This window comes from Rattus norvegicus, chromosome 18, assembly GCF_036323735.1.
Source record: "Rattus norvegicus strain BN/NHsdMcwi chromosome 18, GRCr8, whole genome shotgun sequence".
Lineage (NCBI taxonomy): Eukaryota > Metazoa > Chordata > Mammalia > Rodentia > Muridae > Rattus > Rattus norvegicus.
Window position 1 is genome coordinate 83,256,891 of NC_086036.1, and position 72,089 is coordinate 83,328,979.

General features: G+C 37.1%; 1 long non-coding RNA gene across 1 annotated transcript; it reads right to left on the bottom strand.

Moving 5' to 3' along the window:
• Nucleotides 1-14,025: 14,025 nt before the first annotated feature.
• LOC134483072 (uncharacterized) lies at nt 14,026-53,255 on the bottom strand. Its single transcript, XR_010059942.1, has 4 exons — nt 53,091-53,255; nt 52,123-52,839; nt 16,233-16,338; nt 14,026-15,055 (listed from the first exon to the last, which is right to left on the bottom strand). It is a non-coding gene; the product is annotated as an uncharacterized LOC134483072 (long non-coding RNA).
• Between the last annotated feature and the right edge of the window lie 18,834 nt (nt 53,256-72,089).

Consider the following 72,089-nt stretch of genomic DNA (forward strand, 5'->3'; position numbering starts at 1 on the left):
CTTTGAAAATTATTAAATCATTTCAAGTGCCTGTAATGAAGCATTATCATCTAAATAGCCCAAATTTATTATTTTTTACCCTTTTGACAAAAAAATATCAGTTATCCTTTAAGCCTAAAATGATAAGTAATAAAGTCACATGTTGTGGTTTGTCCTGAAGTTATCTGTGTTTTGATGCTAATTCCACTGCCCGACAGCTGCTTAGTCACATACTCAGAACTCAAGTGACTTCACCAGAACCACCTCCCCCATTGAATTTGTAAAGTACAGGTGAGGGGCAGGTACAGGATAGAAGGAGGCCTGTCATTGGAGGAGAAGGAAGGATGGGCAGGAGAGAAGTTTGAAGGAAGAGGAGGAGACTAGAAGAGAAAGGAGGAGACAAGAACAGGAGAGAGAGAGAGAGAGAGAGAGAGAGAGAGAGAGAGAGAGAGAAGAAGCCATGGCAGGTGATGTTAAGATTCTGCTCTGTGTATTTACAGGTTGTTATCAATGTTCCTAAGGGATGGATGGTACCGGGCTTTGTATGTTTAAGTGGGCAATTATATCTTACCAATTGGGTCAAAGATTATTGTGTTGTGTGTTCTTTTATGTGAGGGTTTGAGTATAGGAAAGTGTGTGGTGGCAAGAGACACTGAGTCGCCGAGGAGAGGGGATGTGTTTCCACCAAGATTATCTAGCAGATATCTTGGGCACCGCTGTGTGGACCAAGCGAGGTAAAAGACAACACTACTCTTTTTTTATTTATATATTTTTACAACAACAGTCACATATCTAATACAGTCCATCCCATGCCTGATTTCCAACTCAGAGTCAATTCAATTTACCATTATTGCAGCTCTACAAAGTAGTTGCCATTGAATTAAAGATGTTACCTGTGAGAGGAATATAGTTAACACAGCTGTCTTTAACAACTGCATCTTAACTTTCTGGAAGGGTGGATCTTTGTACCTGAATATCATATATCATTGGACTGTTAGTTCACCCATGAGAAGTTAAAATATCATTCACTAGTTCTTCTATTGACTGGATTCTGACTTAAAGCTGGTTCAATCCTGTTCTGCCTGTACTCTTGACTGCGAAATGGATGCAAGAATGTTACCTATTAAGTGTGCTGAATACCAAATAATCAGCCACAGACACTGAATCATGCATACAGAACATTGAAAGACAATTTTATAACCTCATTAAACATCAGTCTTTCTTTAGTTCACAAAGCAAAAATACATTTCTACAATAGCTCATTACCCTCTCTCTTTAGTATGCTACTGGGAATTAAGACATGTAGATAAATCGGAATGTCAATGAACAGAAATATAGAAACTCAGCATGAGACTAGTTCCACAGAACATTCATCTCCCATAACTAGGACACATCTTTGTGTGTGAAATGATCCTTCCCAGTCTTGGGCAGTGCTGGAGGCCTCACAGAGCTGTATCCTAGCTGTGCATTCTACATCCTTTGCTACTACTCATTGTGCTGGGATGGGAAAAAATACTTCATCTCGCAATTCTATTTGAAAATTTGATCCTTTGTATCACCATGGACCTGGAAATGTCATATTAAAATAATTTTATGCATTACACAATTTATTTCAAATGGAACTAAAACACTAGACAGAGGGAAGGGCGGTATGCATCATACATTATAAAAGGAATTTGAGTGAGCTAAAAGTAGTTGAGAAAGCTAGAAAACATCCAGGAGAGGATGAGATTATTGTATGGGATTTAATCTCACAAGGGGTAAACACATACTTCATAAGCTAAATACTACACAGTGGAGAATTAGCATGAAGCATGTCAAACGGCAGTGTAAACTCAAGATAAAATTTAAATATATTGCAGTTATTATAATAAACTTGATGGGATGATGGGTTTATGGTTGTCTACGTAGGAGGAGGAAACAAAGAGGAATGAACTCAAGTTGGTGTTGAAGGAAAATGTGCAGTAAGCAAAACTGAGTCTGGCTAGGTATGACAGTGTTGGACATTGCACGGCACCAGATATCAGCAACAGAAACAGATTTTAGACCAATTCTGGGGAGGACGGTAAAGGCTTACTTCTTATGTTGTCTGCCTAAACAAAATGATAGCTACTACAGGAATCTTTAACAACAAACTAGGTTGGCAAGATGGCTCAATGATCAAAAGCACCTGCTACCTACACAGATGCCTTGAGTTAGATCCCTAGAAACTAAATGGTGGAAAGAGAATCAACTCTCCCAAGATATCAACTGATAGCCACTGAGAAACTTGACAAGTATTTCTCCAGCCTTTGTCTTCATGGGTACACTTGTGGACATGCACCATAATATAGACATATTCACCAAAGTACATACACATGCACACAAAATGTATAAAATTCTTGGGGATGTTCTGTTTTGATTTTTATTATTTTAGTCAATATATTCAACCCATTAATTTCAGACTTAAGCAGTCTAAGATATCCTTCACCTTTAAAATTTCATTGTGGAAAAAAAGGTTAGAAACATTGGTTCCCCTTCACACCCTTTTCTACCTTACAGCTCTGAGAAAATATGAGTTTCTAAATGTCATGAAAAGCAATGGGGAAATATATGAAAATAAATGAGTAAGTTAAGCTGTTCCTCCTGAGCCAGATAATGAGTTCTTCCATCCTCACCTCTTCGATGCCCTATCAAGGATTACGTCTGCCTTTTTCAAAGGATGAAGCCCATGTGACATAGGAAAGCTGTTGGTGGAACTGTGAATTTTATGTTGGTAGACAGAGCAAACAAAGTATCTAAATTAGGCTGTAAACTTCCTAGGGACATCATTTCAATAATTGTACGTGACGTCAAAGGGATATGGTAACTCATGGGCATTGAATATAAAATCCAAGTATTTGGTTTACCTCAGAGGACTATGAAATAGTAAGATCACTAGATATTAAGTTCTTGCTCAAATGAATTTAGATCAAATATTGATGTGAAATAAACCAGTAATATGCCATTACACAACATTGATTGTGATTAATATCAATCTAGGTTTTTATCAAAGTCTCACAGCATGACTTCAGAATAACCATCAGCCCTGACTTGCTTGTGTTTCTGTTGTAGAGTGTTGACTATATGGAGAATTTAATATAATCTATTGTACAGGTATTATCTGTACTTCTAGGTTAACATTTTCTGTGCCCCAGATGCCTTAAGTAGCTAGTATAAATTTTAGATTCATATCTTTGTGGTCTAAGGGCCCTCATGATGGGCCCTTAATGAAGATTTAATTTACAGATTCTATTGGGATTACAAATGCATCATAGAGTGACTTGTGACTTGTTTCATTTATGAGCTTTTTCATGATTTCTCATGTGGAAGAGTCTATGTTTTCTGGACACTTGAAGAATGTATGGATATTGAAGTCCATGGTGAATGGAGGACAGAGCAGATTCTAAGATATTTCTAGCTATTAAACTACAGAAAAAATGGGACTTTGAACAAGGGACAGAGAAAAGTTTGCTATCAACATTGTTATTCATTTTGTGAAAAATATAAAAAGTAACTTGCTTGGTGATAGGAATCATTATTGATAACACCAAGGTAAGCTCCTATGAAAATTACCAATTAAATTTAATTCAAAAATCAAGATCTCAAAATGGAAAATGATTCTGCATACTTAGGGATATAAGCAAAACCTTACTCAATGGCAGTATACAAACCATCTTTCTGAGTTTTCTGAACTACTTTGTTCTCTTAGGTTTTCTTCATTATTATGTTAATATTCTCTCTTTCTCCTCTCTCTCTCTCTCTCTCTCTCTCTCTCTCTCTCTCTCTTTCCTTAATCCATGTATATCATTAACTGTTCTATTTTTGTTTTTTAGTTTACTGAGGACTATATAGATATAACCTAAGAAGTGGCTATGTTACTCCTGAGTATTTACTCAAAGGACTCCCAAGTCTACCTGTTACAGAAGCATAATGTTCATTGTGGTGCTATCTATAGTCATTAAGTTATGGAATCAACATATGTGTCCAGTGGAAACAGATAAAAAAGGTGTGGTGCATGTGCACGATGGGCCTTTTACTAGTCATAAAAACCTAAGCTTTGTCATTCTTAGATAAAGGGATGAAGCTAGAGATCATCACATGAAACAAAGTTAACCAGCTCAGAGAAATAATGAGTATTCTGAATATTGTGTTTTCTAGGTATTATGCACATACATAAAATCATGTATGCTTATAGGGTAGTAAAGTAAACATAAAACCATATAGAGAAGCCAATGGAGAAGGGAATGTAAAGGAATATATTTGATAAAAACATAACTACATGAAAAGTTCTTACATAATTCAGTACCTCGTACAATGAATGTAAACTATAAAAAATCGAAAATTAATGTGGTCTCTAAGTGACAGAAAACTGAAAAGGCATAGCATTTAGAAAATATATATTTTAAAAGACTCTTGACAGTTATATCTCAATTAGTTAAAACTCATTATATATCTTTATACAAAAGACTAGTTATAAACATGAAAATATTTAGTACAGAGGGATGAACCTATAGCCATATATGTTGCAGAGGACGGCATCAATGGTAGGAGAGCCCTTGGTTCTGTCAAGGCTCGATGCTACCAGTGTAGGGGAATATCAGGACAAGGAGGTGGGAGGGAGTGGGTGGATGGGTGAGGGAGCACCCTCATAGAAGCACGGGGAGAAGGGAAGGAATAGTGGGTTTCCGGAGGGGAAACTGGAAAAGGGGATAACATTTAAAATATAAATAAAAATATTCAATAAAAGAAAAAGATGAAATAAAGTATTTACCAGATTTTGCAAAACTCTGCTTCACAAGGAGCTTAACATATTTTATTTATAATAGATATATGCCAATTGAGCATGTTTATAAGATCTTGCACGATGTTTCAACAAATATGCAAATTTCATACTGATCAGATCAAGATTGTTAATACATCCTTTATCAAAAACATTCATTTCTTTGGAAAAATATTCAAACTCCTGTTCTCTACTCATGGGTACCCAACCCTCATCATGATGATATGTCTGGCTCACAGAAGACACTCAATAGAACTAGGCAGAACCACCTAGCTCCCTATCACACTGTTCTCAAGCACTGCCATTATTGACATACCATGGTGAAAATATCTCATTGGACAAATGTAAAAATACTTTTCATTTATGTTCCTGTATATTTTCTTTATTTCTTCCTTGACCAAGTGGTCCTTTACTAGGGCATTGTTCAGCTTCCATATGTTTGTTGGTCTTCTCTTGTTTTGGTTGTTACTGAAGACCTTAGTCCATGGTGATCTGAAAGGATGAATAGTATTATTTCTATGTCCTTGTATATATTGAGGCCTCTTTTGTGACCAATTATATGGTCAATTTTTGAGAAGGTACCATGAGGTCTTGAGAAGAATGTATATTCTTTTGTTTCAGGGTGAAATGTTCTGTAGATTTTTGTTAAATCCATTTGGTTAATAACTTCTGTTAGTTTCACTGTGTCTCTGTTTAGTTTCTGTTTCCATGATCTGTCCATTGATGAGAGTGATGTGTTGAAATTTCCTACTACTATTGTGTGTGGTGTATGCTTTGAGCTTCAGTAAATTTTATTTTATGAATGTATGTTTGGGGCATTTGGAACATAGATGTTCAGAACTGAGAATATATCTTAGTTGATTTTTCCTTTGATGAAGATGAAGTGACATTCCTTATCTTTTTTGATAACTTTTGGTTGAAAGTTGATTTTATTTGATATGAAAATGGCTACTCCAGCTTTTTGGGGGGACCATTTGTTTAGAAAATTCTGTCCCTGATTTTTACTCTTGTCTTTCCTGTATGCAGCAAAATGCTGGTCCTGTTTACATATCCAGTCTGTTAGTCTATGTTTTTTTTTATTGGGGAATTGAATCCATTGATGTTAAGAGAAGTTAAGGAATACTGATTGTTGCTTCCTGTTATTTCTGTTGTTAGAGGTAGAATTATGTTTGTGTGTCTCTCTTCTTTTGGTTTTGTTGCAAGATTACGTTCTTGCTTTTTCTAGGGTGTAGTTTCCCTCCTTGTGTTGGAGTTTTCCTTCTATTATCCTTTGTAGGGCTGGATTTGTAGAAAGATATTGTGTAAATTTGGTTTTGTCATGGAATATCTTAGTTTCTCCATCTATGTTAATTGAGAATTTTGCTAGATATAGTATCCTGGGCTGGCATTTGTGTTCTTTTAGGGTCTGTATGTCATCTGCCCAGGATTTTCTGGCTTTCATAGTCTCTGGTGAGAAGTCGGGTGTGATATTAATAGGTCTGCCTTTATATGTTACTTGACCTTTATCCCTTACTGCTTTTAATATTCTTTCTTTGTTTTGTGCGTTTGATGTTTCGACTATTACATGACAAGAGGAATTCATTTTCTGGTCCAATCTCTTTGCAGTTCTGTAGGCTTCCTGTATGTTCATGGGCATCTCTTTCTTTAGTTTTGATTTTATCTTAGTTTTAGTTTTTTATCTATAATTTTGTTGAAGGTATTTACTGGCCACTTACGTTGAGAATCTTCACTCTCTTCTATACCTATTATTCTTAGGTTTGATCTTCTCATTGTGTTCTGGATTTCCTGGATGTTCTGGGTTAGAAGCCTTTTGCTTTTTGCATTTTCTTTGACTATTGGGTCAATGTTTTCTGTGGTATCTGCTGCCCCTGAGATTTTCTCTTTGATCTCCTGTATTCTCTTTAATTCTCCTGGTGATGCTTGTGTCTATGACTCCTGATCTCTTTCCTAGGGTTTTTTTTTTATCTCTAGGGTTGTCTCCCTTCATTATTTCTTTATTGTGTTTATTTCCATTTTTAGATCTGGATGGTTTTGTTCAGTTCCTTCCCCTGTTTTGATTGTGTTTTCTTGTAATTCTTTAAGGGATTTTTGTGCTTCCTCTTTAAGGGTTTCTACTTGTTTACCTGTGTTGTCCTGTATTTCTTTAAGGGAGTTATTTATGTTCTTCTTAAAGTCCTTTATCATTATCATGAGATGTGATTTTAAATCCAAATCTTGTTTTTCTGGTGTGTTTGGATATCCAGTATTTGCTTTGGTGGGAAAACAGGGTTTTGATGTTGCCAAGTTTTCTAGATGTCTGTTGCATAGGTTCTTGTGCTTGCTTCTTGACATCTAGTTATCTCTGTTGTTAGTTGGTCTTGCTGTCTCTGACTAGAGCTTGTTCCTCCTGTGAGTCTGTGAGCCTGTGATCTTAGGAGTGAGAGGATTCCTGGGAGACCAGCTTTCTCAGAGCAAGTCAGAGCAGGTCAGTCTGTGGGACAGCCCTAACTCTGTGTGCAAATGGTGTCCAGAAGGTTTCTGTTCTAGGGCCCCCTGTGGCTCCTGAACCCTGTGCACTTCTGGTGGATCTCTCTTTGGACTGTCAGTGGAGAGAATGTGGTGTCCTACCTCTGGGCTGTGGGCACAGGTAGATAGAGCCCTCCTGGAAGACCAGCTCTCTGCAGACAGTTTTTGGGACCAAGAGCTGTCAGGAAGCCCTAGCTCTGGATGTAGATGGAGATAGAAAGGGTCCTGTGCTAGGTTGCCCTGTGGCTCAGGAGCCCCATGAGCTCCCAGTTTGTCTCTCCTTGGACACTCAATGGAGAGAAAGTTCTAACATAGATGTCTTAAAGATAGCCATCACTTCTGTTACCTTATCACCACTGTTCATCCAGTATTCTGAAAGTGTAGCCATATTTAAATTTATTTCCAAAAATGAACACGATCTTCTTTTATTTCTTATTTGCTAAAATGAAACCTCTGAAGTTTCAACACACTCTTCTGATCACCTTTACTCAGAGAAAATGCCTGAAAACCCACAGATACAGATAATTCCTCCATCTTACTGAACCACACTTTTTCATTTGCTAACTCCGTGATATCTACTATCAAATAGAGTTTCATGTATTGTCTGTTTCTGATGCAGTCTATAGACTTCACCTGAGCGTGTGGGCATACTCTAAACTTGTTTATAGTGTTCGCTACAACACAGTACTTTGTACTATAGCAAGCAGGCCACAGGTAGTTTCCCCCATGAGATAGCTGGGAGGTATATTAAAGACCTCACTTCAGCTATTTGGATTGTATTCTGCTAAAAGGTTTGATTTTCCTCTGATTTTAAGAAACGATGATATATTATGTGATTTTTTGAAAAATACTTCCAAAAACAAATCGGAAGGAACAAAGGAATAAAGATGGTAGTGTAGGTTGATGTCATTCTTCAGGTGAGGGCTGGCACAAGTTAGATCGAGGCCATGATTGGACAGTAAAAGAATAAGGCAGGGACAAAGTTTTTGTAAGGCATGAGAGGAGAAGGAGGGAGAATCAAGATGGACACTGAGAAGGACGACCCAGATCTGGGTGGTCCTGAATTACCAAAGTAGCTGGGATGGATTTCTCTTGGAAAATTTATATAATCTAGGTAGGCAATTTATATTCTTATCAATTGGCTGTAAATTTATTCTGTGGATGTATTGTGGATTGAGAAATTAACATGTAAATCTAATTGCCAAATTACAAGTTTCTGGAACTTTTATTTACCAGGCTAAAGAGGACAGTGTGTGAAAGAAATGGCTGAGACACAGTTCCAGTGCATGGATCTGGTTCTGCTGCCTGATCTGAGTGAGAATGCACAAGGGCACTGCAGAACAAAATGTGTGTGTGTGTGTGTGTGTGTGTGTGTGTGTGTGTGTGTGTGTGTGTGTGTGTGTGGCGTGTTGCCTAGGGTACCCCATGGAGAGGGTGGCTGAAAGGGAGACAGCTGGGAGACGTTAGCCTGCAGACTGTGTGGCAGAGTAGCAGCTGGAGGGAGTGGAATTGGCTCGTGGGAACTGATAGCAAAAGATCCTGTTTAATTTTTACCACAACAGGTAGTAAACGAAAATGCTGGGCATGAATCCACTAGAAGGGTTAGATTATCAGCCTAAGAGTTAGAGAACAGTTTTATTTTCTAAGTAAGAGGAGCCCAGTGCCGTGTTGAGTCACATGATGTCTCAATCGCAGAAACTGGTCATGCCCTTTATAAATCTTACTGCAATATGGTATCAGTTAAATAATGGGAAAAATTAAAAAGCTTTATATATATATATATATATATATATATATATATGCTCTTATACTACATTAGTTATTATGAAAATTAAATCTACCTATTTATATTATATATACTGTAATTTTAAGTGTGTTTAATACTGTAGAAACTAAGTTCCTTGTACAATTAAGTAAATGAAGTTTTGAAGTACAGTGATAATTAGAAACAACAACTGCAATCATCGGTTCAGAGAGTCAAGGTGTTTGAGTGCATTCTTACCTAATAAGGAAGATGATATAATAATACCTTCCTTAATATTTCTGGAAATAGCTTTTTTATTATGAAGTTATATCAGTTGGCTTATTGTATTCTTATACAAGTCACTCAAAATTCCAGGTTGAGAGAAAGCTGAAAGATTAATTTCTTATTTCATAATAGTATCAGAATTGCATGAATTAGCCACACCTTCATTCCATCAACGTTTTTTCTAGCATTTTATCAGGAATTATTTAATGTTACAATTTGAAATTTAATGCCAACATTAAAAGGGAAAATCATGATATATACACGATTTTTATAAAGATGTATTTCATTCTGCTCCTGACTCTGTCACTAAGAGAGATAAGGCAGAATGACAGAGAATTTACCAAAAAATTATCTTCTCTGGAACTGTGTTTGTCACCTCAGATAACCTTAATTAAATGGCAAAGATGCCTGAAGCCTTTATAGGCCAGGATTGGATAAAGACGGGATGCAGTGCATCTAGACGGAAAGGAATTAGCTATTTCAGAGCCTAGTAAAAGGTTTTCAATTTTAGATTTAGTTTGCTTGTTTTTCTGCAGTAAAATCAAGCATACTTTCTCTTTCTCTGATCCCCAGGTATGTCAAAGCTTGCCAATCAAACTTGTCTTCTGGCCTTCAGGCCAGATGATGTGAAAATACATGCTGATCTACATTCTTGATTTTATTCCCGCCTATTGTTTTTCACCCCCCCCTCTCTCACACACACAAACACACACACACACACACACACACACACACACACACACACACAGGGACATGGACACGGACACTGGTTGCTTATCTTGGCTCTGGCCACCCAGGGTCCATGCGGATTCAGTGCATTGTGCTGTAAGTATCCATTTATAAATAATCACATCAGAATTTTTAATGTCTCTCCCATATGACTAAGATCTCTCCCAGTAGTCACTCAGGACTCTTTTCTGCTTCAAGGCTATCTACAGTTAAATTCAAATTTAATCTTTCTAGCTTGAAATAAATATAATAGAAACATTATTCTTTTCTTCAACATACTTGTTCCACAAGTAGCCTTTTCTGGGTTTCCCATTTTGTTTTCTTTTTCTTTTTCATTTTTTTTTAATGTTTTAGAGCTATTATGCAAGCATAAGTATTACCTATTAAATATATGTTATTTTATGGCTGTTTAACACTTGCAAAACTAACCTGACCCAGTGTCAATTTCCATCTACTTTACCAAAAGTAACTATTTGGTGTCTCCTTTTTATGACTTCTAATTTATACTTACCTTTCACAAAAATAACTCAGTAGAGCTTGCAAAATGGCTGTGTGGTAAAGGCACTTGACGCCCAACAATGCAAGTCTTATGGCTTGATTTTAATCTGGGGACTCATGTATAGGTATAGGGAAGAAAATAATCTACACAGATATTCTTAATATACATACATGCACCATGGTATATTTGCCCATACATGAACACAAAGGTAATAATAACTATTAATAAAATTAACAGAAATTTTTGGGTGATTCTTCAGAATAAGGCCCAGAGGACCCTCCTGAACTCCAAACATGGGAAGCCTCATTTAATGTGAAGATTAGCCAACACATCACAGACTGGAGTGTTAATGAAGGCTTATTTGCTGAACACACATTTACTACACAGTATTCTGTGCATGCCGATCATAGCTGACTACAGGAATTATTCTTCTAAGTGTGGCTTCTCACTCCCTGTTCTGTCACTACAAGAGGCATCTGTGCTTAGAAATACACATGAATCATTTCCTATAATAATTTATGTCATTGTCTATATGAACTCCGAACTTAATAAGATTTGCAGATGATACAGGCATTCGAGAAGTAGCTTATTTCTATTTTTTTCCAAAAGTTCTCTCCAAATTTTAATATGTTGAGATTGCTATAATCATATTTTAAAGCTAAACTGTAATATTTTGTAATGCATTATAAAAATGCATCATTTATGAAGGTAGACTGGAAATACCAAGATATTAGATTGTAGAACATTCTAACTAGGTTTGAAAAATATACAGCCAGGTCTAAATAGAAAACCTTGTCTTGAAAAACAAAACAAAACAAAACAAAAACAGAAAGAAAGAAAGAAAGAAAGAAAGAAAGAAGGAAAGAAAGAAAGGAAGGAAGGAAGGAAGGAAGAAAGAAAGAAAGAAAGGAAGGAAGGAAGGAAGGAAGGAAGGGAGAGAGGAAGAAAGAAAGAAAGAAAGAAAGAAAGAAAGAAAGAAAGAAAGAGAGGGAGGAAGAAAGGAAGAAAGGAAAATATTTACTTCAGAGACATCAAGAATAATTCCACATACAGATATCTAATCATTAATGATGCCATCATAATGTCTGGCTCAGAAAAAGATATGTAGAGCAAATGATAAGGGAAGGACATTTGATAAAGTTAGAACACTCTCTTGAGGAAGACACAAGACTCTCTGTGGTCATACTATTAGCAATTTAGTTAGGAGAATGTCATGTACAATTGCCAAGTATAAGGCAAAGATAACAGAATGAGGTATTGGAGCTGAGACAGACAAATGAACAGCAGGAAGGGATGAAAGTCAGACTCAGCTACTTAGCACAGAAGCATGCAGTCATAGCAGTAACTTAAGGACATAATAAAAAGTTGCTTTTTTCGTTTATTGGTTAATTCTGGACATATCAGTTGTTTGTAAGAGAGCATCAGTGCTCTCCTGCCAGGTTTCTTTGTCATGCCTGTAATCCCAGCTCCTTGGAACCTGAGAAAGGATGAACTCTTACATAAAGGTCAGCCTGGGATATATTGTTACATTCCAGGCCAGATCCTGTTAAAGGGAAACCCTATTTGCAAAGCAAAGCAACAATCAAAATGATCTCTATCTCAGTGTTAGCTGCCTATTGACAAAAACTAGTAACCCCAACCATGCTTAAAGAATTGATTCAGTTAGACTGGCCTGTGGTCTTGCCTGTCAGGCACATTTTAAATAGCTAATTGAGATAGGGGAGCTATTTTAAATAGCTAATTGAGACAGGAAACTATGGCTTGGCTATGCAAATATCCTCATCAGTCTACAAAAACTAGATGATCAAGCCAGTGAAGGTGCAAACTGTTAAGCAACCTTTCTCCATGCTTTCTACACTCAGTCATGTTTATTTTTTTCCCTGACTTCTGTCAATGATGCACTGAACCTGGAAATATAAAATGAAATAAACCCTTTCCTCCTCAAGTGGCTTTTTGTCTCAGTATTTATTCACAGTAACAGAAAACAAACCAGGGCAATCCTTTTTAATATACAACCCAAGGTTAATAACAGTGCATTGGTATCGATGTATTAATTGTTATTTATAACACTTTTGGAAGAGGTGAAAAGGGAGAAGGATAATTATAGTGAGAGAGGGGAAGAGAGAGGGAGGCAGAGAGGAGAGAATAAGTGAATTATGATTCTGACATGAGAATAAGGAAGGAAAGATTGTTCAAAAAACTGTACACACACACACACACACACACACACAAAACAGATTAGCTACTTAAGATCATTACACATAAGGGAATTGCAATATGATTATTGATTATGTATTCTTCTTTTCAAACTCATACCTACCTAAATATTTCCCAACTATATTTTTCTCCACAACTTCATCTAATCCCAAACCACGGATTCTTTTCTCCATTAACAAGATTTAAGCAAGTCTATAGTCTATAGAAGCAAGTTTTCCCCCAGGCTTAGCTCATGACAATTGGTATTTACTAAGTAACAGGTCATATATCTTACATCTTATTTTTGAAGTTGTGTTCAGCTAAGCTGGCTAATTATCTTTTCTCTATTCTTATACTCATAGCAGAATTATTTACCCCTTATCCGTAGACCTATCTTTACAGAGAACACACCGAAACCTAGGCTGTGCCTGCAAACCTAGATCACAAGATCCAGAATCTCAGACACAACCTAGAATGAAATGTTTCCTTTGATCGTTAACTTGTGCCAAGCCTATTTTTCTTTCCAAGTAAATTATGAGCTTGCTATACATGAAAGCTCACTATACTTCATTTCTAACCCATGAAGCCCTTGATTACTATCCTGCTTTACTTATTATCCTAACTTTATTGCATTTCTAGAAAAGCAACTTAAGTCATTTCCTTAAACTTTCTACCAACCGTTCTAAGTCCCTAAAGCGATTTAAATCCTGTCAAAAATTCTGTAAAAATCGTAAGTTCACCTAAACAATATTAACCCATGAATGTCCATCTTTATGTTGATCTGCAGGAAAATTGCCTGATAGAGTGGGCTATTGCCCAGGAGCTAAACACATCAGGCTATAGGTACTGAGAGTCTCCCCATGCCCAACAACACTATGCCAGATATATGATGAATACAGCAATGACAAACATGAGAAGGCAAATGAGTAACAAAGAACAATCCTGGGGCTGTGCCTCTCCAGGTAAACCTACTGCAGGTGTGTAAAATGGTGGGCTATTTCCAGGAAGCTCACTTGACCGCTGCAGCTCCTTCTGAATGACATCCACAAAACAAATGAAGATATTCTATATTTGTTACTTTCTCCCCTCTAAATATATCAGAAAAAAGCATACAGAAACGAACAATAGAATAAAGTTTCATCTAAAAAAATATAAAGACAATGAATAAGATTACAACCACAACAGTTTTCAAACATATAATTCACAAGTAATTTGAAAGTGAAAAGTAACATAAAAATACAGTGAATTTAGAAACAGCTAAATAAACACAGTAGCATGTAAGCTCTTAAGAGAGGATGTGTTTTCCTACATCCCCGGCTCAATCATTAGCTATGAGCCGTCTGTGGCACTCGGGGTCTCTCTGTACCCCTGTACCGTAATTACAGATTTCTGAATGTAGTTGTTCAAGTGCTGAGGAGTCCAGCTTTAGGAGAGTATTCAAGGACAGGAAACTTGTAAGGTAGAGCAGGTCTGAAACCATAGTACCCAGGTACCCACCTGAGATGGCAGGCATCTCCCTGCTCCCAGCTTGACACCTGGCCTGGAACTCGTGCCACACTTCCTACAAAAGGAAACTGACCTGTGGTCACACAGGCCCCAGGACAGAGTTCTCCGTGCTAATGAAGTATGGAGAGATCCTTAGGGTTTAGGCCATATGCAGACATTCCTCCCTGCAAAAGGTGTTTATTCTCTGGTCCATCCTGAGAGGTTGGTATGCCTTCATTTTCCACGATGAACAGTCAATAAACGGTATGTATAAACATGAACTGTCTCTTCCATTGAAACCATGGGGAGCATGGAGAAGGCCTTTGCCTACAGAGCTGCTGCGTACGTCTCCATCTCCAGTAGATGGCCTCTGTGCTACCAGACAACCTCCACCAAGCTCAACCCAAGGCCCTGACTCTGCTCCCTTCTCCTCACAACTCAGTGACTCAGCTATGCCTGGATTTCCAGGAGTTTGGGAGCACCTGGTCTGGCCTCAACTCTGGGGGTGGACTCCTAATTCTATGTTCCCTTCTCCTCTGTGCAGCACCCCAGTGGTGACTGGATGCCCTGGAGTCAGGGAACCCCAGCTTCAGCTTGCTACATCTTAGACTGTGTTCTCCCACCCTCTGAGGTATGGTCTTGGCACTTCCCTAAAGCCCAGCACCTAATGGCTGCTGGAGACGCAGTCAAGCACTCCTAGTATTCCACTTGCCCAAACAGCATGTCCAGTGGTATGGACCGCAGATCTAGCAACCTGTTGTTGTTGTTGTCGTTGTTGTTGTTGTTTTTGTTGTTGTTGTTGTTGTTGCTGCTGCTGCTGCTGCTGCTGCTGCTGTTTTGAACAGGAAAAAAATACAACATAAGATGAGACATATCATTTAAGTCACCCTGGTTTTGCTGCTATTCTTTTGGTTTCTCACAGCAGAGGCTGATAAGTTGCCAGTGACAGACTTTCCAGAGAAGTCCAGCTTAGACTAACCTGACCAAGAATTGAGACTGAGTAAATGTCTTTAGCATCTCGATGATATCATCCGCACCTGTGAAGGATAATCTTGATTGTTTATGTAGAGGATCCCAGCCCCTTGCAGGCAGGTAGTGTGGACCACATCAGAAGCAGGGGAGAGGGGGGATGGGATAGGGGTTTCCAGAGGGGAAGCAGGAAAGGTAATAATGTTTGCAATGTAAATAAATAAAATATCCAATTAAAAGGGGGGAAAAAGAATGCTAGCTAACCATGAGCCAGACAGCTAACAAGTATTGCTTCTCTGTGATTTCTGCTTCAAATTTCTACAGTAATTTCTGTCAATGATGAGTTCCCACTTCAAATTAAAAATAAACTTTTTCCTGCCGTACGTCACTTTGTGTCATAGGACTTTTCAAAGCTATAGCAAAAATAATAAATAGCCAAATAATTACAAACAGAAATTGTGTATGCAACATCATTTTTTCGACTTTAGCCCTGTAAGAATCTTTAAAGTACAGAATTGCAGAGGCAGATCAGAAGGGGAGAATGCTTGCTTAAGCATCTCATGACTAAATCATTGTCAAAGTCCCCGAAAATTTCCTGGGATAGTGTAATGTCACACACTTCATTTTGTATAAATAAGCAGAGGCCACATTGTTCACCACCTTCAACCCCAGCACAAAAGTAGACAACGTTATTTCATAGAGTACATAACTGGATCACAATTTGTCTGGGTCCATTTCATATAAAATATCTCATGGTGTGGTAAACTTTTATTTTTAACATGAAACCCCATATTGTTCTTTGGTGTTGGTCTGTTTATTTCCTTCCTCTCTCTCTCTCTCTCTCTCTCTCTCTCTCTCTCTCTCTCTGTATGTGTGTTTGTGTGTGTGTGTGTGTGTGTGTGTGTGTGTGTGTGTGTGTGATGGTGGTGGTGGTGGTTAATCTTCATTTTCATTTGAAGTGATTTAAAGAGTTTTGTGAATTATTTCAAATACTTCTGGGTATGTTTCCAGTAAGGCTTGATTTAGCACAGAAGACTCACCCTGCCTGTGAATGGCTCAGTCCCACTGTCTGAAGTCCTGTGTTAAATGAAAGAAGACATCAGTAGGCATGTCTCTGCTTCCTGAGGATGGATACAATGTAGCCAACTGCAAAGAAAGAAAACATCTGTTTGCAACTTTCTGCTTCCTCTTAATGGATATAATGTTACCAACTGTCCCAGCTTTCACCTACCATGGTTTCCCCCCTGCCATGGTGGCCTCTATGTTGGAACTGTGAAGAAAAAACCATCTGTCCTTTAATGACTTTGTTAGACATTTTGTTTACAGCAATGAGAGAAGTATCTAATCTGCATACCAAGAACAACAGGTTACACAAGGAAAAGTAAGGTGATTGTGAACAACTACAAGTTTGCTTCCTAATATTTCTGAAGGGAAATCACACTTTTTCAATACCAGTATGTTATATATTCCACAATGTTCTGCTCAAAGTATATGAATGCTTTTACAACCAGTGTCATTGGATTCCTTCTCTGGTGCATTCTTAATTACATATATTGCATGTGTTGTCAGGAAATATGTTACACAAATTACTGATTACTTACCATAAAATAATCCTAAAAGCCTTAAGTAGGGTTAACCCATTTTCATTGAGCCTCTATAAACACTGCTTTTGCTATGCTTACTAAGGGAAATTAATTATATTGTCATGATTATTAAATAAATGACATAAAAATCAAACATTTGTTTCCTAAGCTAAGGCAGGGAAATCTATAGTGTTAATCAAGGCAAAAGATTGCCTCTATTTATATTATTCTGTTATGCAAATATGGCTTAGAATATTTAAATATTGAAGATCAAATTCCAAAATGAGGCTGTCATCATTTTATTATGAGCCTTAACTACAGTGTGATAGTATATTGTACCTACTGCAAAATGACAAAGCATAAAATATCAATGAATTTATATTTTAGCATATTTTTTGGTCTAAAAAGTGTCCTCTCCTGATATAATTAAGGTGTCCTGAGGAGAGTACTGCCCTCATCTGGAACAAATTGGTCTGCCAACCTATGAACTTACAACTAGGAAATTTATATGTCAATAAAAATTTCACTATTTTTTTAGGTGCTTTTCATCCTTTCAGTATTCCTAAGTTGAGAATTCTTTGTTTAGTTAGCTCTGTGCACTATTTTTAAGGGTTATTTGGTTCTCTGGGGTTCTAACTTCTTGAGTTCTTTGTATCATTAGCCATCACAGGAATGCAAATCAAAACAACCCTGAGATTCCACCTCATACCAGTCAGAATGGCTAAGATCAAAAGCTTAGAAGACAGCAAATGCTGGGTATGATGTGGAGAAAGATGACTACTCCTCCATTATTGGTGGGATTATGAGCTGGTACAAGCATTCTGGAAATCAGTCTGGTGATTCTTCAGGAAATTGTCCATAGTACTACCTGAAAACACACCTATACAACTTCTGGGCATATACCCAAAAGATGCCCCAACATATAACAAGGACACATGCTCCACTATGTTCATTGCAGCCTTATTTATAATAGCCAGGAGCTGGAAAGGACCCAGATGTCCTTCAACAGAGGAATGGATACAGAAAATGTGGTACATATACACAATGGAGTACTACTCAGCTATTAAAACATTAACTTTATGAAATACTTAGGCAAATGGATGGAATTAGAAAATATCATCCTGAGTGAAGTAACCCAGTCACAAAAGCATACACCTGTTATGCACTCACTGATAAGTAGATATTAGCCCAAAACCTCAGAATACCCAAGATATATTTCACATACCATATGAAGCTCAAGAAGAAGGAAGTCCAAAGTATGAATGCCTCAGTTCTTCTTACAAGAGGGAACAAAATACTCAAGGGAGGAAATACAACAAGGTGTGGAGCAGAGAATGAAAGAAAGGCCATCCAGAGGCTGCCCCACCTGGGGATCCATCCTGTCTACACACACCAAACCCTGACACTATTGCTGACTCCAAGAAGTGCTTGATGACAGAAGCCTGATATAGCTGTCTCCAGAGAGGATCTGCTAGAGTCTAACAAATGCAGAGGTGAATGCTTGTAGCCAACCATTGGACTGAGACCAGGTCCCTGTTGGAGGAGTTAGAGAAAGGATTGAAGGAGCTGAAAGGGTTTGCAATCTCATAGGAAGAACAACAATATTAACCAACCAGACCCCAACCCCCAAAGCTTCCAAGAAGTAAAACACCGAGCAAAAAGTACACATGGAAGTGGCCCATGGCTCCAGCCGCATATGTAGCAGAGGATGGCCTTGTTGGACATCAGTGGGAGGAGAGGTTCTTGGTCCTGTGAAGGCTTGATGACCCAATGTAGGGAAATGCCAGGACGGGAAATGGGGAGAGGGTAGGTGTGTGTATGTGAGCACCCACATATAAACAGGGGGAGAAGAGTCAGAGTAGGGGGCTTCCAGAGAGGAAACCTGGAAATGGGATAACATTTGAAATGTAAATAAATAAAATATCCAATAAAAATATTGACTTTTTTTTATTTATTAAGCTTTAGTGTCAGAACACTATTGTCATTTTCGATATATCAGAACTTTACGTGTCTACAGGGAAAGATTATTCAAGTTTCTGATTTAGTGCAATCTAAGATGTAATTATTCTAGCTCATAAATGAATTCTTCTGCCCAATTTAAGGTTTTACATACCATTTGATAGATTAGAAGTTATGTAAGGTTTAACCAATTAAAAGTAACACTTCATACAGAAACAAATTATTAATAGATGGTAAGGCCAAATGGGTGGTGAGAAAGTGCTAGAATGCTGAAACTATGAAATTAAAATTTCAGTCTTTTTGCTACTGAAACACCATTGAATAATTATTCTTCCTATTTCTGTGGATGTATGTTATCCTAAGCTTGATCAGCCTTAAAAACAAAATTATAGCGTAGCCAAGAAATTAATATTTTAAGCCTTATTTTATCAATAGTGTGTGTGTGTGTGTGTGTGTGTGTGTGTGTGTGTGTGTGTGTGTGTGAGAGAGAGAGAGAGAGAGAGAGAGAGAGAGAGAGAGAGAGAGAGAGAGAGAGTATCCACAATTGTGGAAGAGAGCAGGTGCTCACAGAAACCAGAAGAGAACATTGGAGCACATTGAGCTTGAATTAAAGGCATTTGTTAGCCATCTGACTTGAGTGCTGGGACTTGAACTACAAAAGCAATATGGATACTTTCCTGTTGAAGCATCTCTTTAGCCACAGAGATAAGCATTTTAAAATGTTAAACAAAAGTCAAAACAACGATACACTACTGTAGGAAGAATTTTGGTCTCTTAAAAAAGTCCAGTTTATGTTATGCGAATATGCTTCTGTTTTAATCCTCAGTGAAGGACATGGGGATGCTTCAGATTGTTCACATCTGTTATTTTTCTCATGCCCTTGGAGGGGAGTGACTTTTGCCAGTTGCAGATACTTTATGTTTGGAATTCTGGGAGCTCTTGAGAAGGCATAAATTTGAGAGGTCTGTGAGTGTCTGTGGAGGCTGCTACTCTTCTTGGTGCTCCTGGTTCCTGCTGCTGTGATTTGTCAAGTGGCCATGAATAAAGAAACAATGACTTCATGAAATTTTTAGGCAAATGTATGGAACTAGAAAATATCATTCTGAGTGAGGTAGCCCAGTCTCAAAAGAACATACATGGTATGCACTCACTGATAAGGTAGATATTAGCCCAAAAGCTCAGAATACCCAAGATACAATTCACAGATCATATGAAGCTCAAGAAGAAGGAAGACCAAAATGTGGGTGCTTCAATCCTTCTTAGAAGGGAGAACAAAGTGTTCACAGGAGGAAATACAGACAAAGAGTGGAGCAGAGACTGAAGAAAAGGTCATGCAGAGACTGGCCCACCTGGTGATCCATCCCATCTGTAGTCACCAAACCCAGCCACTATTGCTGATGCCAAGAAGTGCTTGCTGACAGGAACCTGATATGGATGTCTCCTGAGAGGCTCTGCCAGAGCCTACTGATAAAGATGAGGATGTTCGCAGCCAAACATTGGACTGAGAACAGGGTCCCCAGTGAAGGAGTTAGAGAAAGGACTGAAGGAGCTGAAGGGGTTTGCAACCCCATAGGAAGAAGGACAATATTAACCTACCAGACTCCCCAGAGCTCCCAGGGATTAAACCAACAACCAGAGAGTAAACATGGAGGGACCCATGGCTCCAGCTGCATATGTAGCAGAGGGTGGCATTGTCTGGCATCAATAGGAGGAGAAGCCCTTGGTCTTGTGAAGGTGCATTTCCCCTTTGTAAGGTAATGTCAGGGTGTTGATGTGGGAGTGGGTGTGTGGGAGGGGGAGCATCCTCTTAGAGGTAGCGGGTGGGGGCATGGGAGAAGGGGAAAACCAGAAATGGGGATAACATTTGAAATGCAAATGCATAAAATATCTAATTAAAAAAACCAAAAAATATGGTATGATCTAGCACAATAAAAATAAAATGTTGAAAAAAAAAAGGACAAGAAGAAGAAATTGGATATCCTGACAACAAAAATTGAACTTTCCCCAAGGAACTGAGTGACGCTTATCATTAGGAAATAGTCTAAAGAGTCCTATGCTCACTTTTCCCTCTAACCTTCTTTTTCTCCTACCTAATGTTGGGGGTTGGAAGGGATCAAGTTGGAATAAGGATGAGAGGGGTGGTAGATAATGAACCCACTAAAGTAGCCCAAAATGTACAGTTACAAACTATTATGTTCTCAGTATGACAACTCTTTATTGAGTCATCAAGATTAAGAAACCACGAGAGATAAACAGAAATGTCAGCAACTAAAATGTAAATGACAGGAGTATATATTGCCTTTGCCAATACATAAAAGAAATTCCAGGAAAGATATGAAAAATAAGTCATTATCAGAAAAAAAATGTAACTATGCTTGTGCAAATGGCCACTGAATTTTTGTGCCTTAAGTGAAAGGTGATTAAAACAAATTCCATTAATGAACACAAGTTTATGTCTGTCCTTTCTTTTTAGTTGAATGGAAACTCAAATCATATTTTAAAAACTATGGTAGTGGCATAATTTTCCTTTTAAACATGGGTATGAGAATTTTCAAGTAATTTGTCTATGTTTTCTTGATGTAGTCAAGTAAAAAGTTCACAAGCTCTCTGCTAATCTTAATCGCCAAAAACTACGTACTACTTGTAGTATACTCAACTTTGATCTTCATATTAACATAGCCTATATGAAAATTTTACCACACATTCAACATACAAATATTGTGTCTTTCACTTTATATGGTATCAAGTTCTTATATGCACCTCACCATAGACTTGCTTAAAAATAATGGCTGGTAATATTGGGCTGATAGTTCTCTTGAGTTGTTTGTTATTTTCAAAAAGAAAGTGAATAATTTTGAAAGTAGTAATGAGTTCTATAGTGAGTCATGAATTTTCTTTTCAAATAAAATATATACAAATAAAAGTATAAATAATCTGAATTTTAATTGATGGACCATATACCTATAATCAATATTGACTTATTATCTTTGAGCTTCATATTTGCAGATGTAAATTAAACTGATTATAGTACTTATAACAAAATAATCCTATTATTACTGAAGTATAATTTGATGAAATATTACTAATTACATGAAACAATGTATTTTGTAATTGTTGGATGAATAGAATTTTGTTTCATATGAAGATAAAATGAATTGCAGAAAAGTAAATTAATCTTGATGTATTTTTCCATAGACAACTGATAAAGTTCCATAAATCTCTAGGTGGTTATAAATATTCTTTCATTATTATATAGAACTTGGACACTCCAGGAGTCTGTCACTTCACTAAAGTACTAACCAGCACATGGCCCATCACACAGCAAGGCTGTTCTGTCAGGCCCTTCTCCATTTACTCTTGCATTTAGTCTGTGCAGTCTCTGACATCTGTGTTCTCTGCTTTGGAAATTAGTGGGCATGTCTACGTGAAGGTACTGACTTGACATTCATTAGACAATAAAACAAGAAGGCAACGGGAAAAGAAAACTCACAAAAGTCACACTCCTGACTCTCAAGAATAATACAAGGAGAGACCACAAGGCATTCAGAACATCTCAGAAACTGGATGACAGCCTTCAAGGAGCAAAGTTTCCAATGAAATTTGGAGGAAAAAAACAGCTGAAATGTAAAATACTGGCAAAAGTATGTATTTAAAAGTTTTAAAGTAGAATTTATTAAGCACACGTCATTTTTTCCATTTTGTTTCATATATTTACATGAATTATTACAGATATTTCTTCTGAAGGTCAGATGGCAAGTTATTTGAGTCTGATAAATTGATCAGCACCTCTGTTACATGAAGGTAAGCCATGGTGAGACAAACAATATTCAAATGGAAAAGGAATAAAATTTTCATGAGAAGCAAGGGTATAGCCGAGCTCCATTTGCATACATCAGTGGAGTAATGTTGCTTTCTGCCACCACTTACGGCTTTTTACATCACCAGTGGAAATTACACAAATTGACAGATTATTAACTTCCACAAATCCTCAATGGAGAACGGAAGTTTGGCTGGCTTAGCATATTCTGGGACAAGGTTCACAAACTGGAGTAGCTTAAGGAGACTTGTGCTGTCTGCTTAAGTGCATGGGTCTTATTTCCGTGCTTTCAACACCACCTTCCAAATTCCAGGGAACACTGAAGTGGCCATGATTTAGTTGAATAGAAAAAGAAATCGCCCTCACATATTTAGACTGGGAAAGAAAACATTGCATCTTAAAGTGCATTATGGATGCAATATGGTCTTTGAGCTGCATTTTATCAATTCTTGTGATTTGGAATACAGCTATATATGTCTAAATGTTCTTAGTCACTAAGCACACAGTAAGCAGGTGCAGTGTGCTTTGCCAGTGGAGAGCTGACACTTTTATGAGATCTCTCAGCTGGAGTGGCAAAGAAGCCTGTGAGGAAAAAGGGAGAAACACCTGTCACCCACTCATTTTATTTTCAATCATAGTATCTTGAAGGGAAAGAAATTGCATTAAAATGAAATATCTCCCACAACTGAGACTGGGGCATTATATTCATGCTGTTTGCATCCATTACTTTCACATTGAGAGAATTTTAAATGCATAGTAATATGTCTTACAAGGATGTATTCAGAGGAGTGTGAATCAAGCCAATGCAAATGCTTTATGTATCGTGTGTGATAAACCAAAACCTAAAATTACGCTTGATAGTTTGTGTGAGAGATTGGGAATATTTTAATTGAGGCTCATTCACTTGCTTGGTATGGCTTTTGACAAGTATGAGGCATGATGACAACAATGTACCGTTCCAGGAAAAAGCAAACATTTTGAATGCATGGGCTGAGTCAATAATCTTCTAAGTGAATGAATTAACTGATATGTCAAGTTAGGCAAAATAATGAACCATGGAGGAGGATTTTTCTTTAGAGACTGAAAGTAGGAGTTGCTCACCAAAGATTATAACTGTGACGATAAATTTTTAAGATTTTAGAACAAAAATGTGTCTTAGGATTTGAAAGATGTGATAAAATTATATTGTCAGTGGAAAAAGAAAAAAATATTGCTAAGAGGTTGGATTTGGAAGCATGTATAAAAGCATATACATTAGCTGTGCATTGAAAGTGGGATCTAGGAGAAAGCCGCCGCTCTGGAAATACTAAGGGAAATGATTGCCAATGTCACTCATACAGAATTGTTGAATTGAGATGAATGAACCTCAGAACTCACCTGAAAAAACCCAGCATGAAGGGCCCAGCTTAACATTGAAAACTCCACTTTGCTTTCAGATGCTGTTTTATGATTAACTTGCCCTCTGAATGAACTTAGCTACTGGAATAACACCAACTTGTTCCAGGACCCATATCATCCTGGTAACAATCACAATTCCCAGAGCAAATAGCTACTCCACTCCTAGAAACAAGCACTATTTAAGAGGAAAGTGCCTTAAGTCTAAAGCTAGCAACTATTATTCACACCAAGCTGAAATCATCACTAGCCAGTAGAAATGTGCCAAGCAAATGCCAAGCAATCATCTAATTGCCAAGTTGGAAAGTCTTTCCCCCTGCTAGCATGATAAATAGGTGAGGCTTTTACCAGTTCAGGACCTTCCATACCATCCACTGTGCTGGGAAGTTTGGAGGGTCCAAGCTCGAGCTTGAATAAAAACTCTTGTTTTTTTTCATACAAGTTAGACTCCTGGTGGTCTTCATTAGTCTGTGGGGACCTAGTGATCTGTACACAACAACCTTTATTCCCCTTCATGCTTCCAAAGTGGTGACAAGCCCAATATTGCTAATATTACTGAGTATGTCACATCAGGTAGTATGTATGAATAAAACTTGGTAATTTCATTCAGTACCTATGCAGAATTAGTGATTTTCATCAGAGAAACAAAGGAATACCTCTTATAAATGAAAATGATTCCATGAAATTGTAAATATGCATGTTGTTTTTTGATAAAATGATAAAAGGTATTCCATGTCTACATATGTTTCTTGAATTCCACATTCCATCTCTTTTGAGTTATGTCTTATGCTTCTCTTGTCCATAGTATTTCACTTGAACATGAAGTGAAAACACTTAATCTACTTACAGCCCATTTCTGTTGTGTCAGTTGCCTCAGTGGAGACAGCAAAGCAAGAACTGTAGAATTGAAGGGGAGGGGAGGGAAAGGGAGGGGAGGGAGGGTAGGAGAAGGAATAGGAGGCTGGAGGAGAGGAGAGGAGAGGAGAGGAGAGGAGAGAAGAGAAGAGGAGAGGAGAGGATGGGAAACAATAGTTTTAAGATGAACAGCAGCATTCTCAGCATTGCTGGGAAGACTTTGGTTGAGCAGACATAAATGAGGGTTGCAGCTAAGCAAGACTTCATTCACCTCCTTTATAAGCCTGGTGTGCTCAGTCAGGTCTTAATAAAAACAATCTCTTTGAATAAGTCTACACCGTTATGAGAAATGGAAAATCCTTTGCCACTGTCTTATGATCTATAGAAAAATATCTCTTTATATGAATCAGTAATAAAGCCATGTTTATAAAGGTTATTTCTACTCTATTTTAGTGTTTGATAAATTAAATTAGACATAGAATTTAAAATTAAATAATTTAGTAATTAATGAACACATAATAAAATAGTTATTGTTCAGGACCCTATTTTTAATTTTTAAAGAATTGATTAAGAATTGATTCTTCTCTAATGCAATACATTTCCACCACAGTTTAACCTCTTCTCATTCCTCCTATCTTCCCACCACTCATTTCCCCCATATACTTCCCCTCTGTTTCCTCTTCAGAAGAGCATTCCTCTAAGAGACAACACCCAGACAGGACAAAACAAGATACAATAGGACAACGCAAAACCCTCTTGTCAAGGCTGTACAAGGCAACATAATAGAACTAAGAATGTTTCAAGAGAAGAATGAAGAGTCAGAAAAATACCTTCATCACTGTCTCTCAAAAAACACCAAGCAAAAGAAGACTTTGCCCACTTCAGTATCTGTATCCACATAAGTCCTGTCTAGGTGATCCGTGTTCTCCTGGTGTCCTTTATCCTCTCTATCCTCTCTTACTCCTACAATTCCCAGCTCCCCATTAAGAGGAAATAAGGTTTAAGGAGAGTAGGGAGGGATACATTGGAGGACTTGGAAGGAAGAAACAAAAGAGGGAAAATGTGGTAAAAAGTTGTCTAATTAAAAAAAATAGGTATATGTGAACAAGTAATATGCATAAGAAAGCATCAAGTAATCTAGTGATTGCATATCAATATCAGAGGTTATGTGCTGTGTATATATGACTGGTAGGGGTGAGAAGGGAAGAGAGAGTGAAAGTGAAACAAAAAGAAATAGTTGTTTGAGCAAGGATTATCAGCTCCATTCCCTGTATGTCCTTAAGCCAGGTGTATGCCCCATGATATACCGTCCTTAAGTTTCGAAGAATTCCATGAGCTTGTTACAGCACAAGAGATGTACTGCTACTAATTGCCAGTCTAAGCCAACATATCTGTTTAAAAGTAAAATTATGTACATTGATACATAATGAAAAAAAGGCAAAAAAGCCTATCACACTCTCTTTCATCAATTATGTAGTATACAATATACTTTGTTATGCATATTAATTGCACATTGTATTTAGTTTTGTAAGACACTAAACCCCAAAACTATTGCTGATGATAAGAATCTCTTGCTGGCAGGAGCCTGAAGAAATACTGTTAGCACCTGACGAACACAGATGCAGATACTCACAGCCAACCATAGGACCCCAAGGGAAGAGTTAGGGGAAGGACTGAAGGAGCTGAAGGAGCTTGCAACTCCATATGAACAACAATACTAACCACTCAGAGCTCCCAGGGACTAAACCACCAACCAGAGAGTATACAAGGATGGATCCATGGCCCAGCTGCATATGTAGCAGAGGATTGTCTTATCTGGCTGATATCAATGGGAGGTGTGGTCCTTGGTCCTGTGGAGGCTTGGGTGGGGGAGCAAAGGGATGGGAGATGGGATTAGGGGATTACGGAGTGGAAACCAGAAAGGGGATAGCACTTGAGAAGTAAATAAATAAAATAACCATTAAGAATATTTTATATAAGTTTATAATGTGCTTAGACCACATACTCCCATGAATACCTAGATCCATGTTTCTCCTAAATGTACCATCAGTTCCCTTTCTCTCCTATATGGTTTCATTTCTACTTTTATCCCATGTATGAATGAATGACTGTTTTTTTACACAACTGACAGAAAAAAAAACAAACAAAAATGTTTCATTTTTAATTAAATTAATCAATAATTAATTACTTAATTCATGTAGCATGATGACTCTCCTATTGGCACTCATTTTACTAGAGAGGTTATCATTCTTCATGTCTGAATAAAAGTAATTCCACCTTTTCTTTATCTGTTCTTCAGTTAGCTGATGCCTAAGTTGATTCTATGACTTAATTTTTATAAATATCTCCAACAAATGTGCATTCAAGCATTTATGCTAATGTGTTATATAAGAATCTTAATAAAGTGTTTTGGCTTATTCCAATCTTTATATTACTGTTGTCAAGTATTTTATCTTTATATAAAAAGTTGCATTCTGAATTGTTAACACTTTCTTTAGTCAATTAACTTTTAAAAGATGATGTAAATATTTATGTTTGGCATTTTCTTCTGGTGCCTGTTTTGCTTCCTTTTCCTATTGCCATGGTCAAATTCTCAAATAAAAGAAACTTAAGGCGGAAAGAGTTTAGATCTTAGCTCCCTGGCATGGCCCAACATTGTGAGGATGTCAAGGTGACAGGACCTTAAGGCGGCTAATTAAATATAAAGTCATGAGCAGCAAGAAAATGCGTACATTCATGCTTATAGTTGTTCAGCTATTTTTTTATTGTTTTATACCATTCAGAACACAAACCTATGGAATGGTACCACCCATAGTGAACAGTATTCCAGCCTCCATTACTGTAATTAAATTAATCACAGTAATCACAGAACACACATTTATACAATCCCTCACATGATCCAAGGTTGTTTCGATTGCTCTCGATCTAAATTGACAATTAGAATCAATAATCACAATGTTCTTCATTATTGGGAAACCATTTTTGAAACAGGAATAATTTCCCATTTACCTAAAAGGCTTTACATATCACTTCTCATGGAGCAGGCTACTTGTGCCGAAGTATTTTAGTATATTTGGAAAATATTGTCAATGTTTACTTTAAAGAAATGTCACTGTGATTTATATTTTCTTTCAAAAATTAAAACATCATTTCATACTCCTTGTTTGGTACAAAAAATCACTAGGTTATCTGTCTTTGCTTCTCAGTTGGTATCTCTTTTTCTATAAGATTTTTATTTCTCCTCCATTAAGCTTACAGGAACCAACTTGATCATATGTTCTGGTATTACTTTTTCCAGTGTAAATTGTAAATTTTCATTTCTTATATTTCAGTTTAATTGGGCCTTGTTAATATCCAAATTTATACTTTTATTCTTGGGTGAAATTTTTCCCCCAAAATTTCCCTGATACTCTATTTCTGACACTATACTTTGATGTCCTTTAGTGTCCTTCCTGTTATTCTAAAGTTTATCAATGCACTGGTCATTTTTCACACCTATTCTTGGTGTTTCATTTGAAAATATCTATTGCTGTCCAGCGAAGTCTCTCTGTCATTTTTTCTTCTCACACATCTAGCATAGTATCAATTTCAACTTCATACAGTATATTTCCCTTAGCCCTTAGCAGTTGGAGTTTAGTTGTCTGAAAATTCACTTTTTAATATTTCCTACGTCCCTGTTCATATTTTCAATATAAAGAACCTAGTGAAACTTTTAATGCACTTGTCCTTTCGTATAACATGGGTCAAACCTAGCTCAGTGTCAAATGATTGATAAGGGTTGTCTTTATGGACCATGCTCTAATTCTTTCCATGCTTGGTAGTTTTTTATTGAAGGGCAGGCACGTTTAATATCTCCTTGTTGGGCCCTAGAAAATTTTATCACTATAAACATTTGAACCTTGTTCTAGCATGTAGGTAATTAAGAGTCATATGATTCTGACAGGTAATCTTTTCAATGTCATCACATTATTAATCATCAGAGAGATAGGATATAGCAGTTTACTATGTATTGAAGCATTCTCCCTTAGTGGGAAGCTCATGAGAGTTAAAAATGGAAATACTTATCACAATTCCAAATGGAATTTACAAGGCTCCTCTGGAAGATTATAGAAACAGTAAGCAATTGTTTAGGAGAGAAATCGTTTCTTCCAGCCCACTCTCAAGTCATTCATATGTCTCCCTGGATACAGCTTCCACCATCCATGATGCTGTGGACTTTGTGGTGATGCGGCTACCTTTGACACATCCATGTTTCATAAGTACAGTAACCCTACCCCCACATTCTTTTAATCAACCCCAATTCATTTGCCAATTCACTAAGCTTAATTTGGTAGGAATCATTATCTCTGTTATCAGTGTCCTTTTGGGATGCATAGATATTTCAAGTCTCTCCTGAAAAAAAGTTCTTACTGAATGATAAAAAATAATTCTGAGTTTGTTAACAAATTCTCTTAATTATTTCAAACTGCCGCATTTTTGGTAGTGTAACTAGACAAATCTCCTTCCCATGTGTGCTATGGCACATTGTACCATATGACTTGTACTTTTGAGACACAAAATCAGTACCTTTTCAATTGATTGGTATTCATCAAGCAGTCTGTTTTCCAGGCAGATGGCTCTGAGGACACTATGGTCTGGTCTGTATAGCAATCTGCTATATATTTCTTTCCTAAGATATCTAAAATAACTCCCTTTTAGAAACTCAGTTCCATCTTGTGGACAGAATATCTTGTGTATTATATGAATGCATCACCTGTGGAATGAAAAGTCTATGACCTATGGCTTAGGAAGGAAATAAAGGTGGGGCATCTGGGAGGAGAAAGAATTGTGGGAGATAAAAGGCAAGAGGGTCCCTGAAAAGAGATCATGAGGCAGATATATGGCTCTTGAGCACCGGTAACCAGTCATGTAGCAGAATGAAGGTTAAAATAATTAGGTTATTTTAGTTATGATCAATTCAGAATAGAGTCTAGCTATATCAAGATATTTATAAATATATTTTGAGTCTAAGTCTTATTTCTGTGACCATAAGGCTGGGAGTAATAACCAGGTTTAACTACAAGGTCATCTCCTCAATTCAGTGACACTTGAGGACCTCAGCATGCCTCTGCTCTGCTTGGATCATGGTAATAAGCACAAAAAGTTTCCCATTCTCATGACCTTTTCTATAAAACCATGGCTATCCTGGATCATGCAGCCAATAATATCAGTACTCTGGAAGAAAAACAACTGTTCTTAAACAAATAGTCTTTTGTTTATATGTTATGCTGGGTTTACTGTGTCGGGTAAAGATAAGAGTCCTTAAAGGTAGAAAAGGGGTTGAAGGAATGGCATATAGAAGAATGTCTATGGAGATAGTAGCAATGAAGCAGGCACAAGGAATGTACGTCATCTCTAGAAGGTGGCAAAGTACTGAAATAAGCTTTGGTCTGGGCACCAAGAAGAAAGGAAAACCTGTTGGCACCTTGGCTCTAAGGTCCACACTGACCTTCCAATACTTTGAAGTACTAAGTATTTTGGTAACTAGCTTACACATATAAATTATCTGGCAAGATCTGTAGACCCTGTAGAAGACAATCCCTCCTGTGTGCCTATGCTTTAGCAGTTCTCAACGTGTCTTCTTTATGGATGATTTGAAGAGGTTACTGTGTCTAATGTGTTGGGGATTTCAAAATGCATAGTTCTCATGTTTTCTCATTCTGTCTTATTTCAGGCATTAAAGCAAATATAATTCCCAGTACTCGGTCTTGCCCAGAATCATAATTGGCCAATATATTTCTAAATGATAAGAAAAATTAGTGATACCAAGGCTGTTTTCTTTCCAGTAGAGCAATTAATTTATGAAATTAATCAAGTTAGTTAACCTCATTTCCTTTTAAATACTCTCCAAATAATATTGGCTGCAATATTCTAGGTAATTTTAGAATAGTCGATTTAGGCGAAATGTTTGCTCCATAATCAGCACCTTGTAATTGGGTGTTGCAAGAGCTCATGAGGAGAGGAAATTGTGCTCTGTGTCCCAGAACTAGTGATGTCACCTGAGAAGGATCGCCAGAAAGTGATGGCTGCTTCCCAGGAGCACTGCCACTAGGCAATTACCTAAATTTATTTGCTGGGAGCCACAGTCTGGCCTCATTCTGAAGAGCCACAGAACTTGATTCAGTCAGCATCTGCACTATCCCCTGTCTCCTAAAGAGTCACATTAGCCCAAGCACAAGATTGATGCCTAAATTGAAAATGTCTTTCAACTTGTTACAAAGACAAATAGACCTAACAATAAAACAGTTATACTATTTATTCAGAACATTCCTCCCTGGCATCTCCATACAAAGACAAATTATCAGAGCTTTCTTTAAAGATATAAAACATGAGATGCTGTCTGGATGGGCAGGTATGCAATTTAAATATTTATTAGCACCACACTAAAGCATCCCAATAACGGACTCCAAAAAAATGAACCCACTGTTTAGGTCTAATTTTTATGTCTCAGTGTTTCCCCACCTCTGGATGCTGTCAATCTTAATTCTTCTTTTAATTCATTTTTAAAAATATTTATTTGCATTGTTTAATTAGGTAAAATGACACTTCAAATAAATTATAGTCAAGTTTTCTTGGATTGTAATATATTTTTTCTTTCATACATTTATTTATTTTCATGTTATAACAGTTATATTTCTGGATGAATGGTTTTAGTTATCTTTGTATCTGGCAAGACTTTAATTATAGTTCTTATGGACTGGTAATTGTCACAAGGCCTCAAAAAAAATGAAGGCTAATTATGAATGCTTACCAAAAGAAAATATATATGTTCCAATGCTGTCAAGATTATGTAGAGGAGGAGGAAATTCCCCACTAGACTCTATAGGCTCACAAATAAAAAGCTTCTTTCTAGGAATGGGTTCCCTCTTTTAAAGTTATTGCCCAGTGATGCCTAATGTACTCTCAAACATAGCATTCTATTGCCAAAGTTCTGTTACCATCTAGGACTTAATAATAAGGTTCTATTCCTGAAGATTCCATATACTTGAGTCCTAGATAATTGAGAAATCAAATCATCCCTTTGTCTAGCTTACAAAGTGTTAGAAGATGCCATTCTTATTTTATGGGGAGAAAAACAAACCTTAGGCAGCAGTAAACCTTTGAGCTACAACCATGACAATACTGGCAAGATATGCACACTGGTCCAATAGCAGTACAAATGCTATGGCTCTAACAAAAACATTTTATGCTTAGACTTAGTTCATGATCCACAAAATAGAAACAATTCCTAACACCATTATTGAGCCCAAGATCGTCTGACTAGACAATTTGTAGACAATCAGCAGATTGTATGATTACTCTGCTGAAGAGCTAAAGTAATTAAAATAACTCCCACTAGCTTATGGTTATATCCATAAATTCTTGGATCTATCAACCTTCCTCAGAGAAGCTTCTTGCCGTAGATGACAATTAGCTTTGCAGGCTCACTTATCTCTCCTCATTTTCACAACACTTGGGGCACTTTGTTTCAGATCAATACCCTTTTCTTTCTTTCACAGAGACTTTCCATAAAATACTGATCCTTCTACTTTCTGCCCATTTGTCTTCTCATTATCTATACCATTAAGAACATTGCTGAAAACAGAATAAGAAATTAAAATAGCAGGCATATTTACCACTTAAGTCTCAGTGCCTCACAGGAAATACCCCACTGTCCCTCTCATGCCTACATTATCCCAGCCCCTGACAAAGCTTCTTAAATTTATGTAAGTTGAATTATGTAAATTTTACTAAAATAACCCACGGGCTATTCTTTATAAAGTCTATAGATTGTAAACTACCACGTTCTGATCAACCTGTAACCAACAGAACTTACTAATGGATAGTCTCTGTCTTAAAAATGTGTCGTATGTTTTCGTTTGGCTTCAATAGTCTCTGCTTATAATAAGTACCCGCAATTTTGAGATTTCTTATTAAAACATACTAATTTTCTCATCTGTTGAGTTTTAATTGGACTTCTAATCCACATTTTTCCCAAGTAATCATTAATAGACCCTTATTCTTTACAAACATTGAAAACTTTACTCTTATTTAAGTGAGAATTTCTATCACAGGTGTAAAAGACGTGAAGAATCTCCCCTGCTCTGTTGGGTTCTAGGCTCCTTTCTATGACACGGCACAGAAATAACCTACTATGAAGATTGAAACGAGTTCATGCCTTTAAATCCAGACTATATGGGTCATGGTTGTGGCTACATTTCCTAAATCTGCTCCAGATTTTAATGAATGCTAACTACTAGTGTTTATTCTCCATTGTTGTGTGGTGACACCATCTCTGTTTTCTAAATCCCTGCCATCTTTCGTATCCCTAATAAATGTTTTGGTTAGTCTGCTGTGCTGACATTCATTAATAGGTCTCTCCATTTTCAAAGTATATTTTTAGTATACATTTAGACATTTGGTGACCCCACCATGTAGCTTCTAAGAACTGATCTTGGGTCATCAGGCTTGGCAGCAAGTGTCTCTACCAGCTGACCTCTCACCACTGTGTTTTAAGTTCTTTAGCACGCTTTGCCACAGGTATGCAAAACCTTGCATAACCAATTACTTAAGACACAAGTGACATCATTAAAGCAGAGAATGTTCATATTCAGGAAAGAATTAACTTTATTAGCCTATTCTTACTTTAAACCTTCGGCAAATACTTGAAAATACTTATAAAATAATTGTTAGATACTTTATTTTTACCTAATTAAAATAGCCGTCACTGTACTGCCCACTCAGCATAGGTAGATACAGACCACAATGCATTTACATGAGTAGACACTTAACGATCAATAGAAAACTATATAATTTTATTTTCTCTTAGTAAGCAGGATTTATCTGATTAGCTAGATTCGAACTTTGACACTGTCATTAATACTTTTTTTTCTAATACTGACAGTCCATTTAAATACTTTGTATGAATGAGAGAAAGTTTGTATACCTGGGCAACATAGACACAAATTCTGGCTTCACTATTTTGACTATTTGATCATAAAGAAATTGTGTATTTATCACTCCATATCTAATTATAAACATATCCTATATTATATATAAGACATATAAATATATACATATATATGAGCTGAATTAAATTTAAAATATGTGAAAATGTAAACCATTGTCAGGAAGTTAGAAATCTTGCCTTCTGCTTTTGATTCTGTAAAAAACACTGGCATTTTTTTAAATTATTTATGGTATTATCTTTATTGAACTTGTTCCACAGAGTGGGCATTATCTATAAAAAAGAAAAATGTTTTTTTATTATAACCTATTCATAATGATTAAATTTAAAGAAGTTTTATTCAAAAGTTCCAACAACTTACTCAGTCAAAACCTACTATTTCAGAATAATAGCTTCGATGAAACCACAAATAACACTTAAATACAAATAAGACTTGAACAGAGATTTAGTTCATTAGAAGATTAATTGAGCTTTGCATTTGCTCAAATATAATTACAAAAAAATCTATTTTTAAAAGATGTTTTCCACAAAGGTGCAGTCCACTAGAATTGCCAACATTGTGTGAATTCCTTTCAGTTTTTCCCCCCAAATAATAAGCCCATGACATTTTGCAGATCCTCGTAGGCAGTGTTATCTCCCAAAGCTCTTTGCACAGAAATCAATATTTGGGAACAAGATATGCTGTGTTTTATTTTACGCCCTTGGTATTGGACACTAACCATCAACACTTACACATTTTGTTAAGTCTGCTCCAAAGAAAGATTTGTAATTGCACACGTTTTTGTAATTTTAAAAAATCGTGCCATTTAATTATTTGCAAAGAAGTGTCTTAGCCTTTAAGGTTTTCAGTGTAACCTTTCCTGCTTGAGAGATGCAGCGTCTTCTATACCAGGCATAGCTCTAAGGATGCTTTGATGCCATGTGTCAAGTCTCCTCACTGGCTGTGAGGAGTGACATTTCTCTTGAAAGCCTCTCGCTTTGGCAGTGGGAGCATTTGGTGGCCATTTCACACAATACAAATAGCTTCTGCAGCAGCACAGCTCTTTTCAGGCTTCTACAAGGTTGAGCAGAGCCTTCAATATTTTCAGTATGTCACCTCTGAGAAGGGAGTGCCTTCTTTCAAAGAAACTGTCTTGGATTTTCCTTAGCCATTATTTTTTAATTGCTTTGAAACCCAGTCGCGGTCATGTGCTTTCCGAGTGAGCATTGCAAGCATTCGCGCATATTTATTTCCATGTGTAATTCAAAGAGGGAGATCTTAAACCTTGTCTTACAAAATAAAGATTTTTGTAAGTAACACCTCCTTTCTAATTCCACGCTGTGCTGTTCTTACCACAGTTTTATTTATAATTTCCTTAAGGATTATAGTAATTAAGGGCTATAATAGCTTAAAATTTCATCTAGTCAAAACGGTAGCTTTCTGCACGATGTAGTGAAAATAGTTACAAGAAATTATGTAGAATTAGATCATTAATTTGATTTTGCTAAAGCATACTGAGAGGTAATTTGAGAGTTTAATACTTTTCCATTTTTGTATCCAAACTGTATTGCGACTAGAAAGCCGGGGAAGATTTTGTGAATTAGAGTGCACAAGTCCCCAGGCAAAAACATCATTTTCATATTCCCTCAGGACATTTGCTCAGAATAGAGATGGACATATGACTGTTACTATTTATATATCCATGATGAAGTTGCTTGCATTAAGAACTTGCTGTAGAATATGAGACTCTCTTCTGTCTCTGAATCAATCACTGAGGGACCTCTAATTTAACTAGGACTTTTAAGTGATAAATAATGTTAAAGAGTAATATATAGGTCACATAAAATTTAGTAACATATGTTATATGTCTTCTAAGAAATCTATACAAAGGCAGTTTATTATTGCTCCTTATAGGCGATGTTTTAAATATTTCTAATGTTATATAAACTTTGAAACAATTATTTAATGAATACAGATATAGATGTCAGAAAACTTCAACGGTGTATATATTATTGCTTTATTCATTTCATAAGTAATTCTGTACCTATTTAATCATCCATTATTCTTATTTTTTCATAAATATATGTTACAAACTTTATTATGCATATTAGCATGCAGTACAATGTTGTATGTGCACAGTTAACACGGAATAAATCTGGAGTTCCAGCGGGAAGGTGAAACTTACTGTTTCACTATATCATTATTAATCCACAATTCTGAACAATTAACAAATCAACTGTATAAAAAAGGTAAAGAATGCTACTGTTTGCTTTAGATAATTCATCTCTGGCAAGCAATAATAGCCTAATAGAAAAAGTAAAAGCAAATTATGTTGGCCTTGGCTTACCTACACAATTCAAGAAATATCAATCATTCTATGTATCTTTGAGAGTGAATTTTACACTTCCTCACAAGCCAACCTTATGAGTAGAGGGAAATTTCTGAGTGAGTTACTCTAACAGTCTCTGTTATAAGAATGTAATTACTTCTCTTTTGAGGACTGTTTCGAGAGATCCATCCCTGTATGGGGCAGTGGGATAGAGATTAAATCTAAAGACAATTGGTTTCTGTTATCTGTAAGCATTTATTGTAAGAACTCTTTTTTAAATAATTATTCTTGTCTTTAAGTGAGCTGAAATGTTGAGAGCTATGATAACTTGGCTATGGAATAGATAGTTGGTAGACTTTCTCCAGTATTCTGGCTGCTGTCAATGAAATTTTTACCAGTGAAACAGTTTTCACATTGGTCCCATTATATAGAATATTTCATAGCTCCACTGTGGAAAATAAATTACAACCATAGTGGCTTGTACCAAATCAGAACAATGAACCTGTATCCATTCCATCAGGTGGGAGATGATCATTTTTCCTGCCACCTTTGTAAAACGTGTGACTGAAGTAAACACAGCCTTAAGACTGAGGAAATGTTTTGCAAGTGTGGTCTTTCACTTCCATTACAGGGTGTAGAAAAGTCTGACTAAACAAGCCTTTATTTGCATGAACTGTATGACTGATTCTTTTTTATTTATTTATTTTTATTAAATTGTGTATTTCTTATTTACATTTCGAATGTTATTCCCTTTCCCGGTTTACGGGCCAACATCCCCCTAACCCCTCCCCCTCCCCTTCCTTATGGGTGTTCCCCTCCCCATCCTCCCCCCATTGCCGCCCTCCCCCCAACAGTCTAGTTCACTGGGGGTTCAGTCTTAGCAGGACCCAGGGCTTCTCCTTCCACTGGTGCTCTTACTAGGATATTCATTGCTACCTATGAGGTTGGAGCCCAGGGTCAGTCCATGTACAGTCTTTAGGTAGTGGCTTAGTCCCTGGAAGCTCTGGTTGCTTGGCATTGTTGTACATATGGGGTCTCGAGCCCCTTCAAGCTCTTCCTGACTGGTTCTTGATATACCCCCTTTCTGGTTACATCATAAGTAGGCTGTTAGAATTGCTTTCCAAGTTATCCAGGAAGACAGTTACTTAAAATTCCTATTACATTATTATATGGTTATATGAATATAATTATACTAATAATTAACTCAGTCTCACTAGTGATGTGTTGCATTAAGAAATCAAGCCAAGTCATTGCATTTTTCTCTTCAAAGAAGCTAAACCCAGATGAGAATGTTTCACGTCTATAATGACAGTTTTCCTTCCAAGATAGAAGTCCACAGAATAAAAACCCTGATATCAGGAATGAGAAGCAGTCTTTTGGCTTATGGGTTAGAAAAGTTCAAGAGACCCACCCCTTCAAACATACAGCTTATTGCTACTGCCTTGGGTTGCCCCAAGAGATGAAAACAGTCCCTGCTCCTGAAGACACCACACACTTGAGGCACAGAGCGCAGAGAGTCTTGAGCTGGAACTGACATGCATATCTCCTGGGGATATGCATGATCTAAACGGCTCCATGAGTGCTTCCAAAGGAGAAGACAATGGTGTTGTACAACTATGACACATGAACTATAACAATGACTATGGTGCCATGATAAAACAAAGGATTCATTGGTGGCACACATACAGAGGTAATAGACTGCCCTCTTATTGGATTTAAGTTGCACTTACCAACAGGAAAGTCATGGCTGCCACTGGGAACCTAACAAAGTATCTGATCTAGTGTAATCATGGATCTCAGAGGAGAACAACCACCACATTTACTAAACTAACATAATACCCACCATTGCTCAAATTATTTGCCCTTATATGTACAGATGAGTGTAACCATAATGCCTTATCAAGAATATTTCTTTTTTTTTAATAGATTGAGGCTATTTAAGATGACTACAAGTTAATAAACTTGTAGCAGAAATGTGACGTCTAGTCACAATGTGTATATCTATAAAGACACTCCTGCAGTTAATGTTTGGGGAATGTTTCTGAAGTGTTTAGAAAGATTGAAATAGTCAGAAAATCGGGGACTTTACTCTAACATTGGGTCTCTTAGCAGTGTCAGAAGGAATACCTAAATTGTCTTACTAACAAGAAACACAAACATGAGTTGAACAAGAACAAGACAATAGTTATGACAGAGTAGATGACGGAAGAGTACTAGTCCTCAAAACTACACACACACACACACACACACACACACACACACACACACACACACATACACACACACACACACACGCACACACACACACACACACACACGCACATGCACAGAAACTGCTGGAAACTCAGTAATTCTGAGAGTGGGACAAATACTCTTCTCCAGGAAAAGCACACTAATTTCAATAGTAAATAGTCAGTCCTGAAGACATGCATATAAGTAACATTGTACAAACGGAACAGGTTATTTTTAGAAAACATATGTAAGTACATCTATGCATGTAATAATAACTAGTTAAGGCAATGCATTTGAAAGAGAGCAAGGGGTACATGGAAGGGTTTGTAGGGAGAAAAGCAAAGGGAGAAATCTAAGTATATTATGTTCTAAAAAATAAAAACTAGGTTAAGCTAACAGGCTGGGTACACAGTAGGATGGCCGTTTAAGTCCTAAGTGAACGCAATGTATATTATTAACTCTGACTGTGAGGTCCAGAAAAACACCAGGCTCTTAAAATGTAAGAGATATTTTTATCATAATGCATTGACGTAGCCTGAAATAATAAGGAACAGTGCTGATGGAATGATGAGGGTTGTGAAGGGCTTAAGACAAGAAAGTGTAAGCCTATTCAAGGAACTTCCAAAGGACCAGACGTCTTATGCAATCCAGGACCAGAACATATAATACTTTCTGTAATCCTAACATCCTTGGCACGAATATATAGCAATTGTGTTACTGAGTGTCACAGGACCTCACCTACATGCTAGCTATAATATCAGAGTCAACCTTCTGCTTACAGCACTCCATCACCAGAATCAATGGATTACAGCAGCGGCCTTGGTCAAGGGCTCTTTCTGTGGGTTGAAGTCAGCAGCATTGTGCTTCTAATGGGAATATATACTGTCCTAGTCTCCATTCCAACACCTAGAACCATATATCCCTAACTTGAGATTTCTACCCATAAACTTTATGGTCCAAAGACAGCTGCAAAGAAAGAGTTTCTTCTCGGTTCCTCATGATTCCTATCTAGCTGGAGCAAATTGACCCAGGACAGATGAGTGGAAGTAATTTATCTAATATTTGGGACTATATGAATGAAGAACACAGAAAGTAACAGACAAGATGTGAGATGATTCAAAATGTCTGTTTCATCAAATAAGCAAAGTAGCCTAAAACCTCAGAAACTTTTTAATTTAAAAGTAATAACCAAACCCCAAGTACAGGAAGTTCTGCTCTCTTAAATTCGTGGAAAACACCCGCTCCCCTCTGTCCTTTGGGTTATTATCTTCCTCAAAACATTGAAATGAGAAGACACGACTTGACACAACTCATCTTAAAATTGGAACATCTTATTAAAATGGCTCTTGGAAAAGTTTTGAGTTGCTTTTGTGATTCTACTCTGAAATTTTTTCTTTTTAATTTCTACACCAAAATTTTAGTCACATTCATATATCTCCAGACTGCTATCTAGAAGATTTTTGTGTGTCTTATGCTCCTCCTAAACAATTGCTTCATGTTATAAATAGGAAACCTTGGTTAAAAAGCAAAAAAAAAAAAACAAAAAAAACCCCAACCAAACAAACAAACAAATAATAAACAAACAGAAAAACAAACAAACAAACAATGTTAGCTTCCCTGGCAGGACACAGAACACCTGGCAAGATTTGTGACTGAAACAGAAGCCAAGGGAAGCAGACAGAATTTGAGTCATTCTCATCAACACATTTGAATGAGTAAGGTTATCAATAATTCAGTTCTACCTTCTTCATGAGCAATATCTTTTTAAAAAATGCTTTCTTTGTCCTTTTGGAAACATGTTACCAGCATCTTTGAAGTTAGTTGTCTGCGTGCCAACCAGATACCTTACCAAGCAAGCAAACAACCACAGAGGAGTGCCAGATAAAAGCACATCAGATTTTCATGAAGGTTAAGGTGAGAGAGATACCTAAAAGACCCTCTTTGCCTTTTAAATTAAATCCCAGATAAAACAAGTAAAAATATACACCTTTGTGGAGAGAATGAAATACAGAGATTTTAATATGAAAAGCCAGCATAATTTTTACTTATCTTTTATGCATGCTTTAGGCTATAAATTGATATGGCTTTATCTGTGATTTAAAAAATTCATGACTCAATTTCGAAGAGACCGAATAGCTAGTATCTATAAAATGATACTCATCATTGTTCAGAGATATTTTTATAACATTTTGATCCCAAATCTAAAGTTGGGGAATCTTACTTCTTAATTTCATAATTTTGTTTGTCTCAGTGATACATGGATGTTGAGCTTTCTGTCAAAATTTCATAAAAATACATCTCAGTGCTTTTCAGAATAGGATCAGAGTCATAAGATACAAGCCATAAAGAATATGAGTTAGCTAACAGCGATAAAGAGGGGAAGGAAGGGTTTATAATTAGAATAGATTCAGAGTGACACTTAGTGAAAGATACAATTTTGAAAGGGAGCTATCTTTTCAGTGCCAGTGTTTAGGAGTGGTCAACAAGCCTCTTAGCATCTGCTCCCAAAAGCTTTCTGTGGGGGACTCTTCCGTGGTAGCAAAGGGCTCCCAGGCCTGTGTAATGGTTAACTTTTACGGTATAAAAATTGAGAAATTTCCAGGAGTTTTGAAGTGTAGAATAACCCAGAGTGGCTGATGGTTTAATGTAGGTACTCAGCAAATATTAAATGGAATTAAGCTGAATTGGTTTTGAGAAACATACCCATCACTGTTGCAAGTTCAGCAACTTGTCGCACACTGCTACAAAACAAAAATCAATGAGATTCTTCTGTACTGTCTTGAAACTTTCCAAACAAACATTTGAGTACCAGACATAACTTTTAATTTCAAAATAAAAAAGAGAAAACTTGCAAAGAGAAGAATGTTATGAATAATAGAAAGATTAAAGTGTTAAATACATTTGCAACACATGAAATTATTAATATATAAAACATGGAAGAATTGCTAATTTGGAAATAGACACTACGATATTTTAAAATAGATGTACTAGTAGCTAGAAAAATGTATAAACACGAGAAAGTAAGCGAAATGGCTATTTTTTAAAAGAAATGTTCAATTCTCCCATAAAATGAAGCTTAAGTTTAAAGCTTAAATTAAGTTTAAGCTTAAAATTGAAATTAAGCTTTGCTACTTCACAACTACCCTCTTATAAATGTGCATGAAACCCTAAGATTAACAATATCTCCACCTACTGATACGTAGTAATTTCAAAAGAAAAACAAGTTTCTTGCAAAGATGTAAATGTTGTCTCCAATGGAGGGAATTAAATACCATACACTTAGCCAGCACTGGTGCAAATATTTTCCCTTAATAATCAAACTATAAAAGTGCAAAAACGCATCAGTTGAGTGATAATTGAAGGGTGAGGCAAAGAACCAGCTACAAATCACCAGACCTGTGGCTCCATCCACATATATAGCCGAGGATGGCCTTGTAGGACATCAATGGGAGGAGAGGCGCTTGGTGCTGTCAAGGCTCAATGCCCCAGTGTAAGGGAATGTCAGGGTAGGGAGGTGGGAAGGAATGGGTGAGTGGGTGACAGAACAACCTCATAGAAGCAGGAGCAGAGGGGATGGGATAGCAGGTTTCTGGAGGGGAAACCAACCAGGAAAGGTGATAACATTTAAAACGTAAGTTTAAAAAAATCCAATAACAGAAAAAAAGAAAAATGTCAATGAAGGAGGTGAAGTAGTTTAAGTATCTAAATTAGCAATTAACAACCTCTTAAAAATATACAGCATGATAAAATCTCGTCACTACTTTTCCACAAATAATTTTTCAACTGTATTCATCATCTAAAAAATAATATAATTTCAAATTAATTATTCTTCCTAGAAGAATCAAATTGTCCATCTCAGGCCCTAAGTGAGGCCTTATTGATGTGTTTTTTTTTCCTTATAATCATAGTGTCTCCAATCTTGGTATGAGAAATGAAACGTATTGCAGAAGACTGTAATTAATGCAGGGGCATATTTCTGATGCACATACTAGTTGTGACAGTGAGTGCTAATCTTAGTTATCGATCATCATCCATCTAAGTCTACCCTCACTTGCAACCCCAGTCTCAAAAGCACAGAAAAAAATGAATAGAAGAGAACAGAGGTTGTTAGAGGGTAGTGTAAAATGCGATACTGTGGACGTGACATCATTGTTGTTTGTATGACCTCACTGGTTATGGTTATCAGTGTTGACCTGTATAAGATCACTCCAGTTGAAAATTCTAGCATGGGTGGAGGAGTGGACCCTGGCTAGCTTTTTGCAATTGATGGCTCCTGGGAGATCAAGAGTCACTTTTCTTTAGAAGTGCGATAACTGGAAGGTTCCCCAAACCCTAGTGGAACATCCTATTCAAATAAGCATACACACAGAGCTAATTAGACTCAGTATTTTAAACAAATAAAAAAACATGGTCATGGAGTTGGGAGGGTTCTGTGATATTTCTAGGACAAAACTGGAGGGAGAATTTGAGGGGTAAATATGATCAAGCTATGGTTTATATATTGTAAGGTTTATGAAACTTTCAAAGAAAATGAGTGAAAGAAAAATAAAAAACACATCCTTGATTTAACACTCAGTTAACTTTCTCTACTTTTACATAGTCCCGGGCCCCAAACTACAAAATTGTGTTGACCGCAATGGACTCCATCTGTATACATCAATTAACGAGAAAGAACATTCCCCACAGACATGCCCACAGGCCAATTTCATCTAGAAAAATCTTCATCAGGATTTTCTTCCCAAGTCATTTTAGGATATATCTGGTTGACTATTAAAACTAAGGAACACACTTGTTAATTCAGAATTTTAGAAAAAAAAATCAATGAATTGGTGGTAGAAAAATAAACAGATACGTATACCACATGCTTGCCTATGGTGCAATGGATCACTTGTAACTGTACTTACAGACATTTGTGAACTGCCATGGATGCTCAGAGTTGATATCATCCCATGTCCTCTAGAGGAGAAGCCAATGTTCTTAAGCATTGAACCATCTCTCCAGCCCCAGGCAATGGTGGCATTGACCTTTAAGCCCAGCACACAGGAGGCTGAGGCAGGAGAATCTTTGTGAGTGATGCCAGCCTGGTGTCCAGAGCTAGTTACAGAGCCTCCAAGGCAAAACGAAATAAAGCAAAACAAAACACCCACCCTCCAGCCTCCTAAAATCTAGAACCAATCAACCAACCAAACACAAACAATCTGTCTGGGTGTGGGAAGCAACAACAAGAAGAAAATAAATAAATAAATAAAAGAAAGAATTCACAATGAGGATAAGGTAACCATTTTCCAGGTATCAAACAATGAAACTGCACAAAGAGGCACTTGTATCATATGAGTATGTGGAGAGAATACTGTTATAAAATTAATCATTTTGCAAAATTACATTATATGAGGAGAAGAATGTCTATAAATACCAACTGTCCTCTGTGACTATATTGGTTCTGCTAAGAAATTTTCAAGGGTCCTTTCTCTTTCATTTTGGATTTTGTTTTAAAAAAGTTTCTCAATAGGTAATTCACCTTGGCTTCTGGCTCATAATGTATGTCGCCCAGAATAACCTGGACCTTAGATGTTTCCTCCTCAGTATCCCATGTGAGAAAAGGATACAATTTAGCTATTAGATATACACAAGGCCACTTGCTGGCTGCTTGAAGATGGTCTCTTTATGGGAAAGCCCAAAGCATGTGAAAGCATGTGTACCTTTATATTACAAGGCAGAGTTTAGGTTCAGAAGGTCTTTACCTTTTACTTTGCTCCCCTATAGAAATTTTCTATTGCAATGAGTCATAGATACTGTGCATCCCATTAGAGCATGCCTCAGGGGCAAGGGAATAACTCAATGATTATATCATTGTTGTATGTAACTATGAGAAACAGAAATTGAGTTCCCAGAATCTAAGTAAAAGCAGGCAGGTGTGATGTCCTCACCAGCAATCCTAGCTCTCTAGTTGTTGAAACAGGAATCAACAGAGCAAGTTGTGTACTGAGACCAGTTGTATAGAAAGGTACAGGAAGAGATAGCATTTACAAAATAAAAAGGAGTGGTCAAAAATATATCTAACCTTAATTTCCAGCCTTCACAGGCAAGGGCACCCACATACGTATGTGCCCACACACATGTACACCTGTATATATGTACATGTGAATTACATGCAAATACACAAATATAAGAGAAATAAAATCAAATTTAAAAAATTCTTCCCAGTCACACAAAACAAAGGCTTCAAGATACTTTTATCCTTGCAGGACATGTTCTACATACACTTCTACCCTTTATGTGACCACTGGTAATACTTCAGTGGAGAAGTTAGTTTCTCCACTACCTGTGGTAATTGAGTCATACAGGTAGTTTAGTGGCATGAAGGAAAAGCATTTTCAACCTAAGCTTCTGATCAAGGCCATTTAGAAAGTTTCTCGATAAAATACAACTGATGGCTGTGATTTCTAGTAGCATAAAAATAGTTTGATTTCAGGTTTGAAATGCTACTCAAGTGATTCTCTTGGAGGATTTAATATTGATTTAGCCTGAAGTGGTTGCTATTCTGAACATTGTTTTATTAAAACTGAATGCTTCCCCTGTCAGACTCAATAATTTTAATCAAAACCTTTATTCCTCCTAATCACATATGTGTGTATATGAATGTGTGTGGGTATTTTTGAAAACTAGAAGTTTTATCACGTAAAATAGCAACAGTAATATGTTCAGAAATTCCCTCTACTTAGGAAATTATATTGTTAAGAAAGAGGCATTAAATATTAATGGTAAATTTTATAAAGTCTATTTTTAAAAACACAATTCTTTTTAAAAGTGAGACTTACTTCAACTTAAATTAGATAATAGCACAACATTTTATTTTGGAATCTTTGAGAAACGGTCTCATAGCATTCAATGATAAGAAAGACAAACAATTACCTGTTAGGGAAAATATGACTATGATAGTAAATCTACCCAATTCACTGACTTGACCATAATGCATCAAAGCAAGAGAAACAATAAAAGTAAAATGAAATCTAAATAACTAATGGTTAAAAAACGAATCCATACATTCATAAATAAAAATATTTGGTATAGGAAACACACTTTCAATCTTTTTTTCTCGAATTAGGCTTTTAAAGAAAATACCTTTTGGAAGTATAGATTTTTTTATCTTGGACTTTGACTGCCTTAAGTATATAAAAGCATACAGTACAGGTCAAGGTACCTTAAAAATTGGAGTATATTGGTACATGCCCCGCAATCAGCGCTTGGAACACCCAGGTCCCAAGATCACTGTTGGAAGGTAATTTCATGTGTCTGTAGCTTAGATTCCTATATGTATACTCTCTCAAAAAAAATAACAAATAATGGAAAAAGAAAGAGGCTATAAATTGTGGGAGGTGAAGGTAGGAGGTTACTGGACAGAAGGAAGTAGAAAAATTCTATTTGATATAAAACATATTTAAAGTAGTTAAAAGAAAAAAATGAGCAATTGAGAATGTCACACTGACTTCTGTCCCTTTTGGTTTACAATATTAGCTTAAGGCCACAGGCCTAAAGCCAAGGATTTTTTTTTGGAATTTTAAACTTATAACAAACTATTACCATTTTAGAGCTGATGGTTTTCTGACAGTTGTGTGGGGTTACTTCATAGTAATTCTAACATGTAGGTTATGTTAAGGCTATTTCAGACTTATTGACACTTAGACATTTTAATTACTTCTCCTTGGTGAGAAAAAAAATGGTAGAAATGCAAAATGAATAAGTTCTCTTGAATGCAGACTTCATATTTCCTTGACTTTAATTCAAAAACTATGAGTGTGGTGTGTGCTTTTTTGTATGGGTAGTATATAGGTGCACACATGTTCCTGTGTGTACCCATGTATACAGATGCCTAGGGAGCTCCATCAACAATTTTGAGTACTTTTCTCAGTTACCATCCTCATTAATTTTTGAGGCAGGGTCTTTTAGAAATTAAAATTAGAGCTTACTTGGCACACATATGGGACAGCATTGTGATAAACTAGGATGAGCCCCACCCACTGTGGTTGGTGCAGTTCCCTGGACAGAACTCTTAGATAATCAAACTGGAGCTGAGGACACCCATCTCTTTCTGTTTCATGACTGCTGGGGCAATGGGACAAGATGCATCAAATTTCCTGTCACTACGGTTTGCCCACCATCAAGAACTTGGCTTCTTAAATGACTTCATTCGGGATGTTTTCATACTTTAACTATGACAGTGTGCATCATCACCTTCTACTTCTTTCTTTACTTTTTATTTTCTTTATTCAGTTGACTTCATATAATCTCAGATGGCTGTTCCAGTAGTTATGGGGTGTGTTAGGTTCTCTTAGCTAAAGATGAGGAGAAATATGGCTGTGGAAAATGTCCAGATGGGGAGATCTCAGTGAAATCTGCTTTCCTGGATTACATTCCAGTTATGTGTCTCTGTTAACTCTCAGAACATGTGTTCATCAGGAGAAGAAACTTGTTAATAAACACCAAGGCGTGTGGCCATCTTTCTAACAGCCTTCCCAGCTGGCCCCACACAGAATAAGGGCTTGGATAGCATGACTGATTCTGTTTCAGACAAAAAATGCTGATGTCTGTCACTGTGTACGTAGTCTTTGTGCACTTGGAGACATATTAGTATTTTTACAATTGTTATTGCTTGTTTATTTACTATGTTTTAATAGTAGCACAGATTACCAAATAGCCCACGTTTAGATGTGGAATATCAGATGACATTATAGGTATAAGAAAAGAAATAATGACATTGAATTTCTTATGCTTTTTATTTTTAATTTATATTTCAAATGTTATCTCCTTTCCCAGTTTCCCTCTGAAAATACCCATCTCATTGCCCCTCCCACTTCTACGAATGTGTTTGCCTTCCCCTAAAACCCACCTCTTCCCACCTTCCTGCCCTGACATTCTCCTACACTGGGGGTGGGGTCCAAACTTTGCAGGACTAAGGGCTTCTTCCATTGTTGCCCAAGGTCACCATCACCTACATATGTACCTGGAGATAGGGGTCTGTCCATGCGAACTCTTTGGTTTAGTCCCTGGGAGCTCTAGTTGGTTAGTATTGTTGTTCTAATGGGGTTGCAAAAGCCTTCGGCTCCTTCCATCCTTTCTCTAACTCCTCTGATGGAGACCCAGTTCTCAGATCAATGGTTGGCTATTAGCATTCCCCTCTGTATTTGTCATGCTCTGACAAAGCCTCTCAAGAGACAGCTATATCAGGCTCCTGTCAGCATGCACTGCTTAGAATAAGTAATAATGAATGGGGTTGGTGGCTGTATATATATGGGCTGGATCCCCAGGTGGGGCAGTCTCCAAAGAGCCATTCCTCCAGTCTCTGCTCCAAACTTTGTATCTCCTCCTATGAATATTTTTGTTCCCCTTGCCAAGAAGGACTGAAGCATCCTCACTTTTTTCGCCCTTCTTCAGCTTCATGTAGTCTGTGGATTGTATCTTGGGTAATCCAAGTTTGGGCTAATATACACTTATCAGTGAGTGCATAACATGTGTGTATTTTTGTGATTGGGTTACCTCACTCAGGATTATATTTTCTAGCTCCGTCCATTTGTCTATAAATTTCATGAAGTGATTATTTTTTATAGTTAAGTAGTACTCCATTGTGTAAATGTACCACATTTTCTGTATCTGTTCCTCAGTAGAGGGACATCTGGCTTATTTCCAGCTTGTGGCTACTATAAACAAGGCTGCTATGAATATAGTGCAGCATGTGTCCTTGTTCTATGTTGGAGCATCATTTGGGTATATACCCAAGAGGTACAGCTGGAAGTATGATACCTCAGGAAGTATGATACCCAATTTTCTGAGGACTGTCCAGACTGATTTCCAGAGTGGTTGTACCAGGTTGCAATCCCACCAACAGTGAAGGAGTGTTCCTCTTTCTCTACATCCTTGACAGCATCTCTTGTCAACTGACATTTTGATCTTAGACATTCTGACTGGTGTGAGGTAGAATCTCTGGGTTGTTTTGATTTGCATTTCCCTAATGACATTTGATATTCCTCAGCTGAGAATTCTTTGTTTAGCACTATACCTCATTTTTAATAGGGTTATTTGACTCTCTGGATTCTAACTTCTTGAGTTCTTGGTAAAGATCTTTTCCCAATCTGCTGGTTGCCATTTTGTCCTAATAACAATGTTCTTTCCCTTACAGAAGCTTTGTAATTTTATGAGATCCCATTTGTCGATTCTTGCCTTAGAGCATAAGCCATTGGTGTTCTGTTTAGGAAATTTTCCAAAGTGCCCATGTGTTCAAGGCCCTTCCCCATGTATTCTTCTATTAGTTTGAGTGTATCTGGTTTTATGTGGAGGTCCTTTATCCACTTGGACTTATGCTTTGTATAGGGAGATAAGAATAAATCAATTTACATTCTTCTACATGCTGACCTCCAGTTGAACCAGCATCATTTGTTGAAACTGCTATCTTTTTCCCACTGGATGGTTTTAGTTACTTTGTTAAAGATCAAGTTACCAGTGGAAGGGGAAGCCCTGGGTCCTGCTAAGACTGAACCCCCAGTGAACTAGACTATGGGGGGAGGGCGGCAATGGGGGGAGGGTTGGGAGGGGAACACCCATAAGGAAGGGGAGGGGGGAGGGGGATTTTGCCCGGAAACCGGGAAAGGGAATAACACTTGAAATGTATATAAGAAATACTCAAGTTAATAAAAAAAATAAAATAAAAAATAAAAAATAAAAAAATAAAAAAAAAAGATCAAGTTACCGTGTGGGTTCATTTCTGGGTTCACTTCTATTCCATTGATCTACCTGCCTGTCTCTGTACCAATACCATACAATTGTTATCACTATTGCTCTGTAATACTGCTTGAGGTCAGGGGTGGTGATTCACCTAGAAGTTCTTTTATTTTTGAGGTTAGTTTTCGCTATCCTGGGATTTTTGATATTCTAAATGAATTTGCAAATTGCTCTAATTCTATGCAGAATTGAGTTGGAATTTTGATTGAATCTGTAGATTGCCTTTGGCAAAATGTACATTTTGACAATATTACTCCTGCCAAACCATGACCATGGGAGATTGTTCCATCTTCTGAAATCTTCTTTGATTTCTTTGTCAAAACTTGAAGTTTTTGTCACACGCATCTTTCACTTACTTGGTTAGAGTTACACTGAGGTATTTTATATGATTTTTTAATGTTGTGAAGGGTTTTCTCTCCCTAATTACTTTCTCAGCCTGTTTATCCTTTAAGTAAAGGCTACTGATTTGTTTGAGTTAATTTTATACCTAGCCACATTGCTGAAATTGTTTATCAGGCTTAGTAGTTCTCTGGTGGAACTTTTGAGGTGACTTAATTATACTATTATATCATCTGCGTCTGCAAATGGTGATATTTGACTTCTTTCTTTCTAATTAGTATCCTTTTGACCTCCTTTTGTTGTGTGATTGCACTGGCTACCACTTATGTACTATATTGAATATGTAGGCAGAGAGAGGGCATCCTTATCTAGTCCCTGATTTTAGTGGGATTACTTCAGGTTTTTCTCCATTTAGTTTGATGTTGGCTACTGGTTTGCTGTTTATTGCTTTTACTATGTTTAGGTATATGTCTTAAATTCCTTATTTTTCTAAGACTTTATCATGAAGGCTTGTTGAATTTTGTCAAGTGCTTTCTCAGCATCTAATGAGATGATCATGTGGGTTTTTTTTTTCCTTTGAGTTTAATTATATAGAGGATAAGTTTGAAGGACTTCTGTATATTGAACCATCCCAGTATCCCTCGAATGAAACCTACTTAATCATGATGGATAATCATTTTGATGTGTTTTTGATTTCTGTTTCTGAGAATATTATTTTTGTGTTAATATTCGTAAGGGATATTGGTCTGAAGTTCTCTTTCTTAGTTGGGTCTTTGTGTGGTTTAAGTATAAGCATAATTGTGACTTCATTGAAGGAGCTGAGTAGTGTTCCTTCTGTTTCTCTTTTGTGGGATAGTTTGGACAGTATTGCTATTAGGTCTTCTATGAAGTTCTGATATATTTCTTCACTAAACCCATCTGGTCCTGTGCTATTTCTGGTTGGGGGTCTTTTAACAACCGCTTCTGTATTTTAGTTATGGAACTGTTTAAATAATTTTTTTATTCATTCACCATTAAAAAGCAGGCAGCATTAGGCAGAGCCTGAGGTACCTTCAACTAGGCTGTCATTTTGTGTAGAAAAACATTCTTATTTTTATAATATTGCACAAGGAATTCTGACCATAGCATTAAGCCTGGATTACAGTTTTATGAGTCTACTCTCTGTATATTCATTACAAATACCTACTTCCTCATTCTTTTCTCACTATACCCATAAAAAAGTAACATCTTTTATATTCAGGGTGAAAGGGGACAAATTCATAATTGGGACACCAAGAGTTTAATTGTATCTCTGCCACAACCTGGTGGTGTCATGTTTCAGACAATTTCTGTACTTGACATAACCATGAAATAATTCAGCCTTTATAGTATGATAGATAAGAGAGTCAGCTATGAGAGTCATGGGGGAGCATTAGTGAAGAATAGATCCTTCCAGAAAAGTTGATTGATTGGTAGAACTTGTTTTGCTGTGAGCCAGTCAGGATTCCTCTTTCTTCCTGTGATATCACCAGTTCCTATCATGGTCATCTCCATATCACCATCTAAAAGTTATCACAGTGCGCTTGGTATCTCCTCTCCTAAACTTTTGTGCAATTTTACATCTATATGAAGTTTTTCTTATTAATTTCATTGCTTTAACTAATTGAAAAGATTCCTAGGGACTGAAGATATACGTTGCTGGTAGCGTGCTGATCTCATCTGCCAGAGGCCCTAAGTCTCATGTTCTGCAAGACTATCACCACTGCCAATAACAGAAAAGTGTAGTTGTATGTAGCTATACTGTCTGTAGGCTGTAATCCTAACACTTGGGAGACTAAGGTAGGCTTACTATGACTTCCATGCTAAGGTGGGCTGCATAGTTAGTTCTGAGATAGCATGGACTACAAAGTGAGGCTGCCTCTGGATCAAATGTAAAATGAATGAGAGAAAATGGAATGAAATGGCAAATAGAAAGAATATTCTGCAGTTATTAGTCTCCTCAGAATCTTGAACCCTGACTTCAAGTAAAAATCTGGAGATGTTCTCTGGGAGCTACTTATTATCATCTATTCTCCTATCTGTCTACAAGATATGTGACTTCAGGATTAATTTATATTTTGATATTTCACTCTAATAACATACCTCCCTATGTTTGGATGCATTCATTTGTCTTGTTTTTCTGATGTCTGTGCTTTCATTTCATCCTAGTGCTATATCCCAGCTGATTTCCTACTTGTCTACAGTTTAAACATTTTCTACAGTTTTTTTAAACTTTGTCTATGGTTTCCTTGAGCATCTCCATTATTCTCTCTCAATATGATATTCAACAAGATTTTTTAAAATTTCAAAAGCTTTGCCAAGTGGATAAAATTTACAGTTACAGCAGAGATATAAAATGCACCATTTGTAGGTGCAAAAACCAAAATAAGTAATAGTTTCACTTTCAGAACAACTGCATTTAAATCCCAATTTGCAACTCAGTGGGTGAATGTTTCCAGGAAAAATATCTAAACATTCTTGTCACAGTTGTCTCACTTATTAAATAGATGCTCATAATAATGTCACTCTGGTAGACTATTTTAGGCATTTAATGACACCATCTTTGTGAAAAATGTTTAGAACACTGAACAATATATAATGAGTCCTGAGTTAATATTAACAGCAGCCAGCACACTGTCTTCACACACACTGTACTGTACTCACTGTACTCCCATAGACTGTTCAATTGTGACCATAATGGCTTTGTGTGAGTTTTGAATGTATCTTCATACTGTTAAGTAACTGTTTAACTGTTTAACTGTTAAGTAACTGTTTAACTGTTTAACTGTTAAGTAACTGTTTAACTGTTAAGTAACTGTTTAACTGTTAAGTAACTGTTTTGCTTTGTAGCCTGGGGCTTTAGCAGGTTTATATGAAGTTGTATATCCATGGTGTGTGAGCCCTGGGAGCATATGGCTTCTAATTAGGCTTGATAATGATAAAGGATGACTGTTTAAGAGGTCAGTTTGCACCCTCTGGAGGTTCCACTATTTCATAAACACAGAAAAACATAACTCCCTGAGACACAGCAGTCAGCTACCCTGTAGTAAAGTTGGCCTGTTACTGCTATTAGTATCTAACATGCTGGCATTGCTCCTACAGCCACAGTTGTAGAACATTCTCAATGATTCCATCACTGACAACACAGTGAAATATTGATACAGTAATTAGTTTTCTGCACCATATGTTCTGAGTTTTGCATATAGTTATTATGCAGCCAGGATTCCTGGGCAGATGATTAGGAGAGCAGAAATCTCAGCTTGATGTGATGTTTTTGCTGAACGAGCTTCAGACTTCTCTAACATGAACCAAAGAGAGGCTTCCGACAGCATCAGTAGTCATCGTTGATGTAATAGATGGGTTCACAAAGAAGATACAAACCTGGCAAGGAGAACGCAAATAGAAAAACATCTTTAATCTTTTCTGTGCTTCCTTTCATTCTCAGCCTTATTTTCAGCTTGCCTGATGGCCATTTTGTGATGGGTAATGACTGTCAACTACTTACACTAAAGCAAAGTTACTGAGTATATATTAAGGGTAACCATCAATCATTCTCGCCATCTGCTTTTCAGACATGATATTCACTTTTACTAATAGTTGGTGGTATAGTTGTGTGAAAGAATACAATATACCATGGATCCCTAGAGGTAGTTGTTTCTTCAGCCTTGCTTTACATTCTGAATCTCTTGGTTGTTCCATAGGAAGTCAGGAGCTAAAGAGGTCTCCCAGGCTAGCAGATTCCACAGCATCACTCCCAAGAGAAAGCAAAGAAGTGAACTCTCTGGGCAGAGTGGATTGTGACACGAGACAGAAGGATTGATAAGACTGGTTTGCCTGCCCAAACCCTGTGACTCAGAATTGAGTATGGTAGTCATGGGGCCTGCTCCCTGCCAAACTCTACTTGCTCTGGAGCAGTAACCAGGACAGCCTACTGAGAAGACCATAACAATCAGTCATATAGCATAAAAACCTAAATTTCTCCATGCTAATGAGGTGTCTAGATAGGCCCTGAGTGTTCAGCCAGTGAGTTTCCCTTCCTGGGTATTCCTTCCTGCAAAGGATTTGATCCCTGATTTACTCTGAGTAAGGTATATGTATTCACATTCACCATCAAGTAAAGCAGTTTGGACAAGTGAGGACCGCCTCTTCATCAAGGATACCGAAAGGGGAGTGTGTGGGGGTGTTTCTTGCCTAAATCTCCCGAGACCTTACCTCTTTCAGTCCCTACTTACTCTAGGCATTCACTAGGAAAAAAAAACAGGTTTATCCCTGTCTCAGGCTCTGATTTCCCCTTCCTGCCTAGTGTGTGGTCCACCTGAGGGGAAGGGCTGATTTGGAACAGGTTCCCAATTCCCAGAGGTATACCAGTGGCACCTGGATACCCAGGAGCCTGGGAACCACAACAATCATCCCAGACTCTGTTGCTCTCCACCAGGGAAAAGCACAGACTAAGGACTCCCATTATGGACTGTGTTCTGCCTCACCTAAGAACATTCTAGCTGCACTTCAGACACCCCAGCAGTGAGGTAGACAGGCAGGAAGCCCAGCAGTGAACCACACAAACTGAGGAGCTATTTTGTAAAAGAAGAGAAATAACATTTAAACATTGGGGGAGGGGAGCTTTTACTTTTCCATCTCAAACATTTCCAGTATTAAAATCTGTTGCACCAATCACTACTGGGGGCTCATTTGCAGCATATTATAATCTAGAAAAAAATACCAAAATTATACCTTTTGAGGTTGATTCCTGAGGGCAACCCTGTAGTAGGACCAGCAGTCTCAATTAATCTGGATCCCTGAGATCTCTTACACACTGGATCACCAACCAGGTAGCATACACCAGCTGAGATGAGGCCTCCAATATCTATATAGCAGGGGATTCCCAGGTCTGCATTCAGTCAAAGATGCACCTAAAACTCTAGAGATTGGATGTCCCAGGAAGTTTAGAGGTCTAGTGGGGTTGGGGGTTGAGGTGGGAACATCCTCATGGAGATAGGAGGGTGGGCACGAGGTACAGGGTGGGGAACAGTCAGAGAGTGCATCAGAGGGGGATAAAATCTGGAATAAAAAAATTAAATAAAATTACAAATTCTTAACAGGATATATGTATTCATATAGATATGTAATGATATTATTATAGATATATAAATTCCATTTAGAGGAATGATAGTTAAGGACAGGACATTTTAACAGGTGGGTATTCTGGGCTGGGGAGTGGGGAAAGCAAAAATGAGTAAGCCACATGTAATGTTTCTCCTGAGGGACACCTAGGGACTAGTGAGATGACTTCTGTCATGCTTCATCCTGATGCTTCTGTGGCTGTTTCTCCACAAACACACAATTTGCTTACTATCTGGACTCAGAGAATGTCCTGTTGGGTGTTTTATGGTTTTTTTTGTTTGTTTGTTTGTTTTTGTTTTTCAATAGAGAAGTTCAATTTGAAAAGAAAACATGTTACTTGTTTCAAACAGAACAATTTGACAGAAAAACAAAACAAAACAAAAAACAAACAAAACTGACCAACCTACCAACCAACCAACCAAACAGAAAACCAAAAAAAAAAAAAAAAAAAGGAAAGAAAGAAAAGAAAACAACGAAAAAAAAACACAACAAGAAAACTTACTACTGTCTAGCAGTTTCCATGGGTTAGACAACCTACCAGATACACTTGGGGTCTCATCTGGAACTATCTAGGAGGTGGCTGGTGTTATGAAGTGATATGAATCTCAACTATAGAAGAACATATTTCCATCTTTCCTTGGGATCTCAAAAGAAATTATTTCCCTGTAGGGATAATATTTATGATGATATTATTTTGAAGTGACATTACTTTAGAGAAATATAAAGACATATGAAATATCATTTAAGGTCATATTAAAGTTAGGAAGAGAATAGAGAACAGACACAATTTGCAACGGAGAATATTTCACTATGTAATATAAACACAGAAGTGACATCTTATCACTTTTGCTCTAGTTTGGTACCAGGTTTCACTCTGAGGGATAATTGAGAACTCCACAGAGCTGCACTGGGAACTGGAGAGCATGTAGGCATCACTCCACCACAGCATTCTGAGATAGTGATGGAAACCTGAGAAGGAATACCTATGAAGTCATGGCAGTGTGGACCATTATGAACAGTGGATATCAGATGTAGTGGACAAAACTACATCTCTTCTCCTTCCGAAAAGAGAAGCATTAAACTATGATCCCTACAATTAGAATTCCTAAAGAAGACAGATGTACAATTAAAAAAGCTCAGTGTGTATTTATGTATTTAGGGATACACATTTACATATATATGTAAGCACCAACGATTAATGGAAAGGAAAGCACTAAGTTTGAAGGGTACCAAAAAGGGTATAGAGAGAGTAAATCAAAGACTAAGTAACGTAACTATATCATAATATCAAACTAAAAGAAATAATTAAAAATAAAATAATGGATGAACTTAGAAACATGTGGGCCAGTGTATATCTGTCCTCTTCATTTGCAGAAAAGGCATATCTGCCTCTGACTTGATGGTGTTTGGCAGTTCACTGATGTGACAGTGTCCTGCAGTTGATTCTTCAGAAAGGAAGATGTGTCGCGATTGAAGGGGAAACAAAGGAAAGCAATTTTACTCTGAACTGTGTAAGGACACAGCAGGGAGAGTTGGGGAAAAGCAAGAGAGAGCTCTCTATAGGTTCCAAATCTGCTGCACCCATGTTCTGGACTTCAGACTCCAATGCTCCAAGACATAAATATCACCTGATTTATATATTTCTATAACTTGATCTGGCTAACACATGCCCACTGATACATCAAAACCAAAATTTAGGTTAAAAATGTTGGGGGGAGGGGGACAATGGGGGGAGGGTGGGGAGGGGAACACCGATAAGAAAGGGGAGGGGGAGGGGGATGTTTGCCCGGAAACTGGGAAAGGGAATAACACTCGAAATGTATATAAGAAATACTCAAGTTAATAAAAAAAAAAAAAGAAAGTTGATCCCTGAAAAAAAAAATGTCTTTACTGTTCTTGCATAAAGTGCTAAACTCAAGTTTGTCTGTCATTTAATATAAAGCTCCAGATTTAAACAATTTAGGAAATCATTCTTTTTAAAAGTTTTCTTTCTAATTAAGGAAAACTTATGCTTTAAAGAACAATTTGCATTGAATATGTTTTCCCCTACATGCACCAAAATGTGGAACTGAATGAGTAGACTTAATTTCCCCCACAGAAGGCTGGATTCAGTAGGGTTTTCAAGGAGTTATGTGTGCTGCATGCAAAGATGTTTCATCTGCACAGCTATGTCAGCTGCAGACTGAAATGACAACATGAGTGGTAAACAAACTATGACAAATTGGAATCAAAGGAAGAGGACCCAGGGCACAGGAGACTGCTCAAGAAGATTTACAGCGATGGACAGGAGCAGGACCCTCTCAGAATCAGACTTTAGTTTTAGGATATGCACAATAATTATTTAGGGAAACAACTAGCTCTAATGGATGGATTATGTCTAAAATGTAAAGTAGCATGTGATTTATATCACCACTGACTAGGCTTCATTTGTGTATGTATCCATTTATGTATTTTTTTCTTACTTGTACTAAATGAATGCTCACTGCCTTCAAGCTGTGTGAATGAATTAGGAGTGTGCCCAGAAATGAATATCATCTGGTTTATAATAACCAGGCAGTTGGGCTTGATAAGACATTCATATAAACAAGTATGTTTTGTGCTTACTTTCTCAAATAAAGGAGACAAAGTGTTGATTGTACACATAGAGGCAGTCTGGTAATCTCTGTTATAAATAGACCGATGACGTCTCAATCACATCTGAAAATATTAGTGAGTTTTATCAGGCAAGCCTCAAAATGTTTCTCCTCCTCTTTTTTTCCTTCTCCTTCTCCTGCTCCTCTTTTTTCTTCTTCTCTTCCTCCTACTGCTTCTCCTGCTCCACTTGCCTCTCCATCCCATCTCTTTTTCCTTCTTTTGGTTTAAATATGTATGTTGGAAGTTGAGGGATGTGCATGCACACCATGTGTTTCCTCAGTCACTCTTTGCTTTATATATTGAAACAAGTCCTCTTACTTAATGTGGAGCACAAACATTTGTGTTGTCCAGCAAGACCCGGTGTTCTGCTGGACTCTGACCATCCCTTCCCAGTTCTGTGTTCACAGGTACATTTCATGTGCTAGAGATCAGAATTCATGCTTTCATGCATCTCCAGCAAGCACTTGACCCAGACAACCTTTCAACCCTGTGTTCTAATTTTCTTCCTTGGAAAAAAATACTTGTGTTTAACTGAACACCTTGGCATTGTGGAAATCAGGTAATATGTGCACATTAACAAAATGTGCATAGCTCATTTTCATACATATTCACCTTCATAGCAATATGCAAACAGCACAGACTTATAATTCCTGCTCTAGGGATACTTTTCTTTTGATGATATATAGCAAAACTTGGAGAGTTTTCTAAACATATCTACTCATTATTCTCAAGCAAGCAAAAAATTACATTTCTTTTAAAAAATGATTTCATCAAAACAGATTGTACTCATAGAGTTCATAGGTGGTTTTCAGCAAAATATAAAGAAAATCAGAACTGTTTGCTATGTATCATCCTAACAATAAAAGTGGTTTACCTAGATCCATGGTTTTTAAAATTTGTAAGTCTTTCTCAAAAATCTTAATGGAAAACCATATTTCTCCCTAAAATATAGAGCACTATGGAGCCCCTTTGTCAGGACATAGTTCTACACAGCTTCATCATACCTGAAGTACCAGGAACATCCAGATTAATTCCCTTCTCCCCACCAACCCCTAGCCTGTGGAGTCCCCCAGGGAAAGCTAAGGTGCTCTGAGCTGTGTGTTCTCCCTGGAGCCCCATGTTCCAGCCACCAATCTGCTGACCTTCACCAAGCCTATAAGAAACACCCATGTTAGACTCTCAACACCCAATTCCCCACCTGTTTTGTCCCCAGGCTGCTATGAAAGGTGCACTACATCCTGGTCTCTGTTATCCAGCTCACCACTACCCACCAGTGCATACTGCTACCAAGAACATCCAGGTTAGGTCCATCTTTTCTATATCTGCTACACCAGGAAGAACCGCATTGTCAAAGGGCAATGTAACAACACAGTCAACAAAAACAAAACAAAACAAAAAAAATAGGACACTGTGAAATCTTCAGAGCACAGTTATCTTACTACAGCAAGATCTGGATATCCTAACACAACCACAACGCTAGAAAATGACCTTAATTTGATCTTATAAAGATAAGAGAGGCAGGAAATAATCAAACCCAGGGCTGAACTCATCATTAGAAAAGAGACTGGAAGAGCTTGAAGGGGCTAGAGACCCCATATGAACAACAATGCCAACCAACCAGAGCTTCCAGGGACTAAGCCACTACCCAAAGACTATACATGGACTGACTCTGGGCTCCAACCTCATAGGTGGCAATGAATAGCCTGGTAAGAACACCAGTGGAAGGGGAAGCCCTTGGTCCTGCCAAGACTGAACCCCAGTAAGCGTGATTGTTGGGGGGAGGGTGGTGATGGTGGGGAGGAATCCCATATAGAAGGGGAGTGGAAGGGATTAGGGGGGATGTTGGCCTGGAAACCAGGAAGGGAAATAACAATCGAAATGTAAATAAGAAATACTCAGGTTAATAAAGATAAAAAAAGAAAGAAACAAAAAGAGAACAATTCAAAGAATCAATGAAACCAAGAGTTGTTCCTTTGAGAAAATCAACAAAATAAAGAAAACTATTAACCAAACTAAGAGGCAAAGAGACAGCATCCAAATGAACAAAATCAGGAATAACAAGGAAGACATAAAAATAGACACTGAAGAAATCCAAAGAGAGTTTAGGCCTTACAACAAAAGCTTATCCTTCACAAAAGTAGAAAATCAAATAGAAAGGGATGATTTTCTGGATGAATTCCAATTATCAAAATTAAATCAAGATCAGATAGACAATTTGAATAGTTCTATAACCTCTAAGGAAATAGAAGTAGTCATTAAAAATCTGCCAAACAAACAAAATAAAATAAATAAAAATCAACCAACCAAACAACAACAAAACACAATAGCAAACAGTTTTAGCACAAAATTCTGCCTGATTTGCAAAGAAGGATGGCCTTATTGGACATCAGTGTGAAGAGAAGCCCTTGTTCCTGGAAAGGCTCGATGCTCTAGTGTAGGAAAATGCCAGGGCAGGGAGGTGAGAGTGGGTGGATGGGTGGGTGGATGAACACCCTAATAGAGGCAAGGTGAGGGAGCATAGGATATGGGCTTTACAGAGGGAAATTTGGGAAAGGAGATAACATTTGAAATGTAAATAAATAAAATATCCAATTAATAAACAGAAAAAAAGAAAAGGAAAGCAAAAACTAATACCAACACTCCTCAAACTATTCCATAAAATAGAAAAAGAAGGAACTTTGCCAAACTCATTGTATGAGGCTACAGTTACCCTCATAACTAAATGACACAAAGATTCAACAAACAGAATTTCAGACAAATTTATCTTAGGAACATTGATGCAATAATACTCAAGAAAGTACTTGCAAACCAAATCAAGAACACATCAAAAGCATCCACCATTATCAGGTAGGCTTTATTCCAGGGATGCAGGGGTGATATAATTTTTAAAAATATCCATCAAAACAATCCACCATATAAACAAACTGAAATTTAAAAATGCACACGATCATCTCATAGATGCTGAATATCCTTTGATGAATTCCAGCACCCCTCATGTTAAAAGTTTTGGAGAAATCATGGACACAAGGTGCATACCTAAACATAGTAAAAGTAGTATACAATAAGCCAGTAAACAACATCAAATTAAATGAAGAGAAAATAAAGCAATTCTACTAAAATCCGAAATGAAACCAGGATGACCACTTTTTATCTATGTAAAATAGCACTTGAATCCTTAACTTTGACAACCAAAGGAGATCAAGGTGATACAAATAAGGAAGGAGGAAGTCAAGTGTTGCTATTTGTAGGTGATACCATAGTATACACAAGTAACCCAAAAATTCTACTAGAGAACTCCTATACCTGATGAACACCTTCAGCCAAGGACCTGTATGCAAAATTAACTCAAAAAATAAGTACTCCCTTTATACAAATGAAAGCAGACTGAGAAAGAAATGAGGAAAACAACAACCTCCACAATAGCCACAAGTAATATAAAATACTTTGACGTAACTCTAAGCAAACAAGTGAATGACATGTATAACAGGAACTCCAAGTCTCTGAAGAAGCTGAAAAGATATCAGAATATCTACTATGCCTATGTATCAGTAGGATTAATATAGTAATAATTGCCATCTTACTAAAAGCATTCCACAGATTCAATTCAATTTCTATTTCAGTTCCAATACAATTCTTTAAAAACCTTGAAAGAACAATTCTCTTTGGTTCTTGATTTAGTACTTGGGAGCTCTGGTTGGGTCTGGTTGGCTGATACTGTTATTCTTCCTATGGGGTTGCAAACACCTTCAGCTCTTTCAGTCCTTCTCTTAATTCCTCTACTTGGGTCCCCTGCTCAGTCTGATGGTTGGCTGTAAGCATCCACATCTGCATTGTTCAGGCTCTGGCACAGCCTCTTAGGAGACAGCTATACCAGGCTCCTGTCAGCGAGCACTTCTTGGTGTCAGCAATTGTATCTGGGTTTGGTGTCTGAAGACGGGATGGATCCATAGATGGGGCAGTCTCTAGATGGCTTCTCCTTCCATCTGTGCTCCACTCTTTGTCCCTGTATTTCCTTTAGACAGGAGCAATTCTGGGTTAATATTTTTGAGATGGGGGCATGGGTGGCCCCATCCTTCAACGGGGGGCCTTGTCTAACCTCTTTCCCCTTTGTTGGTTATTTCAGATAATGTCATCTCTGTTTGGTCCATCTGCATATATAGCAGACTGTCTTATCTGTCATCAATGGGAGAAGAGGCCCTTGGTTCTGTGGAGGTTTTGATGTTCCAGTGTAGGAAAATGCTGTAGCAGTGGGGCGGGTGGGAAAGTGAGTGCCCTCATAGAAGCAGACAGGAGAGGGATTTGGGGATGGGGAGAGAAAACCGAGAAAGGGGATAACATTTGAAATGTAAATAAATATAAAATAACAAAAAAAGAAAACAGAAACAAAAAGCAAAAAAAAAAGAAGAAGAAGAAAAAAAAGAAAAGAAAAAAAACAATTCTCAACCAACTTAATATGGAAAATCAAAACGTCCAGGATATCTATAGCAAATCCGAACAATAGAAGAACTTCGGAAAATATCGCTACTCCTAATTCCAAACTGCACTACAAAACAATAGTGATGAAAACTAAATAGGATTTGTACAGAAACAGAATGATTGATCAATGGGATCAAACCAAAAATTAATCCACACACATATGGACACTTGCTTTTCACAAAGAAACCACAACCATACAGTGAAAAAAAGAAAGCATCTTCAACAAATGGTGATGGTCTAACTGGATGTATGCATGTAGAAGAATGAAAATAGGACCAAATCTGTTACCCTATCCAAAATTCAAGTATAAGTCAATCAAAGACCTCAACATGTAATCAGATACATTAAATAAAATAGAAAAAAATCAGTGAATAGTCGTGGACACATTGACATAGCAGAAAACTTACTGAACAGAACACCAACAGCTCAGGCTTTAAGATCAACATTTAATAAATGGGGCCTTATGGAACTAAAAAGCTTCTGCAAGAAAAAGGAGACTATCAATAGGACAAAATGGCAGTCTAAGGGATGGAAAAACATCTTCCCTGACCCTCCATGTGACAGAGAGCTAATATTTTAAAAATATAAAGAACTCCAGTAGTTAGATACCAACAAAACAAATAACCCAATTAAAAGATATGGGACAGACCTAAACAGAATTATCAGCAAAGAACTCTCAAATAGCGGAGAAACACTTAAAGAAATGTTAAATGTCGTTAGTCATTAGGTAAATACAAATAAAAATGAGTCTGAGATTCCACCATACACTCATCAGAATGGCTAAGATCAAAAACTCAAGGGACATCACAAGCTGGAGAGGATGTGCAGCATAAAGTGTAAACTTGTACACACACTCTGGAAATCAATTTGGCAAAGACAAAATAATAGAAACACACACACACACACACACACACACAATTACCACCGATGTCAAAATAACAGGAATTAACAATCATTGGTCATTAACATCTCTCAACAACAACGGACTCCATTTCTCAGTAATAAGACAAAGGCAGAGTGTTTCTGAAAACAGGATCCATCCATTCTGCTGCATAGAAGAAATGCGACTCTGGGAGAAGAAAAACCCTAAAAGAATATTTCCAGTCCAAGGAACCTGATGCCCACAACTCTTCTTGGCAATGTAACCACACTATATAAATCTGTCTAGATCTTTACTATTAAGTAAAGAAGAAAAGATAGGAAAGGAAAGGGAAAAGAAAGGAAAGAAACACATCTCAGAAAACAGGACAGGTATTACCTCAGAGTAATACTAGAAAACACTTATCCAAGCAAATGAACCCATAAAGCAAGCTGAAGTAGCCATTCTCATATATAATAAAATAAATGTTCAACCAAAATTGATCAAAAGAGACGGGAAAGCATATTTCATACTCAACAAAGGGAAATGCCACCACATGACAGCTCAATTCTGAACATCTATGCCCCGAAATGCAAGGGCACACACATTCATAAAAGAAGAATTACTAAAGCTTAAATAGCACATCAAACCCCACACTCACTGTAAGAAACTTTAACACCCCACTATCACCACTGGACAGGTCATTGTGGCAGAAACTAAACATAAAAATAATGAAATTAACCTATGGTATGAATCAAATGGACCTAACAGATATCTACCAAATATTTCACCCAAACGTACAAACCTTCTTCTCAGCACCTTACAGAACCTTCTCCAAAATTGATCATATATTAGACCACAAAGCAAGTGTCAGCAAATACAAGTAAATTAAATAACTATTTGTATATTATCAGACTATCATTGATTAAAACTGGACTTCAAACAATATGGAAACAATAGAATGCATATATTCTCAAAAAAGCTGAATAATTCTTTATTCAGTGATCACTGGGTCATGTAAGAAATAAAGACTTTGTGGAATTAAATGAAAATGACGGTACAACATACCCAAACTTATAGGACACAATTAGAGCAGTGCTAAGAAGGTTCATAGAACTAAGAGCCTTCATAAAGAAATTGGAGAATTCTCATATTAACAATTAAATTTAAAAGTACAGCTGAAAGCTCTTGAAAAAGAAGACACAAACACGCCCAAGAGGAGTAGACTAGGGAAAACAATCAAACTTAGGGCTGAAATTAATCAATTAGAAACAAAAAGAATAATACAAAGAATCAACCAAACCAAGAGCTGGTCCTTAGAGAAAGTCAACAAGAAGGCCAAAAACCTTAGCTAGACTAACTAAAAGGCAGAGAGACAGAACTCAAATAAACAAAATCCAAAATGAAAAGGGAGACATAACAACAGACACTGAAAAAAATTAAAGAATTATTAGGTCTTACTTCAAAAAACTATACTCCACAAAAGTGGAAAATCTTAATGAAATGGATGGTTTTCCAGACAGATACCCCTTACCAAAGTTAAATGAAAATCAGGTAAACAATTTAAATAATCCTATAACCACTAGTGAAATAGAACCAAACCAACCAAACAAACAACAACAAAACAGGACCAGAGTTTTTATGCAGAATTTTACCACACAATCTGATGTGTACTCCTTTATGAATTAAGTATTAGTAGTCAGGGTGGTAATTATGTTGCCTTAGAGCTGGAACTTCTGAGAGCTTGTGACCACTAAAACGTCTCATATTACAGTTATTGGTTCTAAACATTTGAATGAAAACCTTACAGCTTTATCTGCTTAGATCATTAATAGCCCTAATAATTTGCACATATAAATTTTCTTTCGTATTTTATTCTTTATATTATTATTATTAAGTGGATGCTACTTTTAAATTTAAAATTGCTCTTTCTTTGACCACCCTTTGTTCTTAGAAACATTTCTATTGTTAAATTGAATTTTTGTTCCTGGTAAGAAATGTACCATAATTAAGTTTCCATAACACTAAGTTATCTAACTCCATATTGCAATGGAATCTCAAATATCATGTTATATATAAGCAATTCTCCCAGGAAAGTTGTGTAATACCACTCAACATTTTTTTCCGAAGCAATACAAAAGTCTAAATTGGCTACCATCAAGGATTTTTCATTTTATTTTCATTTTCCCATCTGCTTCAAACTGGTCCATTTGGTTGGACTGAGTTCTTATTCACAGGATCACATCATATACTCTTAGCATTACAGGTTTCAGAAGACCTTGTCTGAACTACTTATTCTCAATTTACTTATTTTGGATCTTTTGAGATTGTATTGTAGATTTTAAGGATAAATTTTCCTTTTTAGCTCTGTTTTCTCTCATTAATTAATTAATTTATGTATTCATTTTGCATCGCAATCACAGCCCTGCTTCCCATTCCCACCTTTACAAATCACTCACCCCCATTACCATTTCCATTCTCCTCAGAGAAGAGGAAGCCTTCCTTGGGTACCAAATACCCTGCAATGGGACATCTAGTCCCACCATGGATAAGAATATCCTCTTCCATTGAGGCCTAACCAGGCAGTCCATTTAGAGAACAAGGATTCAGTGGCTGGCAGCAGAGTCAGAAGTAGCCTCTGCTCCAACTGTTAGGATAGTCATATGAAGACCAAGCCTCATATTTGCTACAAATGTGTAGGGAACCCAGGCTCACCCTTGAATGCTCTTTGGTTTGAGGTTCAGTCTATGTGAACTGCCATGCATTCAGGTTAGCTAACTTTGTAGATACTTCTTGTGATGTCCTTGACCCCTCCAGCTTGCTCAGTTCTATTCCCAAATCATCCATAAGACACTCTAAGCTCTGTCTAATGCTTGGCTGTGGATCCCTACATCTGTTTCCATTGGCTTCAGGCTGAATTCTATCAGGAGACAGTTATGCCAGGCCCCTGTTTTCAAATATAGCAGAGTATCATTAATAATGTCAGAGATTGGCTCTCTCACATGGTACGGGTATCAAGTTGGGCAGTCATTGGTTGCCCTTTTCCTCAGTCTCTGCTCCGTCTTTATCCCTGTGCATCTTGTAGGGAGGACAAATTTTAATTGGAAGCTTTACTGGGTGGGCTCATTCCTTAACCCCCCTTTCCTTCACAGGAAATCTCACCTGGCTACAAGAAGGGTCACTTCAGTCTCCATGTACCCAGCTTGTCTGAATCTCAGCGAGGGTCACCCCCGTAGAACCCGGAGAGCCTCTCAAGTGTCAGGTCCTAGGTCTCACTTTCAGACCTTTCCTGACCCCTTCTCTCTGTACCTAATCCTCATAGACTTTCCCCTTCTTGCATCCTCTCCCACCTGGCTTACTCCCTCCCTCCACATTGAATGAGTTGTATTTCCACTTGAATGAGATTCACACATTCTCCCCAGGGTGCTCATTATTACTTAGTTTCTTTGGGTCTGTGGATTATAGCTTGTGTATCCTGTATTTTTACGGATAATACCAACTTATAAGTTCATACTATATGTGTCCTAATGGGTCTGAATTGCCCTGCTCAGGATGATATTTCTTTCTGAATACAAATTCTAGCTGAATAGAGAATACCTAGATGAATAGAATTCCATTGTCTAGATGTACCAACATTTCTTCATGCATCCTTCAGATGAAGGATTTTAGATTATTTCCAGTTTCTGGTTATTATGAGGAAAGCTGCTATGAACATATGAAATGGAGAAAATGTCCCAGTGGTATAATGGGAGACCTTTTGAATATATGTTCAGAAGTGGTATAGCTAGGTCTTGAGGTAGCAGTATTCCCAATTGTCTGAGAAACCTCCAAATTGATTTTCATAGTGGTTGTACAAGTTTGCACTCCGACACCAACAATATAGGAGTGTTGCTCTTGCCTGACATCCTTCCCAGAATCTGCTAACATTTGAGTTTTTAGATCCTAGCTATTTTGATGGCTATAAGATGAAATCTCAGTGTCCTTTTGATTTCCATTCCCATGATGACTAAGGGTATTGAATATATCTGTAAATATTTCTTGGTCATTCAAAATTCTTCTGCTGAGAATTATCTGCTTATCTCTGTTTAATCAATTAACATCCCCCTAATTTATTACCTCATTTTGTTATTGGGTCATTTGTTTTGTTCATGTTTAATTTCTCAAGTTCTTTATATATTTTGAATATTAGCTCTAAGTTGGATGTAGGGTTCGTGAAGATCATTTCCCAATCTGAGGCTGATGTTTATCCTTTATCTTACAGAAGCTTTTTAGTTTCATGAGGTCTACTTTATCATTTGTCAGCCTTACAACCTGAGTCATTGGTGATCTTTCAGAAAGTTGTGATCTATACCAATTCATTCAATAACATTCCTCATTTTCCTCCTCCATCTGAATCAGTGTATCCAATTATATGGTCATGTCTTTGATACACTTGAGTTTATGGTTTGTGCAGGGTTATAAATATGGATGGGTTTGCATTCTTCTACATACAGACATCCAGTTAGACAAACACTATTTATTAAAAATAAATTATTTTTTCCATTGTATGGGTTTGACTTCTTTGTCAAAAAGAATGGGATGGAAAAAATGGAGGAGCCACATGAGGCGGGACAGGGTGAAGAGGGCTGATACTGGCATGTAAAGTGAAAAAAATTAATGAAAATGTAATTAAACATTACATATATCAACTTGATATGTGACATGTAGTTGATAATGATTTTCTTTTATATGGACTGTCTTTTCATTTTGAATTTATTTTCCTTTCTTATACAAAGAAAACTTTTAATTTAATGCAAATGCATAAGTTACACAGGAAAAATTCAAAGGCATTTATTCATTGGTAAATAAATATGAAATCATAGCACTTTCAAGAGAATGTACAAAACTACAAATTACTTTTAAGTGAAATATCATGACCTAGTAAAATAAATAATTGTATGAGCTACATATTTTCTTTCACATTCAGATCATAAATTTCAACATTTGCCCTGTGTGTGTGTGTGCATGTGCATGTGTGTTTGTGTATGTAGATTATAAAACAAAATGTGCACCAAAAAAGAAGATGTCTGTTAAAAAACAAAATGTAATTAAATACATGTGACAAGAGGGTAATATACAAGAAGAATTTGTGAGAGTGGTCAGAAACAAGACAGAAACATGGCAGAGACTAATGGGGAATAAAAATAAATATAAAAATGTATTATGAAAAGGTTACAAAGAAATTCATTGGCCTGTATAATAATTTTACAAAAACTAAAGAGAAGTTAACAATATGTCCATAAACTTCTATAATACACTAGTTAAAAATTTTATATATGTAATATATATAGTTATACATCAGATTATAATTAGACATCAGATTCTACATTTAGACTGGACATATATCAATAGTAACCATTTCTACAGCCAAGTGGATTTTGTTTGATATCTTACTAATCTAGTGTATTTCCTGATATGCTTCCAATAAATGTGTATTATTTTCCTACATAAAAGAGTACTTATATATACCTAACTTTAAGCAAAATAAATAGATTCCTATCATTTTCATGGGCATTTTAACAGGAATCATCATCACTACATGATGAATGACATCAACTGCTGCCTGGGCCATTTCTGAAATTCTTCCACATCATTATTCCTCGTGATTGCCAGACAGCTGTCACAGTTGTGTTAAATGTGATAGGATGTCTTTATCTTTTCAGATGTAGAATTTCTGGTGACTCATACTCTCCTAGCATTATATCAATGAAAGTGAGCAAACGGGAAAAAATTTCAGAAAATTTTAATTCTCTTAAGCCTTAAGCACTGATGAATTACCTGGATACATTAAATTTTAAAGTCAATTTAGAATGGATTCCTCTTTTATAATAATTCTAATAAATTGCTGTATTTAAAATTATAATTGCCTAATATGTAAATGAATTTTATTTATTGAGTATAAAACAACGGTTAAAATCATTATATCTTAAAATAATGATACTGAGACTTTCTCTTTAATGGGGCAATGACAATAAAAAAGATCATATATTTTCAATATGACCAGAGTAAATTTGTTTCATGTTTCTAGACTGATCTAATTTCTGGAGAAGTGGTAACTCACTAAAGTCTCACTATAGTTGTTTAGCTGAAGATGCATGGGGCTGGGATATCTTCTAAATATTTTTACTTGTACATGTGACAAGTGCTGTACTCAGCCTTAAACACAGAAGCTTTCTTTCCACTGAACTAAACTGATTGCAGATACTCTTAGCTGATCATGGGTGGAAGGAAAGTGACAGACGGATGCTCAACTCTAAGTAGAACATATATCCATTGGTTTGAATTTGGTATTACTCCTCAGTCTGAACAGCCTCAGTGAATATCTGCTAATTGAGCATCATGCAGGAAATTGAAGATGTGGACAGAAGTATATATTTCATTGTGATGCCTCATTCTTCTTTTGAGTGGCAGCATGAGACCTGGAGTTCCACTCACCTGCCATACAAAAAGAAATTTTCCCAATGTGGTCTTGCTAATGGCTCTCAAGACAACAAATATGTTCTGTGCATATCCCTATCATGTTATGCAAAAACTCTATATAGGAGAGGGCTCTCTATTGGGAGCTGTTATTTAATGCAAACTGAGTTCATTGTCTATTGTGTGTCCCCTGATCTAAGAACACACATGAAATTTTTTAAAGTACTCTTTATGATTTTCTCAGGTTTTGCTTGATTACATGATTATCTGGATTTCTAGTTATATCTAGTCACATCCACGCAAAAATGCCCTTATATGTTCCATTTGTCCTTGAATTACATTAGATACATCCATTTCAAAAAATCAATAGGAAGACACTTTTATTTTTTTTTCTTTTTTTTTTTATTAACTTGAGTATTTCTTATATACATTTCGAGTGTTATTCCCTTTCCCGGTATCCGGGCAAACATCCCCCTCCCCCCTCCCCTTCGTTATGGGTGTTCCCCTCCCAACCCTCCCCCCATTGCCGCCCTCCCCCCATAGACTAGTTCACTGGGGGTTCAGTCTTAGCAGGACCCAGGGCTTCCCCTTCCACTGGTACTCTTACTAGGATATTCATTGCTACCTATGGGGCCAGAGTCCAGGGTCAGTCCATGTATAGTCTTTAGGTAGTGGCTTAGTCCCTGGAAGCTCTGGTTGCTTGGCATTGTTGTACATATGGGGTCTCGAGCCCCTTCAAGCTCTTCCAGTCCTTTCTCTGATTCCTTCAACAGGGGACCTATTCTCAGTTCAGTGGTTTGCTGCTGGCATTCGCCTCTGTATTTGCTGTATTCTGGCTGTGTCTCTCAGGAGCGATCTACATCCGGCTCCTGTCGGTCTGCACTTCTTTGCTTCATCCATCTTGTCTAATTGGGTGGCTGTATATGTATGGGCCACATGTGGGGCAGGCTCTGAATGGGTGTTCCTTCAGTCTCTGTTTTAATCTTTGCCTCTCCCTTCCCTGCCAAGGGTATTCTTTTTCCTCATTTAAAGAAGGAGTGAAGCATTCACATTTTGATCATCCGACTTGAGTTTCGTTTGTTCTAGGGATCTAGGGTAAGTCAAGCATTTGGGCTAATAGCCACTTATCAATGAGTGCATACCATGTATGTCTTTCTGTGATTGGGTTAGCTCACTCAGGATGATATTTTCCATTTCCAACCATTTGCCTACGAATTTCATAAACTCGTTGTTTTTGATAGCTGAGTAATATTCCATTGTGTAGATGTACCACATTTTCTGTATCCATTCCTCTGTTGAAGGGCATCTGGGTTCTTTCCAGCTTCTGGCTATTATAAATAAGGCTGCGATGAACATAGTGGAGCACGTGTCTCTTTTATATGTTGAGGCATCTTTTGGGTATATGCCCAAGAGAGGTATAGCTGGATCCTCAGGCAGTTCAATGTCCAATTTTCTGAGGAACCTCCAGACTGATTTCCAGAATGGTTTTACCAGTCTGCAATCCCACCAACAATGGAGGAGTGTTCCTCTTTCTCCACATCCTCGCCAGCATCTGCTGTCACCTGAGTTTTTGATCTTAGCCATTCTCACTGGTGTGAGGTGAAATCTCAGGGTTGTTTTGATTTGCATTTCCCTTATGACTAAAGATGTTGAACATTTCTTTAGGTGTTTCTCAGCCATTCGGCATTCCTCAGCTGTGAATTCTTTGTTTAGCTCTGAACCCCATTTTTTAATAGGGTTATTTGTTTCCCTGCGGTCTAACTTCTTGAGTTCTTTGTATATTTTGGATATAAGGCCTCTATCTGTTGTAGGATTGGTAAAGATCTTTTCCCAATCTGTTGGTTGCCGTTTTGTCCTAACCACAGTGTCCTTTGCCTTACAGAAGCTTTGCAGTTTTATGAGATCCCATTTGTCGATTCTTGATCTTAGAGCATAAGCCATTGGTGTTTTGTTCAGGAAATTTTTTCCAGTGCCTATGTGTTCCAGATGCTTCCCTAGTTTTTCTTCTATTAGTTTGAGTGTGTCTGGTTTGATGTGGAGGTCCTTGATCCACTTGGACTTAAGCTTTGTACAGGGTGATAAGCATGGATCGATCTGCATTCTTCTACATGTTGCCCTCCAGTTGAACCAGCACCATTTGCTGAAAATGCTATCTTTTTTCCATTGGATGGTTTTGGCTCCTTTGTCAAAAATCAAGTGACCATAGGTGTGTGGGTTCATTTCTGGGTCTTCAATTCTATTCCATTGGTCTATCTGTCTGTCTCTGTACCAATACCATGCAGTTTTTATCACTATTGCTCTGTAATACTGCTTGAGTTCAGGGATAGTGATTCCCCCTGAAGTCCTTTTATTGTTGAGGATAGCTTTAGCTATACTGGGTTTTTTGTTATTCCAGATGAATTTGCAAATTGTTCTGTCTAACTCTTTGAAGAAGTGGATTGGTATTTTGATGGGGATTGCATTGAATCTGTAGATTGCTTTTGGTAAAATGGCCATGTTTACTATATTAATCCTGCCAATCCATGAGCATGGGAGATCTTTCCATCTTCTGAGGTCTTCTTCAATTTCTTTCCTCAGTGTCTTGAAGTTCTTATTGTACAGATCTTTTACTTGCTTGGTTAAAGTCACACCGAGGTACTTTATATTATTTGGGTCTATTATGAAGGGTGTCATTTCCCTAATTTCTTTCTCGGCTTGTTTCTCTTTTGTATAGAGGAAGGCTACTGCTTTATTTGAGTTAATTTTATACCCAGCCACTTTGCTGAAGTTGTTTATCAGCTTTAGTAGTTCTCTGGTGGAACTTTTGGGATCACTTAAATATACTATCATGTCATCTGCAAATAGTGATATTTTGACCTCTTCTTTTCCGATCTGTATCCCCTTGATCTACATTTGTTGTCTGATTGCTCTGGCTAGAACTTCAAGAACTATATTGAATAAGTAGGGAGAGAGTGGGCAGCCTTGTCTAGTCCCTAATTTTAGTGGGATTGCTTCAAGTTTCTCTCCATTTATTTTAATGTTAGCAACTGGTTTGCTGTATATGGCTTTTACTATGTTTAGGTATGGGCCTTGAATTCCTATTCTT